Here is a 72,089-nt window from a genome sequence, read left to right as displayed (position 1 = left end):
CCTGGAATAATCACACAAGGGTTCCGTCCGTTCCTCATTGGAAGGACTTCTTTGGCACCAAAGGATGTCATTTGGAAGAGGCAGTTGTACTGTCTGATGTTCTTTCTGAACTTGTTAGCAATAGATTCATTACTGCTATCTAAATTGAGGGGTTCACCAGGAAGATGTGGCAAAATAGTACAATGGGTAAATGTAGACACACATAAATACACACACACTTACAAATTAGGACTACGCATTGTTTGAAAATGATTGGAAAGAATGGCTCCGTATTTTATGTCATCTCTAAAGCTTCTCTATGAACCTGAAAAAGCAGTGATGTCTGTAAAATCGAAGAAGGGAAAGCCTTTCATACTCTTACTAAAAATGCCATGGTCTTCCAAAATATGTTTGGATAAGAACAACTTTCAATACTACAAAGGGGCTTTTTCAAGAAGCAACTGGACTTTCCTGTTTTACTTTGAAGACATTTCGCTTCTCATCCAAGAAGCTTCTTCTGCTCTAACCAGCTGATGAGAAGCGAAAGGTCTTCAAAGAAAAACAAGAAAGTCCAGTTGCCTCTTGAAAAAGCACCTTTGGGACAACCATGACCTGGATGACTGAGAATCTCCACTTTCAATACGATGTAGACTTTCCGTACTCCATCCCCAGTTACACAGCTACTAGGTTGTTTTTAAATGGTCAATATATTAATTTAAAAAGTGCTTACATATTTGGTAGTTGGCGTGATAATTTTCTTTCAGAGTAGGCATCATATTAAGAAGTACTCATTCTGCACCCAACCAATTATTTCTAGCCAGTCACTCTCTCTCTCTCTCTACCCAACCCACCTCACAGGGTTGTTATTGTGGGGAAAATAGAAGGAGGAAGGAGTATTAGGTATATTTGCTTCCTAGAGTTATTTATAAAAATAATAAAGGTATAATAAAAATAATAATAAAGACATAAACAATTTAAAAAATGTGCACTGCCTGAAATAACCTTGAGACCTGAGGAAGAAGTGTGGTAATTTAGTTTAAATTTGGAAAGCAGGTATAGTCTCACATAAATAGGGCAATAAAATATTTCACTAACTTTCTAAAATCAAAGTTTTAATCACTCCTTTCCTGTTTATTCCAGGAAAAAAAAAGTCTTTAAATTTGTATTTAAAACTTCTTTTGCTAATGCTAATTGAAGAAAACCCATCCTGTGCTGTTAAAAAAAAATCTATTGATCCAAAGTTTCCTAATAGCTAAAAAAGCCATGAACAAGCAGTTTCTGAAAGTGATTAGAAAAGGAGGTGTGTGCATTCAGTGTGCTTTTGAAGGGGACTTATAGGAAGTTGGCATTTCTTCCAACCGGACAATTGCAGTTTGAGCAGAAAATTGGCTATTCCCTCACCCCTCGGAGCTCTAAACCTGCTGGACACTGCTGTCTTGCGGACAGCGGGTCTTCTCATGAGAAGCAGCTGTCTGAAACCCTTGTGGGCAATCTCAAGTTCTCTCCTTATCCAGAGAGGAATTACAAAGAGGCAGCCTACTTGCTGGCTCTACTTTTGACAGAGTCATTTTCAGTTCTCCATTTCTTCCTTACAAGTTAGCACTTATTAAGCCTTAATATCTTGCCGGTTAAGCAATGCTGGCTGGCTGGGGAATTCTGGAAGCTGAAGTCCACACATCTTAAAGTTGCCTGTGTTGAAAGAAGCACTGCTCTACAGCTTTAGCTGACATTTCTTCACTCTGCATAGTCTTTTGGATTTGATTCTTGGGAAATGTGTATAATGATAATTGGAAAAGTGGGCACAACAAGAGCACTAGGATGGTCAATGTATACAATGTACATATGTTGCTCCCAAAGGCCCATACTTTTTATATGTCGCATAGTCATGCTTTTAAAAATCTACCTTTAAAAAGAACAGTTCTTCCTCATGCATCTTTAACATGCGCTGACATCCTCCTACAAGCTAGCTCTACTTTTAAAATTAATTGCCTTCCCCATCCATCTTTAAATAAATTGTTCCTCCACTTTCATATTTGGATTTTATTTTTATTAACTGCTTGGCAAACTAATTGCTTGAATTCTCTGAATTTTGATTGCAGCAGGGAGAAGAAAAGAATTAGGAAATAAGGAGGAAGTTACTAGTCTTAAAGTTAAGGTAGAAATTTGGTAACAAAGAGGAAGGGGGAGGTGGATCTTCCGGTTTGAGCTTCTTCGGTGACAGACTGAAACCTCGTCTCTCTGAGGCTTCGATCCGTGCTCGCCGCTCGAGCGCCCCGAGCCGGCTGCTTTCGGGGCTAAGCCACCCCATAGAGGTGGTGAAGAGGAGGGAGACTGCCTGCAGGGTTGAGGAGAGCTGCATCTCTCCTCCCCAGCTGGCCATTACTCCCTTTCCCAAAGGCAGTTGTAGCAGTGGTCAGAAATGGCCACCACAAAGAAGAATTCGACCGGAAAAGAATGTGCAGGAGGAAGATAAGAAGAGAAAGTTTTGGTTGACCGGGTCAAACAGCAAAAGCAACAAATAAGGTAGCCTGGAATTTAAACTTAACAACATTGTTCCCAAAGAAGATTTTGAAGCTGTGAAGGAGAGAGAAAAGGGAAAGGATTAGGTTTTTTTTCTTCCCTTCTTTATACTGACAGCTAAGAGACTTAAGCAAGAAACTGAAAAAAAATCCACTTTGACATTAATAGGCATCTAAGCTGAAAATAAAAGTCAAAGGGATAATAAAGATTTCTGGACATTTAAAAGTTTTTAAAAGCTGGAAAGGAGAAAAAAAAAGAATAGAAGGGCAGGATTTGGAAAAATGGAGGAGACTGCCTGGAATTAAGGAATGGAACTGTAATTAAAAAGAAATTACAGTGAAATTTTAACAAGATTCCTCAAAGATACATTTTAATGGAAACTTGGTAACAAAATAATAGAACCCCAGGAAGAGAAAGTGGAAAAAAGAAGCAAGTAGAAACAGCCTTGGATTATTTGGATTACTTGGTGATTTTTGGTTTTTGAATCTAGATGATTAAAATTAACTGGGTGGTTGTTTAAAAGTTTTTAAAATGGTATCACTCTTAGAAGAACTGAAAACAGAACTTAAAAAATGGAAAGATGCACAAGAAGGGAGAAGTTCTTTTGGCTTCATGTTTCAATTCTTAGAAATGGAGATCTGGAACTATGAGGAGCAACAAGAAACGCTTGCAGAACAAGAAGATTGGGACAAAGAAGAAGCCATATTTAATGATCAAATAATTTTAAGTGGGGGGGGGAGAAAAGGGGGGAAAGAGAGTGAAAGGTTTAAGATTAGAAAAAACAACCAAAAAGAAGAACAATTTGAAAGATAAGTATAATATTAGAAAGCAACAGCAGAGGGGATTAAAGATGAGAGAGTTACAAGTAGAGAGACAAGGGGGTAAAAAGGGGAGGGAGAAGAAGAGGGGGAAGAAGGCAAGGAAAAGAAGTTGTAAAAGACAGAAACAAGAAATGGAGAAACAGAGAAAAGATATAAGGATTGTAACCATAAGTTTGTTTAGAGATAATGGGTGAAAATTTAATTGTAAAAGGGATTCTGCAAAGGTACATAAGATAGCTTTGTTTTATTACAAATAGAAATAACTTTAGAAAATATGATGATAGATAAACTATTTATTGTAATGCAGTGGATTGTTTGTTAATAAATAAATGAATTAAAATGATTGAGAGAATTAAAAGGGAACATTTTTAATTATTAGAAATGATTTATAAAAATATAAGTGAGAAATATGGGGAAAAAAGAATTAACCATGGAAAGTTTATTAGTGTTCCCAAGGAAGTATGATATTCAATTGAAAAGAAATGTTAAAGATGTTACGATTTTAATGCATATTAATGATAGAATTGAATTGGAATGGAATGTGTTTTATTTACATATATGTATATTTTTTTCTTTTTAAGAATATAGTGTTTATTTTAAGAATGTACCAAGCAGAATTAGATTGGAAGTTATGTATTATATTGAATGCTATAATCTTAAAGCTATACATTGAAACTTAAATAAGAGCTTGAATGGATAAAATTAAAGGATATAAAGGATTGCTTAATAGTTTATCCCCGCTCTGCCCCCTGAGACCTGAACCCAGTCCTCGGTTGTTTTAAAGCAAGGCTGGGGATCCTTGGCTCTTTTATGTCTTGTGGATTTCAGCTCCCAGAATTCCTGAGCCAACATGCATTGCTTAAATGAATTCTGGGAATTGAAGTCCACAAGTTATAAAAGGGCCAAGGTTCCCTACCCTTGCTTTAAAGCAAATACATACACTGAGATCCAGGCAGCTGGAGAGCTCTGACAATGAATTTTCCTTTCTGAAAATACACGGCCCTTGGGACAGGATGCATTGAGGTGTGTTTATGCCAGCAGGAGGAGATAATTCATTTTTTCTCAGGTGTTGATAGCATCTGTTGATATTTTGAATTGCATAAGGAATTTGATCAAAGCAGGCTACCTTGTTTTTAGCTTGGACCTTAAATGAGAATTCCCATTGGCAGTATGAAGATATAGTGACTGGAATGCTGAGGCTTGCAGATCAATGTGGTGCGTCTGTATCATGTATTTCAGGGTTGGTCCAATTATTAGACAGAATGAAGCTAACCACTAAAGGCAGCAAAGATTGTGGCATGTGCAGCCCCCAGCCAGATTTTTCCTCCTGTGTCCCTATGTGCTTTTTCTATATCTTGTCTATCCTGAATTCCTGGAATTAGCCAGATGCTCACTTTTATTGGAGGAAGCTGTCCCATCAACTATAAACCTAGTAACAGTGCAGATGGACTGGAGAAAGGATGTCTCTTCATCCTTTGGTTTATATGGCTAAAGGCCTTGGTGTGTTTCCAGTTATGGACCATCATACACAGAGAGGCTGACTACTATTTCATTGTAAGCAGGATTGTGGTTCAAATTGCCATTTGTTCAGGCCTTTCATTCTCTTTCTTTCACTGCTTTCCTAGACTGTACTTTTAAAACGAGGAAAATAATAATTGAAGATGTTTTTGTGAGACTGACCACAAAGAAAGGCAGTTAGACATTTAGTTTACCCATTTAGTGATCTAAGCCAGGGGTCCCCAGCCCCTGGGCCATGGCCCACCATCAGGCTGTGGCCTATTTGCAATTAGATCACATGAGCAGTGGGTCAGTACACACACACACACACACTTACAGAGCTTGACTGTGTGTGCATGGATCTGTGTGCTGGACTGCTGCTCGTGTAAGTTGAGCTGTGTGTGCTGGCCAGGCCACCAAGCCACAAAGGTTGGGGACCACTGATCTAACTGATCACTACATTGTGGTGTAGTGGTGAAGGAGCAGGACTGGCACTGAGGAGATCCAGATTCAAACCCACCCAAAAGTGGGATTCAATTTTTTTTTTGCTACTGGTTCTGTGGGCGTGGCTTGGTGGGCGTGGCAGGGGAAGGATACTGTAAAATCTCCAGTCAGAGGGGGTATTTGCCGGTTCTCCAAACTACTCAAAATATCCACTACCGGTTCTCCAGAACTGGTCAGAACCTGATCCCTGAGTGAGTTTGGGTCAGGTGTTTTCTGTTAGAGCAACCTACCACAAAGAGCGATGGTTGTGGAAGGGAGTGGAAGAGGAGATGCTCTATATCCCATCTATTGCTCCAGGAAGAAAGGGCCAGAGAGAATTCTAAACAATAAATAAATAATCCACGTTATCCTTTGTACCCATTTGGTTGGCTCAATAATTGCTATTCCCCCTTGTAAGCTGGAATTTGCGCCTTTCCTCTTTGGTTTGCAACCCTATTGACATTAATCTAGAGTTGTAGCAAAACACAAATTCATGCCAAGACAATAGTGGCACTTTCAAGACTTAACGATTTTATCAAACGCGTGAAGTAGTATACGGTTTTCTACAGCTCAAACGCCATGCATCTGACCAAACAGACTGTTTTCCACCAAAGTTTATGATGTGATAAATTGATTCATGATGAAAAGGCTACAAATCTCTTGGTTACCTTGACTATGTCCTTGTCCTTTTAGTCCTTTGTATTTCAGAAATCTCTGGACAGGAGAAAATTTACTGGATGTGTAGGCAGCACTGAATTGGCTCCCCCTCTTTTTCCAACACTTCTACAGTTGTTAAAGTAGAAGTGATTTTCTTCTACAGGAAGACATTTTGTAAATTTGATAGGTGAGGTGTCTACATTGGGGCTCTGTATATTGCTGAGAAGCCATGTTCACAGAAGAAAGAGGTGCGTTTTTTTATTTATGGTGGCAGCTTTTGCAGAGTTGTTTTTCTCCAGTTTTAACAATAGAAATGGGTAGCTTCGTTGAATGCTACTGTCAGTCTGGGATAAGGAAAGAGAGCAAATACCGCTTGAATGCCAGCATTTGGGCAGGAACTGAAGTGGAGAGAACAATAAGTGACCTGGATTTATGGTCTGAAATGCAACTAGTCTCATCTCTGTGCGGGCACTTGCATGCACACACATACACACACCATCACCCATTATCCTTTGAATTGTGATAGCTGTTTGATGGATTTGAAACATTGATTGTAAGGTCAGTGATTCTCGGGTTGCACTGTAATGATAAAGGCAGGAAAAATTGGCTGACATCCCTAACCGAATGATTTCTTGATACATACTGAATGACATTCGCCAGATCTTCAGTCCAATTCAGTATTAGCATATTGCCTGGGGTTTGTAATCTCAAACATCTGGAGAGCACACACTGGAGGAAGAATTTCCCAGGCAAATCCCAGGTCACATTAAAACCTTTGGAACAAAAATGACGATCAAACAGTTGAACCCATTCCGGAATATGCAAATCACAATCACAATAGAAGAAGAAAAATTTTTGGACTGTCAAGAAAATTTGTTGAGAGGAAGCAGCAATTCTAAATTAAGGAATATAAAACGTGGGTTTTTTTTGGGGGGGGGGAATAGCCAAAAATGGTCCAGGCTTAACTCTCTTTTCATTTTGAACTGTATGGCAATGATTTGTGACCCCTTCCCTCAAATCTTTGCTGTATTTCTGTCTCTGCATTTCTTAATATTGGTATTTGTTGTTTTACTCTTCCTATTTCCCCACTGTTGATTTTTGTTTTGCTTTGTTTTTTCTCTCCTGTTCATGTCACTTCAAATACAGTTATCAAGAAGAGATAATTTAAGTGTTGCTAAAGGAGAAGATAAAAGGAAGAGATTCCCTTTTCTCAGTGTATGATAATATGCATCAAATAAAGCTACACCTACCTTTTTCAAATAGGCTTCTTTCCTTCTTGAATCCTGGCCCTATTTTTCTAGAAATGAGACCTGGGTCAAATTCAAGCTCAGTCGAAATGACAATGCAGAATTTAACATTTGATATTTATGAAAATTTTGGTAATAACACGTGTGTTAGACACCATAGCCCTCTGCATTGCAAGAAACAGTTTCCATGTTATTGTTGCATACCAGATGGGCAGCAAATAGATTTCCAAAATAAAATAATAAATAAAATAAATAATAACAGTAATAAATAACATAAATGTTGTTTCTTTGTGCAGCTTACATTGTTTTTGTGTTTATGTGTTTCCCTGAAAATAAGACTGGGTCTTATTTTATTTTGGGCCCCAAAATGAGCAAAATGAGCACTAGGGCTTATTTTCAGGGGTTTCTTTCTTTCTCTGTGTACAGGAGGCCCACTTCTGCTTGCTTACTTCAGGGCAGGAGGCTATGTGGCACTCTAGTGCTGCCGCCGTGAGGCAGGAGGCTGGGGCTGCCCCACACGCCCTGTACCAGTTTACCTCAGAGCCCCCACAGCCAACCATGCCCCAATACTTGCCTCACCTTGCAACAGCGGCTCTGGCAGCCCTGTCCTGCAAGATTGCTGGTCCACTTTTTCTGCTTGCTCGTGACCACAACAAAATAGGTGGCTGTGCAATGCACCCATGCTGTGGCCACGAAGCAAGGTGGATGATGGAGCTGCCACACATGCCCCACACCAGCTTAACTCAGAGGCACTACAGCCAGGGCTATCCACACTGACACCTGCCTTGCAGCCACGGCACCAACACACCACTTGGCCTCCTGATCTGTTGTGGCCGCAGGCAAGCAGAAGAAGTCAGCCAGTGGCCACGTGGGCTTCTGCAGCTCATGGCTGCTGGTGCTGTTGCCACGAGACAGGTATTGGTGCATAGATGGCCTGGCAGCTCCACCACCACTCTGCCTTGCCTTGTGGCCACAGCGCCTTGAGCAATCAGACAAAATGAGTGTGCAGGCTCTTAAGTAAGGCTTACTTTGGGAGTAGGGCTTATATTAGGTGCACACGCAAAAACATGCTAGGGCTTATTTTCAGGGATAGGACTTATTTTTGGAGAAATGGGGGGGGATACATTCATAATGCTCTCATTTGAAGGTGCTTTCAGCAGGAAATTTATAGTACAGGGAGACATTTCCAATTTTTCTAGCCCCAAAGCCGCACCTCAGCAGGACAGATGGTGATCGCTCAGCTGATCCTCACTAACCAGATGGCCCTCTAAATCTTTGCAGCTGCACAAATAGCTGCAGGGCTGGAATTATGGGCTTCCTGATTCTGTCCATTGGCTGCTTAGCCAGGAGAGACACCTCTTTGTGTGTGAGAGTTAAAAGAGATGATGAACTGCCCTGATCATGGCAGCACAGTTCCTCCCTCCCCCCCCACAACCTTATTCAATCGTCCTCAGAGATACCTTGTTATGCAAATATTTTCAAAAATATCTTACTGCATATTTTGTGCAGAATGGTATACAAGTCATCCTCAACTTACAACCTTTCATTTAGTAACCATTCAAAGTTACAACGGCACAGAAAAAAAGTGACTTATGACTGTTTTTCACACTTATAACCATTGCAGCATCCCCATGGCCACGTGATCAAAATTCAGATGCTTGGCAACTGGCCTGTATTTATGACGGTTGTAGTGTCCCAGGGTCATGTGATCAGTTTTTGCGACTCTCTCCCACAGGAGAACTTCCTTTGCATTATGCAAGGCAAGATATGGGACACAATAAGTGGCAAAGTTTTGAGGCACAAAAAAACCCTCCACTTTTAAGCCCCTTTTGAATTACAGCCTCACTCAATCACCAACAATCTGCAATTCACACATGGCCCTTGGCCAACTCACAAATGCCTCTCCAAACCAAACCATGAGATGAGACCAAGTTTCCTCTTTTTTGAACCAAACCCTGGTATATTTTGTTCAAGAGTAGAATCCAAGACCCTTTCCCCACGAACCATCTCTTTATTCCACCATTTCCTTATGTTTGCCGCCTTCAAGTTGTCCTCAGCCTGTGAGTAAGAAAGGCTGCAGTTGTCTTCAGTTATAAAGATGTTCAATTTGCATTTCACCCCTAAAGCTGGCAGTAACCTACGGTAACACCAGCACAGACAGTTTCTGATGTGCTTTCCTAACTATTCTGTCAGCTGCAATCAGGTGACCCTCTAGTGATTGGGTTAACCCAGAGCCTAGTGGCCATTTCAAGCTGGCGTCTGTATGGTCTTGGGCAATACCCCCCTGCATATTTTTGTTTTGCTTTTTTTTTCCAGTTGAAAGAAGCTGGATAGGAGCACCCACTGCCATTCTGCAAAGCTTGCTGTGGTTTGCCATAAACAGAGATTAGTGACTGGAGGAGCAGAACCTTGCACTTTAAAAAAAATATATATTTTAGTTTTCACAAAAAAAAGAAAAATAAAACATCTTTTTTTTAGTGAACAGCTTGGTTACAGCTTTTCAAATCTCCATACAGATATAAACTCAGTTACATATTCATCTTTTATCTTTCACATTCAATTGCATGTCTTATCACTACTTTAAATATTCTTTATTAATGTTTCCCCTCAAATACTTCCCTCGGGCTTATTTTATAACTCTCTCATTCATTTCTAAATCATATCCTTTTCAAGGGTTTCATATTTTCAAAATAATTATACTTTTATCTGTCCTGTGTATAATTTCAATCCATTTCCACATTTCCAACATTACAAAACAAGGTTTCCCCTATAGTTGCCAATCAAAGTGTGTCATCTTCATATAGTTGATTCCCTTTCACATCCCATTAAAAATTCTACTTCTAAATATCCCATTAAATGATTATAATTCCTCTCACCTAATAGCTATATTATAGCATAAATCCCCTTTTAGTCAGATTCCACATGGTACTTCCCCTTTAAATTACCTCTAAAAAAAATTTAAGTTTAAAAGAAATAAAAAATAAAAAAATAAGAAGTTCAAATTCAGTTCAAATTCATCCTAAAAAGAAGGAAAGAGTGGTATTATTTCCCTTACAATCCATCTCATAATTCATTTCAATTTACATATTTTTGTTTTTTATTTGATCTGTTATCAAGCATTCCATTAAGTAACAATCCCCCGTTTCATCTTCCATTTTAATTACGTATATTTTCTGTTTTCTACCTAATTTCTTATTTCTAAAATGTTTATAGAATCCCTTATCACCATGCAAAATCCTCTATTTTAGATGTATTTTCAGCCATTATCTCTATGTATCAATCAAATTATTTCCTTTAATCCTTGTTCATTTCCCATATTTCTTTATTTCCTGATTCTGTTTTTTATAACTTCTTTTCCCTTTTATTTTCTCCCTCTTTTTCTCACTCCACTTTTTGTCCCCTCCCTCTTTAATGCTTCCTTCTGTAATCCTCCCTTCTGCTCTTTCGTTATATTTTGTTTATTTCTCACACTGTTCCTTTTTCTGATTACCTAATCTCCAATTTTTAAGTCCCTTTCCCCCTTTTTGAGTTTCAAACCTCATTGTCCCAATTTTTATTAAAGATGGCCTCTCCTTTATTCAAGTCTTTTTCTTCCTCTGAAGTTTTTTTGCTGATTCTCATAGTCCATTTCCGGAAGACCACCATTTCCAGAAATTGCAGAACAAAGCCAAATGATTCTCCTTTTAGTTGGAATTGTTCCTTCATATTTTTAAATTCCATTTTCAGTTCCAAATAAAGTTCTGCCATCTATCAACACTTCCCAATACTTTAAGACAACCAAATTCTATAAGATTGCTTCCCAGAATAAATTTCAATTGTATCCAGTAATAATCCAATGTTCAAATTTTCCAAAATCATCAAACAATTCCAGAACAGTTTTTTTTCCCACTGTCAAATCAGGCCTTCTGGATAGCTCCTTGGCAGGAGAGGCGACCTGGGTGATCAAACAGGAGGTCTGTAGCTCTGAAAATCGGCAGCTGGCATGTTGGCAGCTGCTCTGCAAATGGGAGGGTGCTGCCTGGTGTAGCATGAGACCAAGGGTCCTCAAACTTGGCAAGTTTAAGACTTGTGGACTTCAAGTCCCATAATTCCTGAGCTAACATGACTGGAGGAGGAATTCTGGGAGTTGAAGTCCACAAGTCTTAAAGGTGTCAAGTTTGTAGACCCCTGCATTAGAGTCATTCCTTCATTCATCGATTCAATTTCCAGGCCATCTGATTCCAGAAACAGCTCTGGGTGGCTTCACAATTAAATAGATAGAAATCTTCAAGGAAGAAAAGAGAAGCTGTTGTTCCTAAGGAACAAATAAAAAAGATCACCCCTAACTTAAAAGGGCCCTGATCACACACTAGCAAAGGCCTGGGAAAACAGCCAGGCTTTTAGTCTTGTTTTAAGGCAGGTGGGATTACTGCATATGAATCACAGAAGGACAGGATTGCTGTTGCGAGGGGAACAAGAGAGAAGGCTCATTTTCCGGAATCTGTTGGATGACATTGTTTGATTAATGGGACCTAAAGCAAGCCGGTTCTGCAGGAACCAGGCAGAGATAACATAATTGGAAGGGACTTTGGAGGTCTTTTAGTCCAACCCCTTGCTTAAGCAGGAAACCCTATGCCATTTCAGACAAATGGCTGTCTTTAAAATCTCCAGTGTTGGAGCACCCACAAGTTCTGGAGGCAAATTATTCCGCTGATTAATTGTTTTAACTGTCAGGAAATTTCTCCTTAGTTCTAAGTTGCTTCTCTCCCTGATTAGTTTCCACTCATTGCTTCTTGTCCTGTCCTCAGGTGCTTTGGAGAATAGCTTGACTCCCTCTTCTTTGTGGCAGCCCCTGAGATATTGGAACACTACTATCATGTCATCCCTAATCCTTCTTTTCTTTAAACTAAACAGATCTAAAAGAGGCAGACAGTTCCTCTGATAACCTGACCCTACCCCATGGGAGGCTTTAAAGGTATTAATAGTTAACACCTTAACTTGCACCTAGAAGCTTCCTCCTAACTGTTGCAGCTCATGGAGTAGAAGTGTTAACCAGGGGTGGGATTCAAATTTCTTAACAACCGGTTCTGTGGGCGTGCCCTAATTTGTGGGTGTGGCTTGGTGGTCATGTGACTGGATGGGCATGGCTTGCTGACTGGGAGTGGCTTGGTGGTCATGTGACTGGATGGTCATGGCTTGCTGACTGGGCGTGGCTTGGTGGTCATGTGACTGGCTGGGCATGGCTTGTATGTAAATACTGTAAATATTTATGTAAATGTTGAATTTTTTATTTAAAAAAAAAGCAGCTTTTACCCCAAATGAAGCAAAGCAGGCAGGCAGATTTGAGTTGCTTGCAGAATCACAGAGTCACTCGCAGATCTACCTTTCTGCAATCTGCTGCCTGAGTCTGCACTGAAAAATAGAAGCTTCAGTCCTAAGGAAGGTTCAGCTCTGCTCTCAGGCCAGTGGTGCGATTTGCTGGTTCTCCAAACTGTGCAGAATCGTAAAAACCAATTCTATAGAACTGGTCCGAACTGGTAGAATCCCACCCCTGGTGTTAACTAGCCTTAGTGAACTTTGCACATCACCGCAGTTTCAACGTGGTATTCAAGGGCAGTCCCATGTAGAACACACTTCACTAATCTATCTGTTAAATGATGAAGGCATGGGTGATTGTAAAGATGACTTCCTTGCTCAAAATACATGACTGGATAATCCACCCACTCAGTGAATCAACTATCTGGCAAATGTGACGGTTTTGGCAGATGGCTAAGCCCCTGGGTTTGGCCAGCTGTCAAAATGATCTGCTAATCACAGCTGTGTTGTGATTCACAGATGATTTCCCCCTGGCTGGTGATATTCAGAAACGGGGAGGCATCAAAGTCAGAGAATTTAACTCACTACTTTGCTTAGCATGTCTTACATTGGCAAAATCAAGATACTGCCATCTAATGGCAAGCCAAAGGAGATACTTAGTATAAGTAAATGGATTGGTGGTGGAGACAGCAAATTGCATGCTGGTTTACTCTTCCGCTGACCCAGAAAGAATAAAAAGAGGAATTAAGAAAAAAACCTTTGTGCAGGAAGAAGAGGAAAGTCCTTACTCCTATTCTAAAAAGTTTGCTTCTCGATTTGAAAATTTCTCACAATAAAATTGGATTTTTCTAGTCTAGTGAAAAGAAGTAGTATAGGTGATTTATTTATTTGTTTGTTGTTTGTCAAACATATGCAAGATAACAAGTACACGTATGAACATAAATAAGAACAAAGGAAGTAAATACAGATAAATGGGGACAGTAAGACAGGGACGGTAGGCACTCTGGTTTAACAACCTCTTAGGAATGGGTGAGGTCCACTGTAGACAGTTTGAGGTTGAAGCTGTGAGGGGTTGAGGCTGTAACAACGGAGTCAGATGGGGTGTTCCAGATACTGACCACTCTGTTGCTGAAGTCGTATTTTCTGCAATCGAGTTTGGAGCAGTTTACCTTGTGTTTGTATTGATTGTTTTGATTGAAGCTGAAGAAGTCGTTGACAGGCAAGATTAGTAGAGTAGAGACAGGGGTGGGTTTCTACCGGTTCTGTCCACCTCTGTAGAACCGGTTCTATGTCTGCTCTTACCTGATTCTTTATTTCCTGATTTTTCAACTTCAGCTGCCGAACGAGGCACAGCTGCAGTTAAAAAAACAAGAAAAGAGGGCTGTTTCAAAGGCTGCCTCTCGGCACACAGCATGCTGATGACGATTAACAGGTGCGTGGCTGGAAGCTCGTAAATCCCGAACCGGTAGTTAACCCTGTCATATCCCACCCCTGAGTAGAGGTGATCTGATAGCAGTGTCCCAATATTTGAAGGGCTGCCACAAGGAAGAGGGAGTCAACCTATTCTCCAAAGCATCTGAAGTAAAGACAAGAATCAATGGATGGAAACTAATCAAGGAGAGAAACAACCTAGAACTTAGGAGAAATTTCCTAACAGTGAGAACAATCAACCAATAGAACAGCTTGCCTTTGGAAGTTGTGGGTACTCCATCACTGGAGCCCTTCAAGAAGAGATTGGATGGCTATTTGTCTGGAATGGTATAGGGTCTCCTACTTGGATTAGAAGACCTGCAAAGTCCCTTCCAACTCTGTTAGTCTGTTATCTCTGTATGGTTCCGATTCTGTTGTTATGTTAAAGTGTACTATGGCCATCTATCACTGATTACTGCTTGAGTACTTTTGAAAAAGCATGTCCAGTTACTATTCCTAAAAGTAGGTACACAGGCAGACAAAAAAATGTTTCATGAAGAAAAGTGGCTATAGTAATAAATATATTTGGAAACGTTTGAATAAACAGAATAAAACCTAACTATGTAAGCCTTGGGAGAAAAATATGGAATATGGTAGGCACTTGATATACTAGCGTAAAGGTTACCTTTCTGTTCCTACATGACATGGTTGATCAGAACATGGCAGGTGTATATTTCATGCTGTCATGGGCTAATAGAAATGTGTTCAAAACGACCCTCCTTCCCAGCCGGAGCAGAAAAGTTTAGTGCCAAATAAAACGAGTTTCATATTGTGAAAATTATATGACTTGCCTCATTTGCCTCTTTGCATTTTCTTAGGTCTATTACCCAATTGTCCAATGAATCCAGCCAGATTCTTTGACACTCCACCCCCCCCCCCTCCACACTCTGGTCATGGGGAATTCCCCTAACCTCTACAGTAGACAAGAAAAGAAGTTGCCTTGGATCTGAAGAGGGTGAGGAACACGGGGGACATTTTGTCACAAATGAAACATTTGTACATAAGAGTGGCAGCCTATGAGGTGATGAGACAAGCCCTTTATTAAGATTAAAGCCTAGCTCTGGCCAGCAAACCAATTATGCCGAGACAAATAAAGATCCTTCTCCATTATCTCTAAATGGACAGGTAATGTACAAGGCAACCAAGCTACTAAACCATTATGCATGTCAGGATATTCTAGGGTGGGGAAGTGACTTGCCAATATTTTAAAACACCATATAGGCAACAAAGTGTTCCACATACCAGGGAAGCAATGGCAAATTGAAAACAGCTCCGCTGACAGTGAAGCCAACAACTGTGCCAGAAAGAGGATCAGTAAATGGGTCAGAATTCCTCTCTAAGCATGGAGAGGGTGTGGGATCATCTGCAAGCACTCCAGACAGTGACACACACACATACATCCCAAGGAGACTGTAAAACAGTGGTTTCTGGCAAGTTTAAAGCTCTGGGAATGGAAGGATCGCCACCTTTGCTCAAGCTGTCATTTGGCACCTTTAAAAGGACACTGGATTCTCCTGTTTCCTTTCTTAATTTACTTCTGGAAATTTCTTGCTAATGGCTTTTTGGATTGTAAGAACCTTCAGAAAAGGTATTTCCTTCTTATCCTTGACCCAAAAAAGGGGGGGGGGTAGGTTTACACAAGTTTAAGGACTTGTGTAGGACTTTAACCTTATTAAAGGTTAATTTCAATATTGAGTTTGGAAAGTTACAAATAAATAAATAGGCCAGATGAACTTGAAATAAGATGAGATTAGTTATAAAAATCCTTCCTGCTGGAAAATGTTGCTGTTTAGAATTTTATTTAAAAACTAAGGTTTTGAAATTAACTATAAGAAGTGTTCCTGTGGGAAAATTCTGTTGATTAGGGGGAAAAACATGGTAAGATGAGAATTTGAGGGCTGGACACTAGAGGGAACCAGAAACAAATAAAGATTACAGGAGAAAAGATCCACAAATACAGAATGGAGCAAAATACTAACTATAACTTGGAATGAATTCAGGGGTATTTAGGAACGATGTATTCAGAAGTCACTCTTAAAACTGTCTATTATCATAAAACTGGATTCAAGAGGCTATGGAAAAGGAACATGTTTTACTAGATAAAACTGAGGCTGATTCAAATATGAATTTAAAAATGACTGATTATGAGAATGACATGGAAAAGATTGTTACATTCAATTTACAAATGAAACTGGTTGATGACTTAATAATTAAAAAGGATATGCAAAAATAATTAAAAAGGATATGCAAACCAGAAGAGTAGCTTGGATACTTTTTTATTTTGGATTTACATGGGACATGTATTAGGACATGATTTAAAAGGATTAAAAGTTAAGATTAAGAAAAGCAAGAAGGAATATAAAGGTTTGTTTCATCGAGATTAAAATACATATGTTATTTCTGGTAACTTTTAAATGGATTTTTGCTGACCAGAACCAATGAAGAGAGTTTAAAGATTTATTTATAGGTCAGAGATGAGATTTGGGAAGAAGAGATTCTTTGTTGTGTTTTTAGAGAAAGTGATAAATTACTATTTTAAAAGTAAGAGAAAGGCATATTGGTTTATTTAAGCTTAAAATACACACGTTGTTATCTCTGGTAACTTAATGGAATTTTGCTGATTAAGATTAAATGATGAGGCTTTGAGAATCTGTTTATAGATAAGAGATGAGATAAGGGAAAAGAGCTTTTGTTGTATTATTGATGAAAATGATAATGTACTGAAATTGTTTGCATTTATTGTGATGAAGGGGGAAGCCATATGTGTGTGTGTGTGTGTGTGTGTGTAACTGCTTGTTGGAAGATGGTTGGGAAGATTGCAAATGTAGATCATGTAACCCTGGAAAACTGCAACCACTGTAAATAGATGCTGGTGAATTTTGATCTTATGACCACGGGAATGCTTCAACGGTTGTAAGTACAAGAACTGGTTATGAGCCACCACTTTCACTGCCTTTGTACCTTCAAAAGGACACTAAATGAATGGCTGTAAGTTGAGGACTACTTATAATAGTGATGAATAAGGGAAGTTTACCAAATGCTAGTTGTCAATGAGCCGGAGCATTCACTTTCTCTCCTACTTTCCAATCTCTGTTGCCTTGTGCAGATGGTTTTGGTTGGGTTTTTTCCTTGCTATTATTAATAATATTTTTATATGAAAACAGCATACAAAAGAAACACACAAAGCAGTCTAAATGGTTTGAGTTTCCCTTTCCAAGTTATTTTTTCTGAGTGGGAGAAATCTATTCATTTTTGTTTCCTGGGGCACCAGAGGTGCAGGATTCTTAATAAATATGATGCCAAAAGTGTTTGGCCTTCTTTAACCAAAACATTCTTCTTCGCCAAACATTCTTCTTTTCATCCCTTTTTCCATTTTCTGTGACCTTGCTATTTCCCACTGACTCAAGGCAAAGAGCATTGAATAAGATGTATTTCAACAATAATGGATCCTTTGGATTTTTTTTTCCTCCTTAAGTAAATACAGGAAGGAATGGAAATTATGTCACAGCAATAACTTGGCCTTTCATTCTTTCTTTTCAGACCTTTAATAGGCAAGTTTTTTATGCAATGCATGGTATCAGCAATAGCTACATGTGCCTGTATTTGAGTAAAATTGTAGCCTTTATCTTTAATGGGCAACCCCCCCCATCATGGTTTTTAAGTTTAAGAATGGCTTTTATTTGACAGTATAGGGTTAAACAGATTTTTGAGGCAATTATTGTGGGGGGAAATGGGGTTCTAGGAACAAAGCATCCAATGTATGAGTTCTAAGATCTTTATTCTAGAGCTTTTCTTTTAGTACAGGATGCTGCCTAGGAAAAAGTGGCAGGATAATAAAACTGAGCACCCCAGCTTGAATTTAGCTAATCACTAAAAAAAAACACCAAAAACAAAGACTCACAGTTGGTTTTATTCACCTGTACTTTAAAATCAGTCTGCTGGGAACCTTTGATCATCAATCATGCCCCAGTGTAAATTGTTAAAAGTAGATTAGTTCTGTAACCCCAGATTCTCATCAAAACTTTCACCATTTTTACGATGACCATTGCCTTGCAATAAGACTGTCCTCATCTCAAGTATGAGAATGACTGAAAGCCCAAATTATCCACCTAAGGAGACAGCAGCCAAGCACCCAGTTTACGCTTATCATTCCATTTCAACGCAGAGCAATGCCAACATCAAGTAGTTTTAATTCCATCTCCTTCACAGGTCCTTGTTGAATTTTCTAGATAGAAGAATGTAATTTTTTTTCCCTATGGGGATAAACACAATGAACATATTATTAATGTATGGATTAGGCTCTTATTCACTGTTCTCTATGGCAGCAACAGGAAGCTTGCCATCTTCCAGATTGATATCCTTGGAGTCCAACACCAATTAGCTTCAACAGCATGGCCTGTTGCAATGAACACGAAGCATTTACTTAGCAATAACTCTCTGCAGGTTAAGAAATATAGGGCAAATTGAATGCCCTCATTGGACATGGCAGTGATATTACATACATGAAGATTAAAGAGAATCAGAGTTTCAAGACAGAGCAAGGATTGATATCCAGCTTTCTGTTTGGCATGTCTTAGGCAGTGCACCAAACTAACTTCCCTTATTTGTTGTAGTATTTGGTATTTCCTTACCCCCAAATGGACAGAAACAGGAAATGTGCAGGCTTCTGAAAGCTGTTGGTCAGCTTCCAATATCCTCAGGCAATATGGCCAGCAATGAAGGATGCTGGGAGCTATAATTTAGCAAATTGTTAAGGGTAGCAAATTAATTGTATGTTTTTTATTTCTTATAATTTCTATATATAGTTTGTTTGGGTGGGATATGTTTATAGTAATTATTGGGATTTGTATTTTTGTGTACTTAAAAAGCCCAGTATACTTAATAAACATTGGGTTGATATCTATCACTGCCAATCATCTCAAACTTAAGAACTGCTTGAAAGACTAAAATTTGACTTGGTTTCAACTTTTACAGAACAGTTCACTTTGAACTATATATGTAAATACAATATAAATAATTAAAAGTCACAACGAGTTTGCAGATTCATGGGACTTACTGTCGTATAAGATACTTCTTGTGAATGTTTTCTCCTTTTTATGAGCCTATCACTGCTTTTTCTTCTTCAAACTTCCCTCTTTTGGTGATTATCATCAACTCTATTCAGCCATAACTTTCTTCATCTTTCTTTCAACCCTTCATTCTTTCTCCATATAGTTGATTTGTGATTCAGTCTACCTCCATTCTTTTTATATGATGAAACAACCTCATGTACTATGGCTCATAACACACTTTAGTATTCAGTCACATTAATTCTGCTCTTTTCATTCTTGATTCTATTACACACTGAAGGGAAGTTTGCCTATTTACTTCAGCTCAGCACATGGTGGTTTCTGTTGTGTTTTTAGCCACATCTAAGATGAGGAACCCATTGACTGCTTTAAGTATGTTTCACTCCATAAGCCCAGATATCCACGTAAAATAACATATCTATGGCCCGAAATGAACTGTATTCAAAGTACTGGGAGAATCTCTGTGAATCAGACTAAAGCACAGGAGAGCTTTATTCCCAATTGAAGACTATTTGCAGAATACACTGTGAGCAGAGCTGGGATTTTGGCTCCTTTGAAGGGCTTAAAGAAATGTGATCTAGAGACAATTGTAATTTAAGAAGATACTCTCTAAATACTTCCCCCATTTTTACCAGCTGCTTTGAATTTCAGAGGTGTTTTCAGTGCATACGTCTCTGCCTGATGTAGTGACTTATAAGAAACTACTGTCGCGTCGAGCGACCGGTCCGTTGATTCGATTTTCCAGTCTGTTGCTGAATTCCCTTCAAGAAATAATTTAGCGGAGCCCTCGCAAGGGTGAGTGCCAAAGCACAAAGAAAAAGACACAAAACAAATAGTTTCTTTAGGTGAGGAAACACATCGCGCCTGGGGCAGATGGAATTGTCCTGGCGGCCCCGATTGCTTTGCGCTGTCCTCTTTTATTGTGCTGATTTAAAGACGGGGGTGCGGGGTGAATGCAGGAAACAATGAAGTTACAGAGTTAATCATTGAAACCAAGCTACGTGACACAAGGAGCAAACTTCATGACTGATACTTTTCAGGTAAACATGTCTTAATACCAAATACACAGTTTTTAGCTGACACAGACTTTTGGAGTTAATCCTGTCAGTTTCAGTCCTGTCAGTGGAATTTGCCCTGAGAGGTGTACGTGCTAGGCAAGATTTGTTCTATGGCAAAATAGCTAAAGCAGGATAGCCACAAACTACAGCCTTTTATTAAACACAAAGCAAGAAATAACAAAGTGAAAACCTAGGCAAAGCATTTTTGCTAAACATGTTCAGAGCAGATTTGTTTAATTTTAACAGAATCTTGATCTAACTGGCCTATTCATCTCTGAATACCCACAACAATGGATAGATAACATGGCGAGAGGAGTACAATCTGCAGTCTTTCTACAGTGGAGTTCTTCCAAAATCAGGAATCTCACTGGGCTGGATCTTTCATACCCTTGAAAGGGATCTAATGGAACTTGTCTACCCAATTTGGATTGCAAAACATCCTCAAGACATGCTGCCCTGTTGCTTAAGATCATGGCTTACACTGACAATTGGACAAGATTGGCCCTTCTTCTTCCTTAGATCAGTTCTGAATATACATTCTATTTATTTCCACCCATGCTTTCATTTCATCATATTCCACTCATTCCATTCAGTCACCTACCTTCAACATTTGCAAAGATTCCACAGTTCAAGCCTATTCATATCATCATGCACTTTCTATCCATAGACGTGCTATAAACTTTCTCACATTCATACATTCTTAGTGATGCGATGAAGAGCAACATTTGGTCTGAACATCACCTTTAAGGCCATGAAGCCACCCTCTGCTGCTCAGATTTTGTGATCATCTCTTGTATATTTTCAAAACATCTTGCAAAACGCCTTGCCTTTGAACTAATCTCCTGCAGTTTTGATTCTACCTTTGAATAAGGGACTACAAGTTGGATTTAGTTTTGTTTTGTTTTGAAAAGCAAATCTTAATGCTTGAATTAGATTGTTTCCTTTCCTTTGCTCTTATCTGGATTGCTCTTTTCCTGCATCATGTATAGCCTTGCTTTTCTGGATTTTGTGTACCTGTCACAACAGGCATGCATGTATGTACACGTTTATGGTGCACAAATGTTTTAAAAATATTGACAGATCTAATTGGGTGTAGTTCTTTATGCAATAAAGGTTAAAAGAATCCTCAGAGCAGCGGTCCTGTTGACTTACATCAAACCTAAAAGGCTAACAATTTTATGAATGCATTAGGTTTCGTGGATCATGGCTATTACAGCTGATGTATAGAGAAGGGTTCTTTAAGTGTAAAGTTATGTACAGTATTGGGGCAGGGTGATAAAAAAAAAAAGTAGGAAAGGGATGGTAAAAAAAACAAAAAACAGAATTGCTTCTGAGGCAAAGATTAGGTAAATATATTTCCAGGAGGCAAGATGCTGCAAAATAAACCAAAAATTAATGAGGCAACATGAAAAGCATTGATAAGCACAGCTTTGGTTGAGCAGGCTAAGACCTAAATGCTCACAGAGGCCAGCCAGATGTCTCTGGGGCGCTAGCAAGCAGGAGATGGAAAGACCCCTAACTCTATTTTTCTTCCCTTGCAACTGTTCAGCTTACTATTGAGGAAAGGACAGTTTTCTCCACTTAAATATTTATGATTACGTACCATCATCTTGGCAGTGATTCTTAGCAACCACACAGATAGATTTTTTTTCCAGGATGTTCCGTTTCCAGCTTGCTTCTTCATATCCTCCAATGTTGCATCCATTACTGCTGTAATTGAGTCCATCCACCTTGTCACTGTTCACCCTCATTCTCTCTTTTTCTACTTCTCCCAACATTATAATCCTCCAGAGAGCTAAGTCTTTGCATGTATTTTAGTATATATTTTTTTAGTATTTATTTGATTTGTCAATCGCTTACAAGATACAGGTATAAGAATAAATATAATTTGGAATACATGAGATAGGTACTTATAAGAAAAATAAAAAACAATAGGACGGGGATGATAGGCATGATTGGTGCACTTATGCACGCCCCCTACAGGCCTCTTAGGAAGGGGGTGAAGTCATTAGTAGACAGTCTAAGGTTAAAGTTTTTGGGGTTTGGGGAAGAAACCACAGAGTCAGGTAAAGTATTCCAAACATTGACCACTCTGTTGCTGAAGTCGTATTTTCTGCAGTCAAGTTTGGTGTGGTTAACCTTGAGTTTGTATCTGTTGTGTGCTCTTGTATTGTTATGATTGTTATGAAGCTGAAGTATTCATTTGCAGGTAGGACATTGCAATGTATGATTTTATATACTATACTTAGATCAGACCGGAGGTGGCGTAGTTTTAGGTTTTCTAAGTCTAGAGTTTCAAGTCTGGTGGCATAAGGTATTCTGCAATGAGTAATGTGAATAATATATACTGCTCAAAAGAAATAAAGGGAACACTTAAGCAACACAATGTAACTCCAAGTCAATCACACTTCTGTGAAATCAAACTGTCCACTTAGGTAGCAACACTGATTGACAATCAATTTCACATGCTGTTGTGCAAATGGAATAGACAACAGGTGGAAAGCATAGGCAAGACATCCCCAATAAAGGAGTGGGTCTGCAGGTGGTGACCACAGACCACTTCTCAGTTCCTATGCTTTCTGGCTGATGGTTTGGTCACTTTTGAATGCTGGCGGTGCTTTCACTCTAGTGGTAGCATGAGACGGAGTCTACAACCCACACAAGTGGCTCAGGTAGTGCAGCTCATCCAGGATGGCACATCAATGCGAGCTGTGGCAAGGTTTGCTGTGTCTGTCAGCGTAGCATCCAGAGCATGGAAGCGCTACCAGGAGACAGGCCAGTACATCAGGAGGCGTGGAGGAGGCCGTAGGAGGGCAACAACCCAGCATCAGGACTGCTACCTCCGCCTTTATGCAAGGAGGGACAGGAGGAGCACTGCCCAAACCCTGCAAAATGACCTCCAGCGGGCCCCAAATGTGCATGTGGCTGCTCAAACGGTCAGAAACAGACTCCATGAGGGTGGTATGAGCACCCAACATCCACAGGTGGGGGTTGTGCTTACAGCCCAATACTGTGCAGGACGTTTGGCATTTGCCAGAGAACACCAAGATTGGCAAATTCGCTACTGCCGCCCTGTGCTCTTCACAGATGAAAGCAGGTTCACACTGAGCACATGTGACAGACGTGACAGGGTCTGGAGATGCCGTGGAGAACGTTCTGCTGCCTGCAACATCCTCCAGCATGACTGGTTTGGCACTGGGTCAGTAATGGTGTGGGGTGGCATTTCTTTAGGGGGCCGCACAGCCCTCCATGTGCTCACCAGAGGTAGCCTGACTGCCATTAGGTACTGAGATGCGATCCTCAGACCCCTTGTCTGAGGATATATGCTGGCGCAGTTGGCCCTGGGTTTCTCCTAATGCAAGACAATGCTAAACCTCATGTGGCTGGAATGTGTCAGCAGTTCCTGCAAGGCTAAGGCATTGATGCTATGGACTGGCCCGCCCGTTCTCCAGACCTGAATCCAATTGAGCACATTTGGGACATCATGAGACCATCCACCAATGCCACGTTGCACCACAGACTGCCCAGGAGTTGGGGGATGCTTAGTCCAGGTGTGGGAGGAGATCCCTCAGGAGATCATCCGCCATCTCATCAGGAGTATGCCCAGACGTTGTAGGGAGGCCATACAGGCACATGGAGGCCACACACACTACTGAGCCTCATTTTGACTTGGTTTAAGGACATTACATCAAAGTTGGATCAGCCTGTAGTGTTTTTTTCCACTTTAATTTTGAGTGTAACTCCAAATCCAGACCTCCATGGGTTGCTAAATTTGATTTCCATTGATAATTTTTGTGTGATTTTGTTGTCAGCACATTCAACTATGTAATGAACAAAGTATTTAATAAGAATATTTCATTCATTCAGATCTAGGATGTCTTATTTTTGTGTTCCCTTTATTTTTTTGAGCAGTGTACTTTGAACAATGTGTTCAAAGTATGATAAATTAAGCCTGGTCATTTATGAACTCTGGGTTTGGTCAATGATCCATGTGTTTCCTTGCTAAACCAGTCTTCTCAAGAGTCTTCTCTGACACCCAGTGTCAATACACTTTCTATTCTGCTTCTTCAAAGTAATTTTCTGCCCATTGACTGTCAGAGAAAACTGTTATCTGCACTATTTTGAACTATGTAGGCAGACTTATCATAGCATCTATATTATCCAGGGGTTTCATTGCTACTCTACCGTCAGTGGGTGACATATTTCTTAATTGCTGGTCCTTTACTGTTGACAGTTGATCCAGAAGGCAGAAACGACCCACCACTTCAGTATCTTCATTATCAATTTTAATCTGGTTGCTGAACCTGTTCAGATTAGTTTGGTCTTCTCCATATTTAAACTGAATTTCATTTTCACTGTGGTCCTTGACTTTCACGAGAGCTTGTAGATTATTCTCTGGTCTATGGATTTCTGTCCAATGTATAGGTTTCACATGTGGGTAGTAAACATGCTGTGGGATTCCCATTTTCCTAAGATAGTTCCACAGCTTGACCTAACTTTCTATAATGAATGAAAAACAACCTTTGCTTTCTCAATTATCTAGGCTGTATCACAATAATTTTTTCTCAGGCAGCATAAACATTTGGCATTTACTTTTCCGCAGAGCTCTGTGGGGTGATCCTAAGCATTGTTCTGCTATGTAAAATTACGGATATTGTGCAATGGTTTGCACATATCATTAATTCTTCCTGTGTGGTTTCTTGCTAAAACAAAATCGTTCCATTGCCTTCTCCCTTGCAGCATGTATTGATGCCTTTGCCAATTACTAAAGGGATCATCTGTCTTTGGCACTTTACTACATTGCTGCCGAGGGGTCTATTTGGGATGACCAGTGAATATTGCTCTGTTTACTATTTACTTCAGTATGGTGGTTTGACATTGAAATGAGACACAGGGAACTGTCTCTGTGAAAAATGCCAACCCTGAGAGAACTCAGGTAGCAGTATTTATTGAGAAAAAACACAAGCAAAATACAGTATGCATATTCAGAAAACAATGACCTCAACAGGAGATTACTTCACCAGCATGAGAACACACAATCTTGGAAAGTCCCAGATGTTACCTTGCTAGGGTGAGATCATACAGCCACGGAAAGTCTCATGGGAAAGTTTGGAAAGTCCCATGAGAAAGCACAACTGTGTATCTTGTACCTTGAACTTTCACCCATTTTCCTATTCCTTCTAAACTGGCAGAATCAAAACAGAATGAGGCACTCTGAGCAAAGATACTCCTACCCCCACCAAGAATGCCCACATCTTCCTAGACTTACTGCTAGTTATACAAAGGCCTTACAGAAAATGATAAAATGATTAATAAAATATATTACCACACTTCAGTATGAATTCAAAATATTGCCTTTGAAATGAGGTAATATAATTAATGTTTCTCACTCTTCAACTGCTTGTAACTAATCTTTTCTCTCCAAAACTACAACTGCGGCTCCTGCTATGGTTCCCACATGCTGTTTAATTTATGACATGATTCCAATAAAATATAGAAGTAGTATGACAATACGCTTCCCAGTTACGTTTTGTTACTGATTGTATTCACACATCATGTCCAAGTCATGATTTGTTCTTGAATAAATCACAACTGGTGGGGTTCATCGCACAAAACTCTAAGCCAAAATGAAACACATTTCATTTTTTGTGATATGAGTTGTTATATTTGCAAGAAAGATGTTAGCATAAAATCAAATGGGCTGTTTAAGAAATCCAGTATTGGCAGAGTTTGAATACTTTGTGTAGTTATTTATGCTGTCTGCTCACTTACAAAACCACCATTTTTATTATAAGGCTACAGAATAAATTATGCTTAATAAAATAACTGTCTATTATTAGTTTGCATTTGGTAAATGTTGATTTTTAAACACAGATTTTCTCATGGCTGATGTCTACATCAGAAAATATATTTTCTATTGTTTGCCCAAGTGTTTCTGAAAGAAATCATAATGGCAGCTGCCAAAAGAAACCATTTTTTAATAAAACAGTTAAGCAATTTGAAAAAGCCTGTCCAGAATAGCCTGTCTCTGCTATTCTGAGTCTCCATCTTCCTATAATCATTAAAGGGTATAATGTTTCTATGATGTGAGAAAAAAAAAAAACCGCAGGTACTTTCTTCCTTTTCTGGAGTAAGAAGCAATTTGGAAGCAGATCTCAGCTTGGTGAAGTAGACTACGGGTACTGAACAGTTTACTTAAAGATTGTGTATATATTGCACAGACTCAGATCAAAGTGCTGGATTTAGCTAGAAAGTCAATGCACAACAGAGGATCAAGCAACTTTATTCTCCACCATGCTGTTTCTTTTATCAGCCTCACAACCCTGAAATAAAAACCTATCAGGGTCTCTTTCGGTGTTCTTTCTCTTTAGAAATTAACTGACTGGCTTGACATATTGTGTGAAATCCTTGTGTTGTATTAGCAGATGTTTAAAGCTGAACCTTTGGGAATTGTGATTATATACAACAAGTCTGTTTTTACAGCTTTAAACAGTAATTAATCTAAAAACACCATAATAGTGCAACAGAGGTGTTAACAGATACGACAACTCATTTTCTCTTGGTGTGATGTTATATTTAAGAGATTAGGCATCAGAGGCATCACAGGTATCTTTTGGGTAACATAATGTAATGAATAAGCTCAGGGGAGGGCAACAATCTTGAAATGGTAAGATTAGGAATCTTTCTCCTGGCCTGATTCTCAAAGACAAATAGATCCTTAAAACGGCTCTATAGTTATTACTTTTAAAGAAATATAAAGCTGACATATTTCACTGAGTATAAAATAATTAACCACCTTCTCATATTATCTGTGCTATTCCCAAAGATCATTTAGTACCTCTTGCATCATTCATAGCACTAATAACATACTATTGTGTTTATGAAACATAATAAAAAAGGCAAAATCTCTTTGAAAATACATAGAGGTACAGACAGCAATATGGCAAAGCAATCAAAAGATGAACATAATTCAAACATTCTCTCTATATTGATAACATTTAAGTTATAAAGGATTTGGAAACCAGCAATACTAAAACCAGGTTAAGTAATAAAAACCAAAGGTCATAAAAATACAGTATATCCTAGTGAAAGTAGCAATTAGATGTTGGATTTATGGCTTTAAACATTAAGCAAATTATAAACATGGCCATGAAATGAGCCAAGAAGTACCAAGACAATCAGAGTCTATGGAGAAAGTAAATTGTTTGATTATGCAGCTGAATATTCAGCAAACCATAGTTAAAATTAACTTATTTTTCTTAGTCTCTATGTGACAAAGATGGGTAGCTAGTTCATTTAAAAGTGTTTCATAAAAGTAGGAAAACAATTCCATTAAATCAGCAACAAAATCAAATGGATCCTAGAATATGGTTTGCCATGTTAGTTGATACAGTATATTATTGAAATTATATCCAAGATAATCTAAACAGTTTTATGGATGAAAATAATCTTGAAAGTCAAAAAATATTTAGGGCTTTCAGAAGTTCCAGTCTGCTGACATGACTTCCCAAACAGTGCTATATATACTATATGTTAAACAAAAAAGAATGCTTACAAGGGAGTAGTGGAAGAGATTAAAGACAAAAACCAAAAGGATAAAAATTCTCCAGAAAGTTTTAGGATGCCTGAAAGCTGCTAATAGGAACTCTAACAGAATGCATATAATATGTTAGGGGTAAAATAGCTGTCCTGGAAGCCACTTCCACGATTGACAAAATTACGTCAGAAAAAAATTAAAAGAAAATGTTTGAAAAAAGGAATCCAGATTTCCATTAAAGAAATGGAGCAGAACAGGAATTATAAAAATGATTTTAAGGAACAGTATCAGCAATAACATTATAATCAGTATACAGGCAATAGAATGGAGGGCAGTAACTCACTAGGGAAAAGACTGAACAATTAAATGACAAGAGGATTGAGCAAGTCCAGGAAAATGCAGAACTGAATTACATTTCTACATCTATATTCACCAAAAATGCCACATAACACATAGCCACATTTTTCAAAAGAGCTAAAATAAATGTCTTAGGGCAGAGGTCTCCAACCTTGGCAACTTTAAGACTTGTGGACTTTAACTCCCAGAATTCTCCAGCCAGCAGAGCTGGCTGGAGAATTCTGGGAGTTAAAGTCCACAAGTCTTAAAGTTGCCAAGGTTGGAGACCTCTGTCTTAGGGGATGAAATACTGGACACAAAAAGGGCTAATTCTGCGAACTGTTTGGTACGCAGTGGTTCTTCTGACCCAAATATAATCTACAACCAGCAATATTATATAGGAAAAATGGCTTGCCATGTAGAAGGAACCACAAAAGCACCTTGAGGCATCTACTTCTAATGCATGGCTTTTCAAAAATGTTTCTACATGCAGACTGGTTACCAAATCAACACATCAGTAGGATTTCTCTCACTGCCTGAAATAGACATAGGTTTGGTATAAAACCCTGGTCTGAGATTAGAAGGCTGTCCTTGCCTTTTAAGTTCAATTGCATAAAGTAGCTGGAGGGCTTTGGTCGCTTTCTGGTAAATGGGTGCCCCTTGCCTACTTGCCCTAAGGTGTTCATTCCAATAATCCAGTGCATTTACAAGAGATGATAGCCAGTATATTGAGCTTTTGTAGAAAGAAACATAAATGTTCCTTGCTAGAGTGAGGTTAATAGCAGATAACATAGGATGGTAGTTGTTATGGAACAATTGTTTCTTCTAATTTCATAGAAAAGTCTTTATTCTCTTTGGTGAAAGTCAAGCTTGTAAATCCTGCCTTTTTCATTTTTGACAAAGCCATCGTCTTTTAAAGAGTTGCTTCACCAACCATGACTGAATGAGTTACGTATTCCCTTGACAAGTGACAGGTGCAGAAGATTCTAGCTAGTCTTTTTTTTATATAAGATCATGCTAGGTTTTCATATGTATACTAGAACAATTCCAGATATCCTTCAGATAGGAATACCACACATGCTTTCCACAAGCAAAATAGGCATGAATAAATAGAGTTGGGGGGGAGTGGGGAGATTTTAAGTGTCCTGATTCTGAAGGGAGAAACGTTTTGCCAAATAAGATCTTTAACAGGAATTCCTATGTTGCTATTTTTACCTTCACACAGGGAAGAGGAAATCACAGGGTTGATTCTATCTGCAAGACTCAATCAATGATGTGGAAATAGAAGGAACATTGGGGGGAAACTGACAATGTAACATTGGGCTTCTTGATTTTAGGGGAAATGAAAGCTTGGCTTAAGTCCCAAAGGTGCTTTTTCAGGAGGCAACTGGACTTTCTTGTTTTTTCTTTTGAAGACATTTCACTTCTCATCCGAGAAGCTTCTTCAGCTCTGACAGGATAGTGGGGAATGGAAGGATTTTATATTCCTTGCAGACAGATATAAATCCTCCCATTCCATACTATCCTGTCAGGGCTGAAGAAGCTTCTCGGATGAGAAGTGAAATGTCTTCAAAAGAAAAAACAAGAAAGTCCAGTTGCCTCCTGAAAAAGCACCTCTGGGACAACCATGCCCTGCATGAGTGAGAATCTCTACAGACTTTAAGATGGCTTAAGATCAACATATATCTTTTTTAAAATGTGAATAAGATAAGTGCAATGACAGGTAGGATTTCATGGCAGAGGATTTTTTTTTGGGGGGGGGGGAGCACTCAAAGAAGGCAAGAATTCCTTAAAAAAGGAGTTCCTAAGAAAGAAGATATTAAAGCATAATTACAAACAATTCTAGTGGGGGGGAGACAGAAGAAATCAATATGGCTGCACACAAAAAATATTATCAATAATTTGGACCAAAAAAAGAGACACATAGGAGAAGTCCAGGTTATTTCCTTAATAAGTACTTATAGATGTCCTTAAACTTAAAGTAAGGAAAGCTGAACTTCAGAAGTAAGTTGCTAAAGGATGTTAAGAATAATAAAAAGCACATGAACAGAATAAGACGTAGGATTCAAACTATGGAATATTTTTTTAATTTGAATTTCCAGATCACATCAATTGCATTTTAGAATGCTGGTGGTCTGGCCATATCACAAATGAAAGAGAGAAATCCTAATGAACTAACTTGATCAATTTTTAAAGAACTAGATAATCTTCCTAATATATATATGGGAGTTCTACATAACCTATCTTGATGTTAGTACACACCTGAGCAGACTACCATAAAATATAGCATTTTAATCAGAAAGCTAGCTGAATGTGGGATGAATACCAATAACTAGTAGATATATTGATAGCTCAAAAATTTCATGTGTGGAGTGAGATATTGAATAGATGCTAACATTCAATCATACTCTTCAAAATGTATATTAGTAGCTTGGATGCAAAGGTACAGAGAATGTCTATTGAATTTTGTTAACACAAAATCATCTAAAAAAAAGTTGAAATACTATTGTTCAGTTAAAACGGATCAAATATTATAGAATAAAATTTAACATAAATATAAACCTCACTTAAGAAGCAGAAAATAAATCTACTAGTACAGATGGGATGCTGCCCTGGAAATAATATGCAAGAAAACATTCGTAGAGAGTAGCAGTCATTTACAACATTTCTTACCTAAGGATATATCAGAGCAATATCCCCTCAGGAAGACTTCTAAAATTGCTGACTACATTATTACTGGAAAACCCATTTGTACTCTTATTGGTTTTATAATGTTTAGTAAAGATATGTACTGACTTCCAAATCACATTTCTACAAATTTTTTCTATTAAAAGAATTCCTCTTCAAAAGTTGCTGAAGCTGCAACCTCTGAATGTGCTTTGATGCTCCTATGGTGGTGGTATTCCCAACTTGCACACTTTCGTCATACTCTCCCAACTACAAAAATTTAGATTAAGTGCAAGTAGAGCTCAAAGGGGAAACCCCCAAAATGAAGTCCAATTTACTTTCTAAATAATAAATGGATGAGCCTTAGAACAAATCACTGCCACTTTTTCAAAACCCTTTTGACTCTTTTCTTGATCCTGATAACCAAGACCAAAAAAACCCAGACCTTGTTACCTCATCCCACCCTGAAGGCATGCAAACTCCATTATATACATCAGCTATATGTCAGAATGGAAGACACCAACCTGCAATAATCTTTGTATTCAGAAAAATCTTGACTTGGCTAGTGTCCAGAACTACAGTATATCCAAATGCTCTAGACATTGCAGTTTTTAAACATATTCTTTTCTAGATTCACCACAAAGCTGTGCTCTTTCAAATAAATTAAAGTTGTATGTACATTGTCTAGGAACTGTTGTCCTAACATTATATCAAAATCTCATTTAAGTAAGGTAGTAGACACAGTAATCCATTAAAGTCAATAGAACTTTCTGGATACCCAATATAGTGAGGCTATCCTCAAAGATAAAACCCTATAGTAATCCTTCCTCATAATTTACACAATTTTGAGAGAATGATCCATGGCCATTTTTCCCCTTATCTATCCAAAGTTATCTACAACCAAGTACCAGAAATTCCCATCAAATATCCCTAAATAAAGGCAAAAGTGTTTCCCTCCATCCAGATACTTCGGAGAATTTTGAAACCCATGTCCACATTCCAATTGTATAGAGGTTCCTGATAGCAACAGTATTTACTGTGGCAGAAAACGCCTCAATTTGAAACATGTATAGAATGGAGTCACACAGAATGGAAGTTGTGCAATAAATTTTCTTGCACCCGTTCTTTCCTTGTTTGGGAAGATTATCTAAGCTTACTAATTTCCTTGTTCAAATCTAAGTCACTTTTATCTATGCTGGTTTGATGCTGCAAAGTAACATGCTTTTAAATAGAGTGGTTTTTAACATACGATTGAAATTAATTAAAAAGTCAAATGGACAGATTTATCCCATACATCTATCAACGGATATTACATTCAACTTCTATTTAATGACAGCTCTTTCAAGAATTCCCTTTGTCAGAAAGCTTTATAGATATACATTCAAAAATAAATTCACGACTGTAACCTTAAGTCTTCCCAATGCTAAGCACATGATTTTAATAAGCGTATATAATTCAAATAATCTAAGTGAGAGTAAAGTGACAACATACTATTATATCATTTACTCAATTAGTTATCACATTTATTATATCCTCCTTTGATATCAAAAGAAATATCTTATACAATGTGTACATGCACTAATGGACCATGGTTTCAATTTTTCATATGACCGCATTTTGAATATATATAGTTTCAAGCAGATACCTTTGTAATGGATCAGCACTTACTTTATCCAAAGCTTGTAAAATGAAGAAAATTACTAGGTTTTCAAACTACATTCCTTTCCAATTATGGCACATTCCCAACTAGAGACATATTTTCAGAAACAAGCAAACTTGCAAATTCCCTACTTACACGCTGAGTGGGTTATGCCAGTTATACCCTACAATAAATGTGATATGACTAGACATCTTACACTGAATAAAATTCAACTAAAATTTAAGAAAAGCTAAAAAGCAGATATATATTACTGAAGTTATTACACATTGTTGTTAGGAAGTGAAGGAACAACTTGAGATTTTATTGCTGGTCTTTATAATTGCACTGCAAGCAGATAATCAGAACACCAGGATATTTCATTTCAGCATTGGAGAAGCAAAAAAGTTTCCTTGCCGTCCAAAGGTTGTTGCAGACTTGCTTTTGCTTGCAAATCTAGGAAATAAGTGGAAAGATTCATTATGAGCAGTTTTCAATATGCAATAGTGGCAAATATCTGTATGTTTTAGCATTTGTTTGATAGAAAAATAACCTATTCTTTAATATCTGTTGAACTCTGATCCATATTTCTACTTTCCATGACATACAAAAACATACAACTCAAATTCTCTGAAACTAATGCAAAAAATCTTCCCCCTGGCTTCCATATATAGTCCGGAAACAGTTGTACAGTAGAAGCAGTTGGGCTATTCTGTGTTGTATTTATATAACACATTCTGGAAAAATCACAACCCCATAAAAGTCCATGTAAGGAGCCTGCAATTCACAGGTAAACTGATAAGATAGCCTTATATTTCAAATTAAAAATTGCAACCATTTGAGCTGAAATGTTTTTTTAAGTATTCACAACTAATGTGTTGCTCCTTTGGAATATTTTCCCTCTGGATATGTTTCAATTATTCCTCATATTCTGTTCCATCTCAAGTAGTCTCACCAATTTTCATTCCCCAGTACTCCAAATCATATATTTAGAATCAGAATCCCCCCCCAATTTTGCTCTGATCTCACCAGCTTTTACACAAACTCAATTTATAGCTCCAAAATACTAAGGAAGGATAGAAAAAAAAACATACTTTGCTAATTTATTCTCGTCTGTGACCTCAATAAGGATTTGACTTGATAGTTTGCTAATTAGACCAAATAAATAATTAAACTTACTTGGGAGTGGTTTTGCTAAATGTAGACTTGACTTTCTGAGACAGTGAGCTGCTTGAAGGAGTTTTTGCCAATTGCTGTTCTGGAGTAGTGAGTGGTCCCAACATGCTCACTATGTGATAAGAACAATTACAGTTAATATTCTTAAGCCACAATGTTTCAAATAGCTTCAGAACTTTGCATTCATTATCAGTGATGAAAAATCTTAATAAGAATGACTTACTTTCTCTCTCTCAAACAATATCACAATTAATCTGAATCTAATTCTCACCAAGTTTTCAGCCTTTGCTCAAAAAAAATAAGCTTAAGTGCAAATAACTTCAACCTATACAATTGTCCTGCAATTTTTTTGGCAAGCAAAATCCCTGAATACCGAAACACAATTTATGCAGATTGAAGTAGCAGACACAGAAAATGGGTAGACACGCTCCATATGTTGAAGGAGCAGAGAATAAAATTGTATATGAATGGAAAGAATGAGAGGTTTTTCCACTAAGAATGGCAACCCTGTGGAATTTATTTATTTCTGCAATTTATCTATCACGTCAATCTTCACAGACCTTAGGCAGTTTACAGAGATTAAAATAACCATAAAGTTACATTTTGAAATTTCACCAAATTATAACATCAAATAAGAAAAAAAAATACAAATCCACATACACACACATTCTATGTGCTTTTTTTGTGTGTGTGTATGCATTTCTATCTGTGGCTTACCAATTAGCCCCCCCGTAAGTCTTCCAGAAAAGCCAAGTTTCTACTGATTTCCATCACACATGTGGGGCCATTCTTGTGACAAATGACAAGGTGTCCACAGGAGGGGAACTGCCATTAAGAATGTCCAATATTGAACCCCCTCTTGCCACCTAAGTACTGATAGGTGGGAACTCTTAGTAAACTCTCTCTAGTTATCAGGATGGAATGAGCAGACGGTGTGGAAAGACTGTCCTTTAAATATACAGGATACGAGCCAAACAGGCAAATTTTAAAGATAGCAACCAGCATCTAGAATTGCACTTGGAAATACATCAATATAGTTCCCACAGCATTGAAAGGTGGCAATACAGAGATTGGTCTGAGAGCATGTTGAACTGCTGCATTCTGGACCAGTTGAATTTTCTGGATGGATTTTGTGGATAGCCCATGTAGAGCTAATTACAATAATCTAATTGGGAGATGACAAAGGCCTGAGTGATCTTCCTCGGTCCTGTTCCATACAAAGTTGTAAATGGGGTATCATGTGAAGGGTCTCCTGTTCACAATTTCTCCCTAATGTAGTAAGAATGGTGAGTCTGGGAGGAACTTTGTGTTGTAAATTTGCACGTTCTGAGGAACAGATTCCCACCAAATGTCCGAAAGGTGCTTTTTTAGGAAGCCACTGGACTTTCTTGGTTGTTTTTTTTGAAGACGTTTCACTTCTCACCCAAGAATCTTCTTCAGCTCTAACTGAATGGTGGGGAATTCCCCATCAAACAAGAAAGTCCAGTTGCCTCCTGAAAGAGCACCTTTGGGGCAACAATGACCCTGGATGACTGAAAATCTCCATAGAATTCACATCAAATGTTACAGAAGCTTTCAAATTAACAGTCACTCCAACTTGCCTGGCTTGAATCTTTCCCCCCCCATCCAGACTGTGGCTGTCTCTGGACACTTGGACAGGACTTCTACAACATCTCCCACTGGATCCAGGATGGGTATCATCACTCATATTCACATTTGGTGTGAAGAAGCAACACTATTGTTCACATTACCAAATTTCAGCTAGCAGATGGATCGCAGGCATAATTACCTTTAACATCAGGTGTGCAGGGTGTGGAGTAAGCATTGGCATTTTCAATGATGTGAGCTGGCTCAATATTTTCCTGTTCTACCATGATGAGCTGGCTCCAGTATCCCACAGGCAAAGTGAGCAACCGTTCCACAACCTACAAATTCACATTGACATATAAAGAATATATTTTTCTTCCTTGATGGCACAAATCAATGCTAAGCATTTACAAAAACAAACATAGGCTGCATTCTCAAGTCACTTGAAATACTGAACATTCCCATTCTGTTATGCACACTTGTGACCTACCCTAGGTTGCCTTTTTGTATCCTGGAGTAGTGTCATGGGATCAGGTTCTGGTATAGCATGGCCAACAATGGTAGGCCCAAAGACTCTAGCTAGGTTGGAAATATCCATTCTGGTGTCTGGACTTTGAGCCACTCTAGGGAAAAGATAGACATGTAGGAGCATTTGTGCAAAGAGGAGTAATACATTTTGTCTTATGAACTATTCCTTTCATTGTTACCCCAATCCCCAAGATGAATAGAATTATAGTATAAGAGTCCTTTTTTTAATCGCCTCTTCAAGAATTTGTAACATAACTGAATTTACCTCTGCAGGTGAATCATGAGGAATGCCAGAGTTTCCCTATTAGCCTGTGGTAGCTCTCCAACAGTTTGATACATGGCTGCTATACTGTTGTCCTCATCTATAATTTCTTTAAATGAAAACATAAAAGAAATTTCTATGACCTCTTCCAACTTATTACAATGGAGAAAATAATGAATTTTCTGCAGGTACCTTAATTATAACTGCTTAGGCTTCTAAGACTTTGGACTTCATGTTAGGGAGAAGGAATTAATTTAAAATGGCAACATATTGGGCCTTTCTTAACATATAGGTAAGTTCATATATCATACTAAGCTGTTGTTTGCTTAATTATTATTTGCTGAATAAACTGCAATTTGCTGGATTCAAGCAACCATTAAATCAATCCCAAAGAAATCATTCTGTAATGTGATGCATAGCTCAATTCTTAGTAAAACTTTTAGCAGGGAGGGAGGGAGGAAGGGAGAGAGAGAAACTGTTAAACAAGAATGATATAACTCTCCAAATCTGGGGCAAGAAAAAAGTTCTTCAAAGAAAAAAGTCTTCATGGGAGACAGGGTCCCCCTCTAATCTGTGTTTGCAAACTGTATTGGGGAGTTAATGAAGATTAGACTAGTCTGTAGACTAGTTTGGAAGATTACATAGCATTTTACCTCCAAGGTCTTCTCCCAACCAAAGTTTCTATATCTTTCTATCAGTAACACATTAACATCTATTGCTCTCTATGAAAATAAACTTTTTTGAAATAAAGAATTGAACTACTGAAATTTTAAAAAATAAGTATTATGTTGAGTAATAGAAAACAATAAGAAAGGGACTTCTAATGCAGCATCTCCAACCTTTCCACCTTGGTGGCCTGGCCCAGTGTGATGGGGTGTGTCTGAGTAACAGGCTCACACGTACAGCTTCGCGCGTGAGTGCCATCTACTCGCATGAATGGAGCTTTGCATGCACGCTTGCCTGCTGCTTGTGCAAGGCAAGTTTCTTGTGTGTGCTTGCCCATCACTAGAGTGGCCTGGTTTCTATCAGACCATGGCCCAGTAGTGGGCCGCAGTGTGGGGATTGGAGAATCCTGTTCTAATGTATAATTATATTTTTAGTCTTGGGCTCTGTCCTGCATTAACAAAAACAGAAAACTGATTTTCAAATAGACCGTGTGGAAAATAAAAAATAGAATGAAGTCAATATATAGGAATTCAAAGGAAGTTTTAGCAAATAAGTACTAAATCATAGTAAACTTTTGGGCGGGGGTGGTGGGAAGGAGAACTATACATTTATACTATATGTATTGTTGTTGTTAGTTGCAAAGTCATGTCCGGCCCATCATGACCCCATGGACAACGTTCCTCCAGGCCTTCCTGTCCTCTTCCACGTCTACCGCTTCAGTGACTCCATCCAGCCACCTCATTCTCTGTCATCCCCTTCTTATTCTATAGGTACATTGTATTATAAATCTAGTGGGCCAGTCACTCTGTCAGTCCAAGCCACCTCATAGGATTTATTGAGGGGAAATGAGGGTATATGTTAGATATGCCTTGCTGCCTTGGGCTATTTGTAAAAATAACAAAGTCAGGATACAAACAATATTTTAATATCATGGATGAAACATATGAAAAAGATCAAAACCAGCTTTTTAGTTTGCCTAGTGGAGAAAAGTTTTATGCTCAACATTTATACTCAGATGTGTTATATTACTCATACCTGCTGCTTCCATAAAGTCCTTATTGAGACGGAAAGTAAGAAGAGGCTCCTTAAGATTGCGGAGAAAATCTTTAAGAAGGCCACAAATAGCATGGATATCTTCCACTCTGCTAAGCAGAGGTACTGTTTTCCCTCTAAGGAATTTCTCCTTCAAATCTTTCACTGTGCGGTCACAGCCAGAAATTCGGTAGAGGCCTGTCTGTTGAAACAATGATTTTTAAAGCAAGATCCCAAACTTGATTCTCTGAAATCCCTCCAGCTTTAATGTAACATATGCTAGCATTTGACTTCCATAATCATCATCCCAGCAATTCTGAAAGTAGCTACATCTTGATAAGATATAGAACACAGGTGTCAAAGTCGCCACGTCACGTGATATATCGCAACAATTTTTTCCCCTTTGTGGAGCTTGCGTGGGCGTGGCCTGCACATGACACATCCAGCACGTGGGCTGCCAGTTTGACACTCCTGATATAGAAGGTCTTAGCAGAAACCATATGCATTTTCTGCATTCCAACAATTCCATAAGATTTATACCTTTTAAGCTTACTTTACCTCATTCAAGCCTCGTCTTTCAATCTCATTTACACAGTGAACTAAAATGGAGGGGATCATTGGAGTCGTCAGAGGTACAAAATCCCCCAGAACTCCCTAAAAAAAAAAAGAGAAAGGAACAAGTATGGGAAATGGGAAATAACAAGGGTTATTCTTGTTATTTTTATTTTCACTAAAGAGAAAACAAAGGCACGAATTTTAATATATAATTTGACTGTAAAACTAGTAAGAATCACTTGAGAACTATATCATGTAAGTGCATAGCAAGAAAACAAGAGACAAGGAACTCATTTAACTTGTGTGACCATGTGTCAGATTCTAAAGCTTAGATGTAAAGATTCTAACTCATAAACTAAATTAATTTAGTTTTTTAAATTACCATAGCGCTGATACGAAAAGAAAAAAACATGGCATGAAATGTTCAGTAATTCAATATAAGAGATACAACAATAAAAATTTAACATATTTCTGAGCACTGTAAAAGAGTATATATGTTAATAGTACAACAACAGTAACAGTGCAAGGTTTTTTTTAGCATATGTTACATATTACTTCTTCCCAGCTTAGATTATATTTGGAACATAAAATGCTTGTGAAAAATCTTAGACATGAGCAATGAATACTAAGATATAAGTAAACAGTTTCTTTCCAAAATATCAGGCACTGTTACTTTGTCATTTTTTCTTCTGTTCGCCTCTCTTTTTCTATTTCTAGATACCAATGTGCTTTAAAAACAGATATCAAGAAAGCTTTACACATACATACGGCACATTTATATTAAAACTCCAGTCTCCAGTGTACACGTTTCTTTCTATCAGCATCTAGAATCTAAAAAGCTTCTTTCAATTCCAGTATAATAAGAGTTGGTGGATGTATCAACACTAGCTTTATTTACCAGAAAATAACTTGACATTGCTGCCGCTTATGTCAAAAACATTTTCACAGCGAACTAAGACTCTTTCACCTATTTAAATCTTCAATATTATTATTATTTTTGAGGTCCAATATACAATCATCAGCACTAAGGTATTTTATTTAGAAGCATACCTCTCCAATTTTGACAGGGGTTCCTGCTACAGTAGGGGTGCAGGGCAGGGGGCAGCGATCTCGACATTCTGGATGTGTAACTACTCGACAGTCTCTGCATTTCAGGGACATTTTCCCAAACTTTATCCGCTTCCCGCATGGAACACATGACTCAGGCTTAATAACCTAGAGAGAGAGAGGTTGCGGAGCGGGGGGGAAGGGGGGAGAGAGAGAATATGTGTAAACTAACTTGATCGAGAATAAGCAATGAAATATACTGAGTTCAATAAATAGACATAGACAAGTAGATGAAACTAACCACTAAGATACATTAATGTGAAGACATTCATGTATACAGGTTTCTTTTATTTAAATTATATATCTGTACCAGTTGAATGCCCAGCTGGAGGAAAGTGTCTGGGTCTCTACAAAGGTCATGTATTTTTCTTTTTAGAAAAGGTATATGCCCTCACGAGACCAAGAACAAGTAGACAGAAAAAAGGAAAATGGCAGAATGCATCTGTAAAGTGCATTCTTTACATGTCTTAGATATAAAGCATTTTAAAAAGAGAGAAAGGGAAAGTGGGGAAAGGGGGTGGGGGTTACATTTCAGATGCTGCAAAGACATGCTGCTGGAGAGCACATCAACTGGTTTATGAAGAGCTGAGCAGAGGAATGACCTGGACTGCCAAGCCTAGAGATGCCAGTTCTAGGACGAGGAGGAAAACCAGAAGAAAAAGCAGTTTCTGTAGCAGTTTGTGAGAGTGTGGAAAGACTAGGAAGATGGACTGTGTTGTGTACAGTGAGATTTGGATGCTGGATGTAGAAATTTGTGAGTTAAAGGCAACCAGGAGAAAACTGATAGACATTTCAGTGTCAGTAATTGATATAAAAACTTACAATAAATCACAAGCAGAAAGTGAATGAGAGAAATATGAGAGAGAAAAAATAAGACTTGATTTCTTTTACTGTAATTATTGTTCTATTCTTTACACGCATAGCAAAACATATTGGTTTTGTAAAATAACTTTTACTTGTATTTATGATTAGATCATGCTGCTTCTTTAATGTAGGTATCATAGTATCCAAACTACAAGCCCTAATTTGTTTAATTATTGGCTCTGTGTGTGGGGGTGTGCATGCATAGATGTGCATCAGTTTATCCCTCTGAAACACAAATTTAATCATAACTAATTCTGAACTGTTAAAATCCCAGTTATGAGTACCAAAAGCAAATTATAGCAGCAACAGTACTGCTCTTTTAACCAGCTTCTTATTCAGCAAGATTGCTATATTACATTACCTAGGCATTGGTGGTACTTGGCAGCTAGGAATAATACTATGGCAGGATGGGCTGCAAATTTTTTAACAACTGATTCTCTGGCTGGGTAAGCATTGTCGGTTGGTCATGTGATTGGGTATGTGATGTCACTCATCACACCTAGCCCCGCCTCCTGGCTACTCGCCTCAAAGGAAGAGGTAGGATTCAGCCAGGTGGGGCTAATCCCATCACTGGCTGGCCCCGCCCCTGGCCATTTTCAGGCTGTCTTTTGGGCCGTTTTCAGGCCATTCTTCAAGCCGTTTTCTGGCCTCAAAATGGCCTGAAAACAGCCCCAAAACCAGCCAATGGTGGGATTTGCTGGTTTGCCAAACTGTGCCTAATCTTATCTACCAGTCTGCCAGAACCTGTGTGAACTGGCAGCAGCCCATCTCTGGCAGGATCATTATTTAAACTCTATGTAAAATGTGAAGCTGATTGTTTTTCCTTAACTATATTTTTATATGTAATTTGATTAACAAATGAAATGAAATGAATGAAAATGAAATGAAAATAGGGCACGAGTTTGCAGCTGTATGGTTAAATATTTTCAAAATGGTTTTCTTCCAACCTTTGTTTGACTTCTTGCAAAAAAATGTGCAAATGTCTCCCTTAACATGGCTTTCTGGGCAAGCCTTTACAAACCAAAATAAGGTTTTACATCATATTTGATATCTTACCAAATCATTAAACAAATTTGCGCAGTGTTAGGAACAGTATCTATTATAGCAACCGCCATGTTTCATTCTCTTTTTTTCAGAACATTTAAAACATAACCTCAGTTGACAATCAGAGAATGCGTATGACTGACTACAAAAAAGTCAGCTGACTGGTATCTTAGACCCAAAATAATTGGAGCTCTGAATTGGGCCCAGAACTGAGAGGCCTCTTCACTCACCGTTTTTGATACAAATTCGTGTAGTCTCATTCCAGTGCTTCCAGGAGTGCTAGATCCATCTGTTTCGGATTTGTTTCCAACCTTCCTGCTTCCCAGGCTTGAGTCACTGTTCCAAGGCTGTAGGATGGCTTGGGTGGAAAAAAAGACAATTTGAAAAATCAGGTTTTGATACAGGATTAAACTGACAGCAGGTACTCCAGGTTTAAACGAATACACCTACTCTAACCTGTGTTGTTAACCTGATAAAGTTATTGCTCTTTTTTCTCAATTCTATTACAATAGGTAATACTTCAGTTTTTTTGAAGGGTGGGGAAGCAAATGGTTACATTTAGATCCTTTCCTCAGCACAAGAGCTCAGGCTTAAAGGATATTTTAAACCTTCTTAAAGAACCAATGTGTGGGATGGATTTAACAGAATGAATACATTTTCACTGGCAGGTTTCTTCTTTTCCTGTTATATAAAATCCAACGAAGGAAAAGACTTTCAATTAAAAGTACGTAGTGTTATACATGAAAAGAAAATATGGTCCTACGTGATTCATAACAAATTTTAGCTGTAATTCAGATGAACCCTGTCAGAAGCTCTTATTTTCATTTCTATCAGCATCTGCATTATTACTGGCAAACACGGATGAAAAACTGTGACAAAGAAATAATAATATTTCATACAGACACATTTACCTGCCTTTCTCTGGTTTCCAACATAGTAAGGTATAGTCTCAATAGTGGCAACTGCTTCAATTGGGCCTCCATCATTAGGAACTGTGAGAGTTGTTTTTGCAACTATTGATTCATTTCCCTGAAATAAAATAGTTGCAAGAAGCATGTAGGAAACATAAGCAAAAAGCCCTTTCTTTCAGAATAGTTAAGATCTGTGTTTTAATAACGTCATCTGGACACCTATTAACCATCCTATGCAGCAAAAAACCTGGTTTCAAATGAGAAAAAAAAGTTTCCACATGATCCCAATAAATCCCATACTCTCCAACAGATTCCTCACAGTTGTATACTCCAGACACACTTGAGACTGTAGCTCCCCAAATTGCCAGTCACCATAATCAAAACCTGAAAGCATATTTAGGAATAGCAGTCATCACATTAGAAAGTGCATCTTAGAGAACACTACTATCTTAGAACTTTGGCCTCAAGAGCAATTTGGTGTAGTGGTTAAGACGTTAGGGCTAGAATCTGGAAGACCGTGAGTTCTAGTCTCACCTTAGGCACAAAGCCAAATTTGGCCAGTCACTTTCTCACAGCCCTAGGAAAGAAAATTCTGAAAAACCCTGCCAAAAAAACTGCAAGGACTCGATCCAGGCTTTCTCCAAGAATTGGGCACAATAAACAAAACACACACACACACACACACACACACAAATAGAGCCCTCCTATTGGCAACATGAGATTGATGAATCTGCAGTGAGTAAAAAGCTATGAAGCATTGAATACTAATGAACACCCCCTCTCTATATAAATATGTGGTATTTAGAGATCAGAGACCTACTTCTGGAAGGAATTTAACAGTCTTTATAAAAGCACATACCTGATCTACTGTAGAGCCAATGGAACGAGTTTTCTTTAAAGGACCAGGTGGGCCTTCAATAAACTGTCTAGAAGAGCGCTGTAAAACATTTGTAAGTCTTTTGAGTGACAGCATGACAGCATTTTTGAGTGAAGTGAAAATTCTAGAGAAATACCATATTAAATTCTATTATTTATAATGGTTCTAAGCAGAATATGAAGTCATTAATTTATCTAAATTATCATTTCTGACTCAGAACATGCAGAGACAATACGTTTTTTGCCTACTTTACCTAGTGACCCATACAGTTGAAAGTAAAGAGAATTAAATGGGAAGGGTGGTAGATCATCTCAAGTATATATTATATATATGTGGGTGTATACAAAAGTGGGTGGAAATGTCTATGTCTTATACAGCGAATGTTGCCAAAGCCCCGACCTGGAACGGGGAGAAAATAGAGTACACAGAGGCCAAAAACAGGGCATGCGGAGGCTGAAAACGGGTTGCAGAGGCCAAAAATGAGGCATATGGAGACAGCAATAGGCGATAGCAGCCTGAAACAGCTGATTGTTGGGAGGCCGATCCTACCGACAATCAGCTGCTTGTGCTAATCAAGCTGTGCTGAAGCTGACCAGACTGTTTGCTGCAAGGAGGCAAATTGCTGGGAGGCAGAGGGCAATTTTTTTCCCCTTGTTTTCCTCCCCAAAAGCTAGGTGCGTCTTATACTCTGAAAAATACAGTAATTCCAAAGTTCAACTGTATGTTAACCGAAAGCAAAACTGTTATGGCAATTTCCACATCAACATCCAACACAGGAAGTTTTTAAATAAGAAATTGGACATTTATTGGAAATGCTTGAGCTGGGGGTTGGACTAGATTTCTAAGGCTCCTTCCAACTCTGTTTATTCTATTACATCAGATTTTCCTAAATATATTTGTCCCACTTATTGCACAATTAAATGGTTCTCTACATAATGCCTACCTGTTAGGGTATTTTGTGAGCATAAAAAAGTAGAGTATAACTCTAATGAAAAAATAACAATTATATACACTGAAATATGATTTAAATGTACCCAAGCTGAAAACATTTGCATTGTAGGCATAACTTCAATCACTAATGTAAATTTCAATAATAAATGAAATTTGCTCTTTGTATCAGGTAATACAAATACATTTTTAAAAACCCATACATACCCTTTTTTCTCTTTTTTTCAACCTAACAGTCTTTACCATTGTGGAATCCCAATCCTAGATATTAGAAAAAAACCCTCTTTAGTATCAAACAGATGGCAAACATGCATTTTCAGTCTGTTCATTTTTTTATGCCTAACTTTGAATATACACCCATAATAATAGACATCTTACAAAGGATCATTTAAACTTTTTTTATTGTAACACAGTACAAGAATTGAATTCAGATAATGGTTACATTACCAATGATTCGTCAGTTTTGTCAAAACTGATGTCGGATAAAATTGAACCAGATTCATCTATTGTTGACAGCCTAAAATAAAAATCACACATACATTTTAAAATCTCACCTTATCATAGATAGTAATCTAGTATTTGATAAGTTAGCATAGTTTGAAAAGAATATTATAACATATTCAGAATTTTAAAAGTTACTCCCCTTTAACAATTTAAACAATGCAGTTAAAAGACGAACAGCATTAGATGCAAGCATTTTGTTGTGACGTCAGTACCGAACTTACAATAACATGGTTAAAATAGACATAGAACATAGGGTATCTAGTATGAGTGTTAGTTAGACGTGTAACGTATGTGGAACCAGCCCATGACTATTCAGAATTCTTTATATTTTATCATGAAAAACATGGGATTTGGTATCTTGATGTAAAAACTTTACTGTAGTAATACTAAAAAAGACTAAAAGTCACAGATTCATTTTTAAAGCTCCTTAACAGCTCAGGTTAAGCATTATATTTCAGTGGTTTCAGCGGGATAACACTTAATATGTCCTTTATGCCACTGCCTAACTCAATGGGAGTCAAATTTTCTTCACAATAAAACATGTACTATGTTTACCATATTCTTTGTACCCTCTAATCCCCTAAATTTGTCTTAATAACACCAAAAGCCTATTGGAAAAAAACTATAAAAGCCCTAATATATTTATATAATTTGGGTATATTTTGGGTAGCTGATGAGTAAACATACCCAGAGTTATGCGGTAATGGATTAGTCCTGCCTATATATAAAACTACATATTTCCTGAGATACAAGTTGAAATTCTGAAAATCCTATTTTCCAGGAAAAACAAGATAAAGAATATAGCACATTGCTCCTGGAATTCTTTCCAATCCCATAAAAATATGAGTTACATGAACAGGAAGGAAGCAGGAAGTAGCTAATAATGGAACAGTCAGCAACTATCTGAGCTGTGCCTACTTCCTCCTCTTCTATAGCAAGTGGATATTTTTCTCTGCAGCCCCTGCCTAGATCCGGGCCATTTTCCCAACTCAAGGGTTTTTGAGTTTTGCCCACCAATTTGGTCCCATTCTATTCAGTTCTCATAAGCTTAACATATTGATAAACAGAACCTCTTGGAAATAATTCAAGTAATGAAACTGGAGTTTTGTGATCGACTTTTACCTGCCAATTATTCTTTACCTCTTTCATGTGCCTATATATTCCATGACTTTTCTCTGTATCTTACCACAGTGTACTAGTAAAAACATCATGAAGTTTAACAATGCCACTTGCAACCCATGTACTTCAATATTTGAAAATTTTAAATAACAAAATGCACAAAAATGTGTTAGGATTGCATCTTGTTATTTTAAGTATCTTCTATTAACATAGGTTTGAATCTTTGACTTCTGATTCTAAGAAAAAAAAAATCAACAGACTGGGAAAATGTTTCCTAACTAAAATGAAGAAAGATATTAACCATTACATTTTTACAATCTAATCCACCTGAAATAATCCATGGACAATCTACCTTTTGTTACCACCAAGGGACATCTGAGGCCTGCTTAAAAAGGCCAGTGCTGATTTCTGTTCTTCGCTCAGCTGTATGCTGCCTGATGAATCACACATGAGAAGCTCTTTGATCAGCTGAATCTGTTGCTCCTACAAATTAAGAAACATTAAAAGTAGCTTTATATTACATTTATAGCACAGAAAGCACATAATATGCAAAACCTCCTGAGAAACACAACTACCATGATGCCACTAGCATACTAATCCCTATGCAAGGCACATAACACTGATCTCTCAAGTTACAGCATGAGAATAAAACAGCCAAGGGATTTTGTTGGAGCCAATTGCTAACCAGGATAAAAGCTCATATAGTCCAAATAGATTTCTTTCAGCTAGAAAGCAACTTGCTGGTATCTTACCAATTCCACTGACTAATCACAACAGCGTTCACCATTTTAGTCCCACAAAAGAGAAAAGAGTAATTGCGGCTATTGTATCTGTGGAATAAACTTGTCAATGCCAACTTCAAAACTACGATTCACATTAGATGGAAGGGGTCTAAGAAATAGGTGCAGAAGGATTCATTCATCATTGTTAAGCTTCCAAACAGCTTCTTTACTTTGCCTTGAGCAAAAGGTTTCCTTTCATAAAAGAGCTCTTATTGTACCACAAACTGGAAAACAGTCCATGTCACCAATGAAATTAAAATAATTACACATTTATCCATTGCAGTCAAGTAATCACATTACAAGAAAATTTTAATTTAACAGACTGTTCAGGTAAAAGATTTATCTATTAAATCCAAATGATCCCAACACTTTATTTTCTTTCTCTTCCTAGGGTTTTTCCTATCCCGGTCACTGCCCAGCATGCTACTTGCTGATCTTCCCAGTATTATCACATTTGCTTCCTACCCTTGACTAAGCCACCACTGTGAACCCACCCAGCTGTCTGATCTTTGTAATATATTCCTCTCTTCTCAGTGAAAATTCTAATATTAAATATATGAATATTCCATTAGCAATCCAATCACCCTAGTACATGGGTGTCAAACTGGATTGCATCACGTGACATATTGTAACATTTTTTGCCTTTGCGGAGCTGGGGCAGGCATGGCCTGTACATGACACATCCAGCCCCTAGGCCACCAGTTTGACAGGCCTGTCCTAGTACATTCACTCCTTCATTTAGAATTCAAATAGAAACTTATCCATTTTTTAAGGGAAGCAGTCTCTACTGTTTAGACTGCTGCCCCAAATAATCCTTAGTGTGCTGCAGGATTAAAAAAAAAATTATATCTGAAGTATACTAAATTAAGGTCTATTAAACCAAGAATTATAGTTTATCAGCCAAATAAGCCCACATTCATATCTTTATTGCAATATATTTTTACCCTCTGGTAAAAAAAAAAAAAGCTTATATCTATTATCACATAAATGGAAGGATATTTAACAAAGCTGTTGCATTCCTCTTCTAAATCAGATACCACTTTTTGAAAAACAAGCTCAGAAATGTTATACATACCAACTTTTCACAATCTGCTTCAGCTCGCTGTCTTCTCTTGATCTCCACGTCTACTTGGTTGCGTGCATGTTTCAGTTTCACATCAAGAGCACTACGCTCAGTTTCTGTTTTCATCAGTAAATCTTTGTATCTGGCCACCTCGTGATCCATTTTCTGCCATTTTCTCCTAAACTCTTCAAAGTTCTTGGCCAGTTGGATAAGTTCTGGGAAAAATGAACTTTTACTCCATTTGGACTTAATTTTTAAAATATTTTTTTTCTATTTCCTCCTTAAATATCCTCTAGGATTGATAATCATCTAAATCAGTGGTTATCAACCTGTAGTCCACAGACTGCTGGGGTGTGTGTGCAATATCACAGTAAATTATTATGATTTAAATCTTGAGTTAAGATTTGGGGGCCATGGTCTGTGGACACAAAATATATTTAAAGGGGGTCCATGTGGGAGAAAAGGATGAGATAATTGATTTAGATAATGCCAGGTGCTAAAATAACCCCAATTACTCAGAACACAGTACAGAAAGAGAAAGTTATCTCTAAAAGAAAAGCTTTCTTGCCAGTAAATCCAACTGAAGACAGTAGAACTTATTGATTAAACATGAATTCAGTCAACGCATTTCCCCCTATAATCCAATTCAAGGATTTCAGTTCAGGTATTCAATGTAGTTCCATGTTAAGCATGATCAGTTATAATCATGAGAAACAATAACCTTATTAAAGGACTTTATAGAATATGAACAGACAACTGTCATGCAAACAAAACTGCAGTTATAGCAAAATTGTGAGCAGATTATATTATAATCAATGATTATGATATCAGGAAGACATTCAACAAAAAGTTTAAAATACACTTCATTGACATTAACTAGTATTATAGATGTTTGGATTAGCAGCTTGATGGACAATTATATAAATATTGATCCAAAGAAGAAAAAACCCTAATTTCTATTAGATGCTCAACACTGCCTAATGTGGATATAAACTTTCTATCCTGATAAGTGATATTAATAAAACATTGGATAGTTATTTCAATAAACAATATTTTCTTCTTAAACCTTCTAACACATTACAAATGCTGTGACTCTAACAGTGCATAGACTTCATTTGGACTCTTGAGAACCGCAAAAATATATAGCAAGGTAGCCTTATTTCATGAGACAAGAGCTAGCATAATGTAGTGTAACTACTGGAATCATAATATTTTAAACACATTGTTGCCTAGAAACCACATTGTACAAACTCACTAATTGTTATGTAGGTTACTTTTCTACATAAGACATCCAACAAATTAATCATGCTTCCTGAATTACTTTACAGATATTTGTTAGGTGATCTGAGAAATTTGGAAAAATTCACGCCTATCTTTCAAGGAAATTACAGAGCAGGAAGAAACCCTCAAATATATTTATTTGTATGTCTCTAACATTTGCAGGTGACTAACATGATTCACCTTCATAACATCCATAAAAAATGATCACTTACGGTATTCACTGCTTTCATTTAGAATTTCTGCTTGGCACATGAGTTGGTCAAAGAAATTCCGTAAATTCAGAATTGTCGTCTCCATCTTTGTCACATGAAACTGAAATAATTTGGAGATAAGTTTATTTTTGTCTTCTTTTTCTGTCAGGCACAGTAATCCTTGTCAATGATTTCAGATCTTAAAGTCAAGTATAATCATGTATGGATTTATAACAAAATTGTAATTTGAATAACTCAGCCACTGATTCAATATTTTGTGTGTGTGTCTCTCTCTCTGTGTGTGTATGTATGTGTGTGTGAAATCTTGCAAAAATTATGAACAGTATACTTCAAAACTGTGTACAAAGAGATTCATGGAATTATATAAGCAATGTAGGATTTACAGTTTGAAATAGGCAATAGGAAAGGCTACCAACCAGCAAAAAATAATGTAAATTGTCCTGTACAGTAGCTGGAAATGAAGACCCAGGTACAATCCAATGATCTCTGATAAATCTGAATGACTTATGTGAGATTGAATTTTCCCCTCCAAGCCTGGATAATGACTTCAGACCTTGGAAAAACTCTTCTTGTCTTTTAAAAAAAACAGTTAGGCACTGCATTTCTGACATAGGAGCTACCATATTCAATCCCAGGGGGGGGAAATAGAGAATCCTTTCAGCTGCTCTAAACTTAAATCCCCAAACATAAAGAAAGGAAGGAATAAACACAACCAACTCTGTCTTTCTTTCATTTAGCAGACAAGCCTCGGGGTACTTTAGACTCTTTGATATCTGAATATGTCTAGAAAACACATAGTAGTACTGCTGCGAAGCGGAAAGCTTAAGATGTTAAGGGAGTAAATATTTTCAAGAAAATGTGAAGTAATAAATAAATTCAGTTTAAAATAGAATGGACACAAAATATTTTAACAATACTACATGCCATATGTATAATGAACCTGGGTAGCAACTTGTTTAAAATCTAAATTAAAATCTATAAATTCATACCCCTGTAAGAACCACCTTTTAATAAACATTTTAATGTAAAACTCTGAAACCAACCTGAATCATTATGCGTCTTGCATATTTATACATTGCTATTAATATTTGTTATCACTACAATCCGGAACAAATACAATTTTATTTTCATGTAATGGAGAAAATATTGCCCCTGTTTCTGGAAACATTTAGGCATAGAACCTCACTACTTCAGCTAACAAAAATGCTACATTTTGGGGCTTTTTAAAATACCGTGTTTGCCGGCGTATAAGACGACCCGGCATATAAGGCGACCCCCACCACCACCGGAACGCCCTCCAGAAATCCCGGGCTGCAGCGGCAGGGCAGAGTGCCAGGGCCGTGGGAAGAGCAGTAAGGCTGCAGCCTCGGGCGGAGCGAGGCGAGCGGGATGAAGCGGAGCGACGCAGGGGATCCAGGAAGCCAGAGGCGCCTTCGCTGCGTCCAACAAGCCTCCGAAAGCCGGCAGTGGATATACCGGCGTATAAGACGACCCCCCACTTGGAGGCATGTTTTTCGGGCAAAAAGTCATCTTATACGCCGGCAAATACGGTACTTTTTTGAACAAAAAAAGGTTTTAAAACATAAAACAAACTGCTTTTAACATTTCCATTTTAAAAACTGCTTGCAAAGCTTTGTGTGGGAGATCTCAATTCAAGCTCTTAATTTTAACTCTTAAAGTCATACATGGCAGAGGGCAGAGTTATTTGAGGGATTGCCTCTCTCAGATAACATTTAGCTGTTCCATCAGGTCCAGAAGAAAGGGTATATTATGGGTCCTGTCTGCTAAGGAATTCCATCTGTCAAGATCCAGGTGAGCTTTCTCTATTGAGGCATCCACCCTATAGCAATAGCACTTAGACTTATACAAGTAGTCCGCAACTTAAAACAGCTCATTTAGTGACCATGCAAAGTTACAATGGCACTGAAAGTGACTTATGACCAGTTTTCACACTTACAACTATTGCAGCATCCCTGTAGTCACATGATCAAAATTCAGATGGTTGGCAACTGACACATATTTATGACAGGTGCAGTGTTCCTAGGTCACATGAGCAACTTTTTGCAATGTGCTCACGAGCAAAGTCAGTGGGGAAGCCAAATTCACTTAACAACCATGTTACTAACAACTTCAATGACTCGTTTAATAACTGTGCCAAGAAAATGGGGCAAAGCTCACTAAACAACTGTCTTACTTTGCAACATAAATTTGGGGCACAGTTGTGGTCTTAAACGGAGGACTACCCGTATACCACTCCATAGTGCTTTATAGCACTCGCTGAGTGATTTACAATGTCAGCATATTGCCCAACAATCTGGTTCTCATTTTACGGAACTTGGAAGAATATAAGGCTGAGTCAATCTTGAGCAATTAGGATCAAACTCCTGGCTGTGGGTAGAGTTAAGACTAGTACTGCATTCTAAGCATTGCTGCACCATGACTTCTCACCCCCCCCTACTAAGGTAAGATTAGCTGCACCCCTGATTTTCCAGAAATCCCTTAAAACGTGGTTTTGTCAGCAGGTTTGGGGATCCCATTTAAGTGGAGAGCCCATGAAATTACTACATTGAATGAAAGGCCTTGAAGGTACTTTCCTGTGGTTGATTTAATTGTTTAATGTTTTTTAAAGTTTTATTTTAAATTGTTCAATTTTATTGTATGCTGCATTGAGCCACATTCTTGATAAGTCTGGTAAATAAACAAAAAAATGTGATATAGCATTCACCAAGATAGCCCTCCACTCCTTGAAACTGATCAAATTAAAAGATGGAGACTATGGAGGATCTTTAAAAAGCTGGAACTGATTCTCTAGTGCAGGTGTTTACATTTGTCAGTATTAGCTTGTTCCCAAATTGGACATTATTGGTCTTGTCATCAAACTGAAAGACTTATCAAATTGAATTCGCTTATCTTTTGAATAGCTCATGATGCCAACTAGAGGTATGCAACTCTTCCATACCCAGTAGTTAGTCCCAGTTTTCATGGTTAAATTTCATTAATGATATACTGAGCATTTAATGGTGTAACTTTCACAGCTTCTTTGTCACTTATAGATAGTATATCTTTGTATCATTTTCCCTCTCTCTCTCTCTTTTGCTTTTTTAAAAAATAAATGATTCCTGCCTGTTCTCTCAAAAACACATCACTTGTAACCTTACATAAGGCAGGAGAAAGTGTTTCAAGAATATAACATAGATTATAGTCAAAGAGAACAGTCAGTGGAATATTTTTGTAATGGCTTTTCATCTCTCCTACATAATCAGAAATATTTATATTCTTGCATGAATGGTTATTTGTTCCGGCTGAGCTTGTTGAGAAGTCTGACAAGAACTAAGTTATATTTCTTAATAACATTTTGGCTAATCTTTGTTCTTAAATAAACATTCGATTACAGTAGTTTGTAGGTGTATACAAATATATGGATATTATTAATACCCGTAATACCTTATTCTTAAATTCTATACTGCATGAGGCTCAGAATTAAAAGTTGTGTCTCCCCAAAGAACATCTGGCTTAACCTGCTGAAAATAAGAGATCAAATGTTATCTGTTTTGCATATTTGCCACTACTAATGAAATAGTACACAATATACTACAATGCAGGTACACAAAATTATTCCAAATCAAATTATATATAAAGTAATGAGGTCACACAATTTCCTGTAGAGATGGTTATTAGCTTATATTTGTCTACAATGTTTGCATGGATCACTGTTGGAAACTAAAATATTTCTGTCTGTGCACTGGTTAAAGTTATTAAACTGCAAAAAATGGATGTTACAAATCACACTCAATTGCACATAACTGATTCCAATTCAGTTTCAAGACCTGGTCACTTCAGCCAGTTGCAGACAGCTTCACAAACTACTTTATTAACAAACTAAATATATGTACCTTAACTATATCAAAACGTAAATATAAATGTTTTAAAGTATAAGAGGACCAAAAGATAAAAGGTGTTTTCCTCTCTGTGGGATAGCAAATTAGGAAAGACTGTTGTCATCTATTCTACTCAGAGAAAACAGCATACAATCACATATTATAAAGTATTGTGGAATTCTGTCTGAAAATGGAATACAAAATTCCTTGGATGCTTGTTTTATAAGAAAGAGGCACCCTGAACAATGGAAAAACAAAGATATTTTTTATCATACCAAAACTAGTCTATACCAAATATCTTGACTGCTGGACCATTTGATGTTGGCTGTTGATCCTAAAACTCAGAAGCTATCATATCATCATATCATTATTGGTTGCTGAATTGTTGTCATTAGTTTGGTCTTCTTCATGGAGGCGGTCCTTGGTTAATGATCACTCATTCAAATTTGTATTGGTGCTGAAAAATGATATGACCTATCAGAATTCTGGTGTCCCTGCAATCATGGAGTCACCATTTGCAACATGATTTGCCAGATTCCGACAAGCAAAGACCATGGGGAAGCTGGCATGAGGTTGCAAACGACAAGCATATGATGTCCTCACTTAAACACCCAGAGTAATTTATGACCTCATCACTAAGCAATGGCAATTCCAGTCCCAATTATTGTCACTGAGGACTACCTATATTTCATCTTAGTACCATTCTATTTTTCATTGTCCTCCATGACTTTCATTACTAGAGCGTGTGAATGTCCCAAAGGTGCTTTTTCAAGAGATAAGTTTTGCTTCTCATCCAAGAAGCTTCTTGAAGAAGCATATGGGATGAGAAGCGAAATGTCTTCAAAGAAAAACCAGGAAGTCCAGTTGCCTCTTGAAAAAGCACCTTTGGGACAACCAGGACCTGGATGACTAAGAATCTCTATAGACATAGTTTGTGAATCATTTGCATTTTCAGCTCTCAGAGTAGTGTCATAAGCATAATGCTAGTGGATTGATATTTTTCTCTCCACTTTTAAAATCATACTCATCTTCTTCTGATCCTTCTGATCTCAGTATATATACCAGTGATGGCGAACCTTTTGGGCACCAAGTGTCCAAACTGGAATGTGCGTGCTGGAGTGCTGGAAAACTGAAGATCAGCTGGAGAGTGTGCACATGCCTGTTTTTTTCTGGGTTTTGGAGCTGTTTTCAGTCCGAAAAATGGCCCCCAAAACAGCCTGAAAACGACCTGGGTTTTTATTTTTTTGCCATTTTCAGGCCATTTTTTGGACCGTTTTCGGCCATGTTTTGGGGCCATTTTTCAATGCTCCGGCGCCCATGAAGACCAGCTGTCACCAGAAACCAGAAGAGCAGCTGACAATGGTGTATGTGCCCACTGAGAGGGCTCTGTGTGCCACCTCTGGCATGCGTGCCATCGGTTCACCATCACGGATATATACTGTATACAGGTTGCATAAATAAAGCTATGGCAAATCTAGACAGCATACTAAAAAGCAGAGACATCACCCTGCCAACAAAAGTGTGTACAGTCAAGGCTATGGTTTTCCCAGTTGCAATGCATGGCTGTGAAAGCTGGACCAAAAGGAAGGCTGAATGCAAAGAATTTAGGCCTTTGAACTATGTTGCTGGAGAAGACTCCTGAGAGTCCCTTGGACTACAAAACGATCAAACCGGTCAATCCTAGAGATCAACCCTGACTGCTCTTTGGAAGGCCAGATCCTGAAGATGAAACTCAAATACATTGGCCACCCAATGAGAAGGAAGGACTCATTGCAGTGATGAAGCTCCCACAACTTTTGAAGGCAAAGCTGTTCCATTGCGTTCTTCTGCATAGTATGAAATGATGCTCGTGTAACTGACACTAAACTTATAATCTGCATCCATCATCTTCATACATCCCAAGAGAGGTACCTTCTTACTTCAGCTCGACAGTTGGAATGATTTTCATACCTTGGTGACCTTGCTGAGTCTATGCTCTTGGCGCACTCCTGGAATTCTTCTCTCCTCCCTCAAGGAAAACCTCCCCCTGATCTACCATTACAAGGGAGCTTAGCAAAAGTATGTTCTAGACTCTAAGGCTTAACATGGACATTGATAAAAATACTGTTCAGTGTTATTAATTACTAAATTACAGTGTTACTAAACCCCATAGAATTGCTATATCTGTCTAGAGTAGTTAGGAGTCAGGCTAAATACATACATTTAATAATTATAATTCCTTAAACATAACCCAACTTCAAAGGCCACAAACTGTCTTGATCCATTCCTTTGTCACTCTTTTTCTTTGTATTTTTTTTCCTGACCTTTACTTTTTTCATCACTAAAACATGTTTTCTCTCCATCACAGCTATCAGTCAGAATCACTACCATTAATGTTTTCCAGCCTGCAAATATATCCTACTCTATCTATTGCCCTTCAGAGTTCTGTATTTCAGTTCCTATAAGTATTAATTTGCTATATTGGCTAGAAAATAAGCAAGCTATAAAACAATACATTCAATGAATATCAGGGTGGAAAAGGCTACATTATATCAAAGCACGGCAAATAATTTAAAGAAAAGTATATTTGACCTTTTCCTTCTAAGGTATTAATTTAAAAACACCTCTGCTTGCATAACTAGTTGCAGCCTTTTCAATGACAACATAACAAACCTGAACTCTTCTGATTCTGACAAATGAAAAAATATATTGCTTCAAAAATTCCCATGTAGCTAAAAATGAACATTTCTTGAAGAAGAGCTTCTTCAAGAAAGAAGAGATTTTAAGGTTGTATGCACCGTACATGTACCATGTACCATAACACACACACACACACTCTCTCTCTCTCTCTCATGTACTACAATGTACTGTTACTCTGCAGTGAATGACAGCTACTTTAACAACCAATACAGCCAGCAAATAAAACTTGTAAAAGAAATAAAACTTATTTAAAACAAACTAAAAAAATAACCAATAGTCAGCTTGTATGTCTATTAATAATCAATCTGAAGACAAATATTGCAAGATAAGAAAAATTCAGTGAATCAAATTTCTGCTTACACATCTACTAAATCTGCCTGGAAAGTATATAATTTGGGAATCATTAGCAATTTATACAGTTTAATAGCTTCAGAACCCAGTATTATAAATTTACAGTTCTATACAGGTAGTCCTCATTTAACAACTAATTGCTTAGCAACTGTTCAAAGTTATCACAGACCGCTTAAAAGATATTTACAATCCGATTTTGTAGTTCTCATCACGTTTTGTGCACTTGGCAACAAAATACCCATTGGATACATTCACTTAAACACTGCATTCACTTAATGACAACTGCAGAAGAGGTTGTATAATTGGGCATAATCGTGTGGTGACCTGCTTAACAACCATAATGACTTGTGATTGTAATTCTACTATGATCAATTATGATTATAAGTCAAGGGCTACTTATATAATTAATAGCAGTATCCAATGTCATTCCATTAGAGTGTGCTCCACCCTCCCTCTAATCCAGGAGCCCCCAAGCCCCAGCCCACTAGTGGACTGAAGCCTGCCCCTCTCTCTCTCCCTCCCCCTCCCTGTGTTAAGTCCACTTGTGTGAACGACGAGTGCTAACGTGCAAAGCTCCATTTGAGTGGCAGGCATGCATGCCCGTTTCTGCAAATGGAGCTGTGCGCACTTGCACACACCCACCACTCACACAAAACCATCCCCAGGTCACTAAGCCAGAAAGGTTGGGGACTGCTGCTCTAATCCACTCTTGTCTAATCCATCTCTTCTTTAAATATTCTTAAATCTAACCAATATTTAACCATCCTCCAAATATGTTTCAAATAGTTCAAATTCAAAACAAATTTTAGACAGAAAACAATAAGTAGTTTCATATAAGTGGAAATCTGTTCATGTAAATTTGGATATTTATCAATAATATACTGTATCCATCTGTCTTAGAGCTAAAGAAAAAAACCTATAATATTCACACAGACAAAATGAATAGTAACTAGCAACTAGTTGTTTTACAAGTCAAAACTAACCTCTCAAATACTCAGCTCTCTTCCAAATGAGAAAAATCTCAGTAGCTCTCTTCCAAATGAGAAACATCTTTAGGAATGCCCAGACTCAGAGGTTCTGTGAGGTCACAAAACAATTCTAAGCTTAAATCAGAATCTGGTCATATAAAATGCACACAACCTATATCTGTAATGGCGAACCTATGGCACATGTGCCAGAGGTGGCACGCAGAGCCCTTTCTCTGGGCAAGCGAGCCATCATCCCGGCTCAGCTTTGCCGGACATGCGTGTGCACCTCCCGCTGGCCAGGGGGAGGGGCGCACGCACAGGGGTTGCATATGCGGGGGTCGCATGCACATGCGTGGGGGGGTTGGGCGCATGTGCGGAGGCGTGCACATTGCACATGTGCTTTGGGCACTTGGTACTGAAAAGGTTAGCCATCACTACCTATATGTTAGAATTTAAGCTAGTTATTTTCCATTTTATGCAACATGAACATACCTTAGGTCAGTATTAGCATTGCCAGTTTCCTAATATCTTTCTGCAAATTTCCCCTGGTTGACATTTATGCCTAATTAATTCTACTAATTTAGTTATGTAGAAGTGTTGGAAGAAATATCCATCTGATTCAGTTCCAAGGTGGGAGAAAGACACTGGAAACATGGAGGCTGATTGGAAAGATGGTTTATTGATGAAGAAGCACAAGTGGTTCTGGTGCAGCTGACCACATGGAGTTGAGTGAGGGGTTTTTATACCTTCTCTTGGGCTTTGAACTTGAGCTTCCTGTTCCTGTACAAAAACATGTATTCCATTGGCTGTTGTCAACTCCCATGGAATCATGTGGGGTCATGTTTGTCCGAGATAAGTTTGGTTGAAGTTTGCTGGGGGTGATGTAATATCCTTAGGAGACTTAGGAGTCCAGCTGGCTGGAATCCAGCTGGCTTTGTGCCTTAAGTGTGATTCAAACTCAGGGATCACGGTTTCTAGTCTGAAACCTTCACCACCACATCAAACTGGCTCTCAGTATGTTTATAGATCACTCCTATTTTTTCTTCTTTAAAAATGTGACTATGTATTCAATTTTTTTTCCCCAAAAGATTTCTTCATATTCTTCCTGGACACTTTTCTTCTTCAGGATTTCAAACCATTGGATTCAACCTACCTTCCATTGGAGCTTATCAAAATCCAGTATATAAATTTGGCTCATCTTAGGTCCTTCACAAATATCACAGATTTAAAGGTAATATTCAATTAAAATTCACAAGGTAGTCTTTTTCCCAAGATACTAATCATTTCTTCCACCAATTACCTCCCCTTGATGAGAATCAATTCCAGGATAAGCAGACCCCCTTGTTCTGTCGTCCATTTTCTGAGAAATAAAGTTGTTGGTAAGAGGACAAGAACTATTGTACCTTTACCTCTTGGCAGATTAGATTCATAGTGGTTTGGGGATAATTGAAATATCCATTATTATTAAATACTTATTTAGAGAATCACAAATTTAAAATTATAATGTCCCATGGTTTCACAATTATAAAGAAGCAAAGGCAAAACATGATTTTCAATTCCTACATTCGCAGCCTCAAGCACCTACTAGATAAGGACTTTAAAGAATGTGTTTTCTAAAGACACAGAAAAATAGCAGTTATCAGATACTGAAAGTAATAATTGCAAGCAAGATTGCTGCCCTTAGGCCAAGGGATTTGGTGTAAGAAAGAAGTGAAGGAGTTATTATTGTTATTGATCAGAAAAGGAATAGGAACAAGACGCATCAAAGCTTACATTAGACAAACTGATTACTGTCTTTCCATGGATTTTTATCTCCCAGCTTTTATTCTATATCTACCATACTATTATCATTCTCCAACATAATGATCAGCTATCAATTCTTCTAATGTATTTAATGATGCCATTATATTATCAATAATAACATGAGTGTACCATATATTTAAAGCACAAGCCAGATTGGGGTACTCATTAAGGCAACTTTGCCTTATGCATGCCAGCTACATAACTTTGGGTCAGTCACTCTTTCTCAACTCTAGGAAAGTGGCAATGGCAAACCACTTCCAAAAATCCTGCAAGGATTAGTCCAGGCATTCATCAGGAGTCAAGTATGACTTGAAGGCACAGCAAACCAACCCATTTAAATCACTGCCCAATTTTGCCTTTTACCTTTGCTTCTGAGCTCCTTAAATGTACCTTTTAGTTTAGTTTTGCTAGTACCTCTTTTGACCCTCTCCATTTGCATCCTCAGAATTTGATTCTGGCTTTTAAGGTCCAATGAAACTATTCTTATCTAAATCAAAAATACAATGACCTCAATGTTTTCAGCACTGCCACTTTCAGTACCAGCTGACAGGTTCAGCTGCTTGCTGTAATACTGTCCTTATTTAATATTAGGTAGAGGAAGGCTTTTGCTTTTCTTTCTTCCACTGGTGTTTCATAAGGATGTGTTTTGTATCCTGTGTATTCTCTCTCCTATCCATGAATGAATTTGTTACATTAGAAGGCCTACATCAGGGCTTAGGTATTTATTACCTGTAGCTCCAATTATAGAACATTCCTCTGCCATTCATCCCCAAATCTCTTTAAGTCCTGATATATTTCCTTTTAAATATTTCACTGCCATTAAAACCAAGAGCAAAATTGTCTTTCCTTAAGCCCTTCTCCTATATAATGTATTAACCAAATCAGTCATTTAGACCCAAAGAAAGGAATGTCCAAATTTCATCTTTGCTTCCTTCTTTGCACCATGTCCAACGGCAGTTACATGTTATGTTACATGCTCAACGGCAGTTACATGTTATGTTACATGCTATGACCAATATTCTTTCTCCTTTTCCACTGACCTGACCTAAACAAAGTCAACTGACATAATCACCTCCCATCCTGAGCAGATCACACTAAATTCCTCCGAGTTTTTGTTTACTCTTTAATCTAAGAGGTCATTACTCCAACCTTCAAAGTCTTCTGAAAGCTTGCTTTCATCAGACCACCCTCAACATATACCTACCATATCACACAACCTTTGCTCTTTCAGTTCTGCTGCCTTTAGATACCTAAATGGCCCCTTTTTTAAAAAAATGACTCATTCCCCTCATGCCTCCTTCGCCTTCAACCTCCTCCTCCAAACCTATTATTTTTCTGACCTGATCTCATTCCTGAGAATAAACTTCATCAGAACCATTTCTATACTCCTGTTTTCAGTTGCTTTCCCACGTGAAGCAGATTACAATCTGCATATTACAAGGAATCTTGCAACAACAAAAAAAGAGTATTACAATAGATTATATTTCTGTCAAGGTATTGTATTTGGTTCGTGGTCGTTATGCAGTTTCGAAATCTCTCCCCTTGAGGGCTGGACAAGAAAACCTGTGAAGACTGACAGTTTCGATGTCCGTAAAAAACCACAATACCCTGCTTTAATGAGGGAGGACCGTGTAAAATAAAATTTAAAAATTGACCGTCAAGATTCAGGACGGCCATAAAAGCAACCCCAGCTTTCTTCCCTTAACAGAGCCGGGAAACTCCAGGGAAACTGCAAAGTCCATAACAACGCAGCACGTTGAAAAAAAACCGAACCGTTTTCTTTCTTCCTTCTTCTTCCCAAACGCCGCCTGAAATCCCAGCCAGCGTCCCGCGCCGCTTTCTTTCTACTTCCCCCATTCTAACTTACCAAGGAGGCGCGTGAGAGGAAAGGCCGTTGGGGCAACACCGGTTTAGGGCGCCGCATCCACTCCAGCAGAAACGGCTTCGATACACACCCGCCGTTCAGTTTGAATCGCAACCCCCGCGGGCCTCTCCTCACCGTGATTGGCTGAGCGGTACTGGCGTAGCCGAGGGCAAACGTGACGTCACCGCCGCCTCTTTCTTGTTAAGGAAGCATGCTCGGCCAATCGCGATTCGAAGAGGCACGCTGAAACGGGGGCGCCTTCTTTTTCAAGGGCACGGTTGCCCATACTTGACCTTTTTCTCTCCCACCCACCCCAGTACGGTATCGATTCCTTTGTAGTGCGGGGGGGATGTTCCTCTGAGAACAGTTTTATCCAGGATCGGGTTTTTTTTTGCCCCCTTTCCTTTTAAAGGAAAAGGGGGCGGGTATGAAAAAACGGGGAACTTTTAAACGTTTGGAATAAATCGCATTCTTGTTATAATTTGCATGGTCGCTAGAACATTTTTTTAAGGTTTTAAAAAAATTGGTCGTGACTCTGATCTCTATAATAACATAAATGCATAAATTAAACTATTGAAAGGAAAATAACACAGGAACATATTTCTGGCACAAGTTTTAAAAGCCACAAGAGAGTCTTACTCGTTAGAATAAATCAAACGGTAATAAAACAGCAAGCAAGAGAGTGATCAAAATAATACAGTGATCAAAACATGATGTCGTATTCCACATGTGACCTTACTAAGACTTTATAAAGTGGCACTCATGCTTCATGTGATCTTAATTCTATCTGTCAATGCAACCTAGGATTGCACTGACTTTTTTGCCTGCTGCTGCACACTGCTGGCTCATATTTAAGTGATTCAAAAATATAAATAGTCTTTCTATTCTGCTTCTTTAAAGTCCAATTTTCACTTCTGTGGAGGACCATGACTTGCACAATTCTCATCTTGAAAATTAATAATAATGGGGAAAAAATGGGGAAAATGTATGACTCAGAAATTTAGGCTTGAATTCTTTCCAAGCATCTATCCTGTAAACACCAGTCCTTTTTCTGAAACTTACAAAGAATTCCCAGCTAGATTATTTGCAGTTGCTTTGTTTGAGATGTCTTGGTTTGGGTTATACTTTCTTAAAATTCAAATATAAGTTTATAAGGTAAAGTAATTGGGTAAGAATCTCAAGAAGAGCTCTATATCTGATTTTTATCCCTTGTAGCTCAAAAAAAGTATGATAAGTCTAACAGTCGAAGCTTTTGAATCTGGCTATCAGGTTGTTGTTCCTGTCCATCTAGAAATGTCAGTTGATTCCCCAACTATCAGTTGCTAGCCTTCTAGCATTATAAAGTTATAGCCTCAGACAATGCTGCTTAGACCTGTGAAAAGTAAAGCACAACAGGCAATAAACTAGTTGCCAAATAAGAAAGCGTCAGGTGCAGAAGAAATGCCAGTTTGAAGCTACAAAGAAGGTGATTGAAGCTGAGCATATTGTGTAAAAAAAAACCTATGGGACCTTTTTTTAAAAATCTGCCTTTTCGTTTGTCGTTTCTTCTCATATGGAGCTCTGTTTTATTTTATAAGATCTTGTTTTGCTTGCAATGATTTGAACTGGCACATTCTCTTGCATTTTTTAAATTTTGGTTTAGGTATATGCACTAATCTTTTCCACTCTCTGGGCTGCAGTGCACAGTCTTGTTCAAATGCAAAACCTGACCACTCATTCCCCTGTTTTCTGCCCTTCCCATCTGTGTAGGGAAGTCAAGCCAACTTTGAGTCACTTTCTTTCAGCTATAGACTAGGAAATTGGAAAACATCTGTTTACCAACCTGCTTTGGATGAGCATGGTAGTTTATGGCCCATAGCCTTCAATAAAGAGGACATCCTGCAGTGGGTTGATTCAGGCTGATATATCGATCTCTACCTCTCTCGCATTTACGCAGAGAAATATGTGTCACAGAGAAACAATCAACTTTAAATTAAATTTATATTTACAAGTTTAAAGCACCAAAAATAGAAGGTTTTCATGCTCTGCTTTTAAATAGACCAAATAAACTTTAGGCTGCTTGACAGCCTTGTACTTCAGTTGACTGGAAAATTTGTGGAAATAGGGGGAAAATAAAGCAAACGGAAGAGGAAGAAGCTAATTTTAAAAAAGCCAATTTCCTATTGGGTTTTTAATCAGCAACCTTTTATTTATATAAGTGTTGGAAGAAAAATCCATCCATCTAGCGGACCTCGCCAGAGCGCGAAACAAACGCTGAAGAAAAAGAAGAAGAAGAAAAGAAGTTGGAAGAAAAATCCATCTGGTTCTGTTCCAACCTGGGAGAAAGACACTTGTTCATTTAATATCAATAAGCTGATATGCTATTACAAAGACTAATATGGTTTATTAAAAAAAGAATGTATTTTTATTTATACAGTATACTTAATATATGAAATTTACTATTATATGAAGAATTGTATATTTACCAAGTATGGGGTGCAGTAAAAAAGGATTATTCCTTGATTTTGGAAAGACAATTTCAACATCAAGACTACCATTTGTTCACTCTCTGTTTATGAAGAGATCCTGCACTGATGTAATGGAAAAATAAGTTAAAATTGTTTCATGTTGTCAAAGGATGAGTAATATTGTGCTGAGTGATCCCCCCCCCTCCCCGTGTTTTTGGTGGTCTTGCTTGCTTTCTCTCTGATTTTTGTGTTCTTATGTTATTTTTTTTATTCTTTTTAATTTTCTTTTCTGAGCCCACTTAAAAATATGTTTTTATTTGCTGAATTCATTTTGGCTGTTCCTTTCCAAAGTACATTTAAATCAAAGGAATTAGCTATCTGGAAAAAAATGTAAACATTTATACAATAGAATAACAGAGTTGGAAGGGACCTTGGAGGTCTAGTCCAACCCCCTGCCTAGGCAGGAAACCCTACACCACTTCAGACAAATGGCTATCCAATCTCTTCTTAAAAACTTCCAGTGTTGGAGCATTCACAGCTTCTGGCGGCAAGTTGTTCCACTGAATAATTATTCTGTCAGGAAATTTCTCCTTAGTTCTAAGTTGCTTCTCTCCTTGATTAGTTTCCACCCATTGCTTTTTGTCCTGCCCTCAGGTGCTTTGGAGATGCTTTTTATAATTGGGTATGAAATAAACATTTATCAATGCTTTTAAAGGATAATTATCTTGTAGTCTTAAATCTTTTTCCTTATGAGTATATCCATTAAGTATAGAGAAATATATTCCCATATAAAAAAAACCCGTTGATGGAATACCCACTGAAATATGGCAAGCAACAGAAGAAGAATCAGTAGAGTTTCTAACCAAGCCAGAAAATCAATAGCCAACAGATTGGAAGAGATCAATTTACATTCTAATACCAAAATTTCTATCCATGGCTATCTGTCCTTAACCTAGTCTTGCAGGTCTTTTAATAATGCACTATTGCTACTCTAATGGAGTCTCTTCCTCTTGCTGCTTTTTATCCTCTTCTACACTTTCCTTCCACTTTCCCAGAATTAATGTCTTCTCCAGAAAGCTAGGCCTTCACTAAATGCATCATCCAAAATAGGATAATTTGAACTTGGTCATTTGCAGTCATCTATGTGGTCTCTCTTCTGCCAACCTAGCAGTTCAAAAGCATGTAAAAAATGCAAGTAGAAAAATAGGGACCACTTTGGTGGGAAGGTAACAGCGTTCTGTGCGCCTTCAGGGTTTAGTCATGCCGGCCACATGACCATGGAGACATCTTCAGACCACGCTGGCTCTTCAGCTTTGTAATGGAGATGAGCACCACCCCCTAGAGCCGGAAACAACTAGCACATATGTGCGAGGAGAACCTTTATATTTACCTTTTTATGTGGTCTCTAAGAGTCAATAACAACTTGACGGCCCATAATTAATCACTTAAAATTGTATTTAGCACCATACTTTAAATTGGCATTTTTTTCCCGTTCAGCCAGGTTTCTATCTCTATAGGTACAACTTCATGTAGGCATTGGTGATTTGGAATTTTTTTTAATAGAGCTGTCTTCTACACTTATTCCTTCCAGTCTTGAATGCTTTAGGGTTGCTGAAGTATTGGTTTTATAGTGGAAAGCAAATTCAGCGAGCACTTGACATTATTATATAGCAATGACTTTCCCATTGACCAAGGTTCTTCTCTAAGGCTCACTCACAAGTAAGTTCCATTCACCAAAGGTCACTTCCAGGGTTAATTAAAATTTCCTACTTGCCAGTTCAACCAGTGATGAACAGCCTTTTAATTGCCCATTGAATAGACTCTGTTAATTGCTTTATTGTCTGTTTCTGTTCCTTCAGGGAACGAATGTAATTACTGCTTTCTTCCATTTTTCCCGTTTTTCATATAGGAAGGCAAAGCTATTTCTATATATACAGAAGTTAAGGATAAATATGAAAAGAAACCAATAATTCCTTTGCCCTCTGGGAACAGAAACTGATCTTAAGGAACATGAGAGCACAATAGGAGAAACATAAGAGTGTGAATGAAAGAGAAATAAAGAAGTCTAAATTTAAAGCTCACTTATAAAACTTTTGAAACAGAAGGCCCACAATTGTATACTACAAAGCATTGCTGTTGCCAATGATTAAAGTTTGTGTTGCTATATCACACTATTTTTATGTCCCTCCACTCATATATCCATGATAATAAGGAAGCAGGTTCCTTTTCTAGAGGAGAGTATCTCTGTTCTCAATCTCTATTGCAATTTCCCACTGCTCACAGTAATGAACTAATCATGTCCCACTTCTCAGTAATGCTAACATCTGTAAAAATGCCTGCTTTAATTTTACGTTTTGTTCTACCCATCTGTTTTCATTCATTGCTCAGTGAAATTCAATTGCTAAACATCTAAGGTCGTTTTAACTACAATGCACAGCATCTTCTTGCTTTAAAAATCCCCAACACATGTGTAGTGCAAAAGTGTCTTGAATTGAACATTGAACATTCAAACCTTACAGTCACAGATATAAGGGTGACATTATGGTGACAATTGCTGTTTATAAAAGAGTGGTGGAATGAGCTTTTTGTCAATGGTAAAATCTCAAGTTCTTTCTCTCCCTCTCTCCCCTTCCATCCCACCCTCCCTTTTATATTGTGATTATTGATGCATTAAGTTATATTATGTTTTTCAGGATGTTTTCATCTGGGCTGTAAAAATCAGAACAATCACTAGAAGGCGAGAGAGAGCTAGGTATTTCTATATCCCTCTGTTACAACTTGTCTGGACTTTCACAGCCCAGATCTTGTAATCTAATAGTTTATGGATTCTAAATAAAATTTAAAGTTGTGATGGATATGTTAATGAAACCATTAATCAAGGGTGCATCCTTGAGAAAGAGTTAGAAATAAAACTGCCAATACAAAATCATTTTCTATAAATCTGCAAGCAGAATGTTATGTATAGTCTGGGTTACTGCACTTCATAAAAATACAGCAGAATTGGAAAATGGGAAAAGACCACTGAAAATGAAACAGAGCTGGAATAGCTTTTCTGTGTGAAAGTATGCAAGATATGGGGTTCACTTTTTATGTTAGAAATAAAGAAGGCATACAGGATATGAAACTCATTTAAATTATGCATGGTTGATAATTAGAGTGAAACAACAGTGATTCCTAGAAAGAACATTGACAACAAAATATATAAAAAATATAGAAGTTTATTTTCTTAGCTGTCATACTGAAATATTAGGCTCAAATGAAATATTAGGCTCAAATATTGTGAGCAAACCTTTTGAAAATGACCTCAGTGCTTTAAAAATATTGTTCTTGTCTTTATTTCCACTTCAGGCTAAACTGAAGAGAGAAACTGAAAGCTCAGAAAAAGAGAGCTGAATTTTCAGCTTTGTGTTCAAATAATACTGCCAACAACAACATTTATTTAATAATCTTGTTCTGCCAAGGTGCAGTACAAATGAAATCCAAGATTTAGCAAATTCCATCCAATAAAATTAGTTTGCAAGGTCACAACCAATAAATCAGATATTTACAACTAAAACTAATCAAACATAACAACCATGCATATTTAAAAGTCATCTTATAATGCTGAAGAGTCCCTATACATCCATAATTTATGTAAAACAAACACTAGCCTGGAAAATGACAAATTTAATTGGACTACGATGAAAGAATCAGATCACACTGTAATTCACTAGTCAAAGAAAAATGCACAGTGAGAACACTCAACCAATGGAACAGCTTGCCCTCGGAAGTTGTGGGAGCGCCATCACTTGAGACTTTCAAGAAGAGATTGGACTGCCATCTGTCAGAAATAGTGTAGGGTCTCCCGCTTGGGTGGGGGGTTGGACTAGATGACCTACAAGATCCCTTCCAACTCTGATTATCTGTTAAATCTGTTACCTGAATGCAGAACACAAAGTAGACCCTGTCTGGGAGAAGTTAAGATGTCCAAAAAGTTGGAAGAAGAAATAAGAGCAGGTAGAAACTGGAGGGGAGTATCCGACCACAGGGCTCTCAACATAAGCATCAGAAGTTGAAAGTGGTGTGTAACTCAACTAAGTGAAAAGCACTGCAATGGAATGAAACATAAGAATAAACAGAACAGAATACTATTCTGGACTGAGATCATGGGATGAAGAAGGAATTGGGAACACTTGCCCAAGACACCTGCAGGGATTGAACCAAGAAACAATCAAAACATACACTAATAAAGCCACAATTTCCTCAAAACTCTCCAGATTCTATGATGAGTTATCAAATCAACATATGTGACACTTTCTATAAGATCAGTCAATGAGTGCAAAGCCAGATGATGTTCAATCAAGACATGAAGAGTGGTGATAAAGGCAACTGGGATAGTTCTAGATACTTGAGAATGGGAAGAACAATCAGACCAAAACACCACAATCTTTATCTCATCTATATTTGACAAGTGATAAAAAGATAACCAAGACAAAATGATAGTAAAATTGATCACATATTGTCATCAAAAACAACTAAACAGTGAAAGGTCTAAGTATCATCAGCATAATTTTGAAACTGAAAATCTTGGATCACTAATCAAGGCACCCCAGGCAATTTTATAAAGGACAAACAAAGTAGGACATAGGACTAATAATTGAGAGATGCTCACTATTGCAAGGGTGAGAAAAGCTGATGAATACCGGCTTGAGATGTGTAGTGGGCCTCAAAGAACACCTGGTTTGCCTCTTGCTAATAATAAAATTATTTTAAGTGTCCACAGTGAGGGTGAGGGAGAGAAATATGGAGGAAGTCCTTTCTGATAGCTTGCCAGGATTCTCTTCTCAGAGCTTCAGATGTACACGGTGAAACAAGCCTAGTTAATGTGAACTTTACTGGTAGTAATATACAAATTCCAGAGAGAGTTAAATAGTATTAAATAAAGTAAACTTCTGGAATAACTTCTCCCTGGGAATCAGGCGGCTCCCATCCTGATGGTGTTCTGGAGAGCCTTAAGACCTGGCTATTTTCTCAGGCCCTCAGCTAGGGAAGATGGAACCCCTTGCTCAATGTTGGTTGTATACAGAGGTGGCATTCAGCAGGTTCTGACCAGTTGTGGAGAACAGGTAGTGGAAAATTTGAGTGGTTTGGAGCACCAGCAAATACCACCTCTGACTGGAGATTTTACGGTATCCTTCCCCTGCCACGCCCACCAAGCCATGCCCACAGAACTGGTAGTAAAAAAATTTGAATCCCACCACTGGTTGTATACATATACTGTATAAATCTATCAGCCAGATATCTCTATTTGGGTTTTTTTTTTCTTGTTCCCATTTATCTTGTATTTTTATTCAGTTCTTTATATTATGAACTGCCTAGAGTGCTAGAGTAACACGATGCAGGCAGGCAGGCAGGCAGGCAGGAAGGAAGGAAGGAAGGAAGGGTCAGTAGTAGACTGCATAGAGGAGGAAAACATGATAGAAAAGTACAAAATTGTCTGCATAAAAAAATTAAATCTATAAAAGGACAGTTGAAATTAGGTGAAAGAAATGAATCATCAGATCACATTATATAGAAATTGCATACACTGGAAGGATAGAATAAAAATACCCCTTAGCTGGTGAAGAATCAATATGAATATTAAAATGCTCACAAAGCCATGAAGGAAAGAAATATAAAAGAAATACCCCCAAACTCTTCTAGAAACACAGTTATTGTGAAATTTGTCCAAGAAGACAATAAACAAAGACCATCATCAATTTGAATAACAATAATCACACTTTATGGCTTTTTTCTTTCTTCAACCATTTCAAATACCGAAACCATTATCAGCTTCTGACCAAAATCAACAATTTAAATACATTTTCACAAAGTTAAAAAGAGGAGAGTGAAACATATGAACTTGGCATTTGTGCTTGATGTTTATGGACATCCAGGTCATAGTTGTCCCAAAAGTGCTTTTAAAAAGGCAATTGGACTTCCTTTGTTTTTCCTTGTGATAACATCCAGATGATGCAAGGAATATAAATCCCTCCATTCTCCACCATTCAGTGAAAATTGAAGAAACTTCTTGAATGAGAAGTGAAATGTCTTCAAAGGAAAACAAAAAAAGTCCCATTGCCTTTTGGGAAAAAAAGCACCTTGGAACATTTGTGCTTGACCAAAATACTTAGATATAAGTATAACCCCGAAAGAGATCATAGCTGGAAGCTCAGCAAAGCCTACACATATTTTTTTGTGGATCTGATTGTTCAGCTTTAGTTCTTTTGCCCTCCTTAGGATCTTTTTCCAAAATACGATATACTTTTCCTAAAAATAATGACTAGAACAGAGAGTTGACATCTACGGCAAAAAAAAAAAAAAGTTAAATGATGCTTGCTCTCCAATGATAAAAATGTAATGCTTCTGTGTTTCTCCAAAAAGACAACCCCCCTTGAAAAGAAGCCCGTTTTTGAGCACGTGATCAAATTAAGCCCCACCCACAAAATTAGCCCTAATTAAGACCCCGCCCACCTCAGTGTGCAGGGGTGGGGCAAGGCGCACAGGTAAAAAATAAGCTAACGTGGGGATGGGTGGGTGGAGCTGCCTACTTACCAGGCCTCACACACTCCGACACCTGCCTCGCCTTTTCTGCGGCCACTTGCCGCCGCTCTCACACATTGCTTCCAAACTCCATCAGAGCCTTCCAGAAAGCCCTCTGCAGCTGTGAAACCAGCTCCAGGTGGATGTGTGCGATACCCACGGCCTCCATTTCACTGCCAGAGCCTTCTGGAAATCCCTCTGCAGCTGATAATAGAGCTCTGGATAGACCTGGAAGCCTCTTATTGGCTGCAGATGCCTTCCAGCAGGCATCTGAAGGCAAAACGGAGGCCAGGGCGACGCATAAGAATGGTCGCAAGTGGCTGCAGAAGAAGTGGGCCAGCAGTGGGCTCCTGCTGGGCAGGGCTGTCGGTGCCACTGCCACAAGGTGAGTCAATAATTAAAACCCTCCAAAAAGAAGGCCTAGCTGTTCTAGAAAATAAGACCTGGCCTTCTTTTTGGAGAAACAAGATCAACTAAATAATAGACAATTTACCATTGTTGTTTAATGGCATTGTAGGGGCACTCAGCTTTCTGCTACCCAATAGAAGCATCAATAAATTGTAGAGCAATTCCTCAGTAAAGTACAAGAGTATACCATTCTACTGTCTTTACGTTGTTACTTTTGAAAGGCTTGGACTTTTTTTTTAATGGCCTTTAAAATATCTTCTCAGTCCATTGGTTTTTAATTATGAAAAAAAAAATGCATACAGGAAGCTGCCAAAGAACTCCACCTGCTAGAGAAAGGACCACAATATATATATGTGAACACAAGAATGCCTAATAATGGAATAGGATGGTGTCAACAGGTACCACGTACTTATAATAACACGTACTTGAGCAAAATGAGATTAGACCCAGCTAGGCTAGAACAAACTATACAAGCTCCATATTGCAGACGGGAGGCAGGAAAATGAGACATGTAATACTTCTTGCAAATTATCATTCAGTCATTTAGTTTTTAATATAATGCTCAGGCATCATGGGTAAGGGGAAAATGGACTTTTAGAGAGTAGGTGTGGCAAGCTGCATAGGGTCAGACTTACCATTTGACAGAATATGGCCCTGCCTCATACTGAGTGCTCTGAAAAAGCACAACATGCTAACGTGTTCCTGTTGTTATTATCATTTTACTGCTGGATATAGGTTTCTGAAAGGTTTTTGTGCCTCAGCTCGGGGTCTGTAGAGGAATGCAGCACTAATGAAAGAAGGTAAGAACCATTAACAGTACTGTTAATAGGTATTCAGGGAAGATGTAAAGTACAAAATGGTCCAGAGAAAAGGAAAAACATGAGGAGGAGACTCAATATAACATCTGTATGGGATGGGAGGTGGAAGAACAATACAGTAATATTCCAATAGATCATAAAGTGCCCGTTTCCTGAGTTGCCCTACCTTGAAATGCTTTAAAAATGCCAGTTGCTTCCTGTTGGAGTCTTTTGGATCTTAACTGGCAAGACTGCAGCTTTTGCTGTTCTAGGTCAGGTAGCAGCAAGCACTTTAGAACAGGCATATAAAGGCAGATCCATAGGTTTCGCTCTTCAAGAGGCTTGCAAGTTGATTCCTTCACCGAGGGCAAACAAAATGAAGGAGACCTATACTGTAGGAAAGCAACAACTAGGAAAAAACACCGACTCTGAGAGAATTTTTGCTTTTAGAAAGAAAATGAAGGAGAAACACAAGGGATGAATCCAGAACATTATTTTACAACCCAAGACCCTGTCATTTCATCCAACTTCTTACATGTGTGAACAAGTTCTTTCTTGTTTCACAAGCATCAATAGCTACGGCAGAAACCATTTACATTTTACATTTGATTTGATTTGTCAATCGCTTACAAGATACAGGTATCACCCTAACAGAACAGAGCTTAACAGAATAACAGAGTTGGAAGGGACCTTGGAGGTCTTCTAGTCCAACCCCCTGCTCAAGCAGGAAACCCTATACAATTTCAGACAAATGGTTGTCCAATCTCTTCTTAAAAACCTCCAGTGTCAGAGGATTCACAACTTCTGGAGGCAAGTTGTTCCACTGATTAATAGTTCTACCATCCATTCAATGAAAATCTCCATAGTACACAAATGAAACAAATCTCAATTCAGAAGAATGGTCTCCCAGGTTTTCTTTCCTTTTTATTCCCCTTTGAAGCATTTTCACTGAATGTTTGTCCTATCCTGATGTATTCCACTCATAATCAAAATTTTCAGTTCACCGTTATGTTGAAGATACCTTGACCTATCACTGGTCCTTGATAACAGTGTGATCAATTGAACTTGAATGTTTTATGAGTATTTTGTCCTGGATATCCAGATGTATGGATATTACCACTCTCAGAATTCCCAGCTAGAATGCTAGCTGAGAATTATGACGGATGTCTGAGTGATGGAGAGTTGGATTTGCTCTATAGTTAAATACTGATCCCATTGCATTCCACTGTGATATTTCAAGCCCAAAATTTATTCTGCTCTGCCTGGTGCTTCCTAGAAAATTTAACTGGAATCACAACACAAGCATAGAAGATGCACTCTGTATTTTATTATATCTAGATCAGGGTTCCCAACCTGTGGGCCATGGTCTGCTGCTGGGCAGTGGCCTGTTCAAAACTGGGCTGCAGGAGAAAAGGGCAAGCATGTGTGCATGAAGTTCCACTTGCGCAAGCAGCCCAATGTGGAGGAGGTATGACAGGCATGCATGCACACAGCTGTGCACACCCTCAGTTCATGGACAAGCAGAGGGCACTTGCGTTCATGG

General features: G+C 38.0%; 1 protein-coding gene across 6 annotated transcripts; it reads right to left on the bottom strand.

The window, feature by feature from the left end:
• Positions 1-32,134: 32,134 nt before the first annotated feature.
• Positions 32,135-60,465, bottom strand: RACGAP1 (Rac GTPase activating protein 1). 6 transcript variants are annotated; one of them, XM_087956244.1, is made up of 18 exons: positions 60,337-60,465; positions 52,235-52,311; positions 48,791-48,890; positions 47,310-47,512; positions 45,805-45,935; positions 44,277-44,346; positions 44,037-44,090; positions 42,864-42,941; positions 42,005-42,122; positions 41,324-41,451; positions 39,129-39,293; positions 38,082-38,177; positions 37,527-37,725; positions 35,829-35,934; positions 35,526-35,658; positions 35,238-35,373; positions 33,452-33,560; positions 32,135-32,728 (listed from the first exon to the last, which is right to left on the bottom strand). In XM_087956244.1, exons 3-18 carry the CDS (start codon positions 48,873-48,875, stop codon positions 32,653-32,655), a joined length of 1,887 nt encoding a protein of 628 aa, XP_087812370.1. In that variant the 5' UTR covers positions 48,876-48,890; positions 52,235-52,311; positions 60,337-60,465; the 3' UTR covers positions 32,135-32,652. The 6 variants fall into 6 exon arrangements, with proteins under 6 accessions (XP_087812370.1, XP_087812371.1, XP_087812374.1 ...); XM_087956245.1 differs by having other exon boundaries at positions 52,226-52,311; positions 60,337-60,452; XM_087956248.1 differs by having other exon boundaries at positions 52,226-52,308; positions 60,337-60,438.
• Positions 60,466-72,089: the final 11,624 nt, after the last annotated feature.

Source organism: Notechis scutatus, chromosome 2 (assembly GCF_049901735.1).
Source record: "Notechis scutatus isolate UNSWTSFEM ecotype Mainland chromosome 2, rNotScu1.2, whole genome shotgun sequence".
Classification (NCBI taxonomy): Eukaryota; Metazoa; Chordata; class Lepidosauria; order Squamata; family Elapidae; genus Notechis; species Notechis scutatus.
The sequence above is the reverse complement of the archived record's forward strand: the minus strand, read 5'-3'. Positions and strand labels throughout refer to the sequence as shown.

Excerpts from the sequence above, each read along its gene's own strand:
- RACGAP1 (XM_026679961.2), bottom strand. The coding sequence starts at position 60,393 with ATGCGGCGCCCTAAACCGGTGTTGCCCCAACGGCCTTTCCTCTCACGC. Across the intron at positions 48,891-60,336 it reads TCCTCTCACGCGCCTCCTTG|TTTCATGTGACAAAGATGGA; the intron begins GTAAGTTAGAAT and ends AAATTATTTCAG. Across the intron at positions 41,452-42,004 it reads TGGAAACCAGAGAAAGGCAG|CCATCCTACAGCCTTGGAAC; the intron begins GTAAATGTGTCT and ends TTTCCACCCAAG.